Source organism: Pelodiscus sinensis, chromosome 1 (genome assembly GCF_052426305.1).
Source record: "Pelodiscus sinensis isolate ZL-2025 chromosome 1, ASM5242630v1, whole genome shotgun sequence".
In the NCBI taxonomy this organism is placed as follows: Eukaryota; Metazoa; Chordata; order Testudines; family Trionychidae; genus Pelodiscus; species Pelodiscus sinensis.
In genome coordinates, this window is record NC_143052.1 from 270,196,774 (window position 1) to 270,268,862 (window position 72,089).

Genomic DNA, 72,089 nt, shown 5'->3' on the forward strand with positions numbered 1-72,089 from the left:
AATACTTTACATTTTCAAATATTTTAAATGATTTTCCTTTTTCTTAATCTTCAGTAAAAGGTTTAAGGGATTTTCATTGTATTTACCATGGAACTAAGCAGGCTGAAGTCTCTTTTGCCAACATCAAATCTTGTTTAAAATTGTTTTATGCTGGACAGTGATAGGACTATGTAAACACCTTTGATGCATATAATCCATTAAATTTAACACAACAGTGTTAGATGGCTGGCAAGCATTTGCAGATGATTGTAGAATGAATTAAATGAGAAAAGCTGTTAAGAAAAGAAGCATAACAGGATGACAGGTCCAGTCCATGGAACAAAGTAGAGCCCTAAGTAGATACATCACCCTCTATCTTGCGCAAAAAAACCCTCTTGTGCAAGAGCTGTTCTGCCTGAAAATAAGCAGCAGAACGGCTCTTACGCAAGAGGGAGTTTTTGCACAAGAAGGAGCAGTGTAGATGTACCCTACGAGTGCCCTATGGCTGGCATTGCTCCAGGTTTCTTGGGGTCTCTCTTATGGAAGGCGTAAACCATGGTGGGAATATGAATATTCTCCGCTGGCTCCCAAGGACATTCTTCTTTACTATAGCCTTCCTAGTCAATCCGGTTCCACAATTTACCTTGCCTGACTTTGGAATTGAAGATTTTGTGGAAAGTATATCCTTTCTGACCTTGTACTGGAAGAGGTAACAATTCAGAGATTAGGGTAGTGGGCAATTGTTCCACATTGTTATCCAGTTTAGGACTCAATAATCCACAGACAGAGGCTGATATCTTTCTTTTTTATTAAAAGAACTGGGGCACCATTTGATGAGGTTGACTGGTGGATGAACCATTGGGCCAGGATTGCTTGGAGGTATTCTCGCAAAGCTACCAGTCCCGGCTCGGAAATTTTGTAGATTCACCCAAATAGTATCTTTGCTCCATAGAACTCCAGCCAGGGGGATTATAGTCCCAATTGGGTGAGGGAGAGAGGCTATCTGCAGTCTTCTTTTTGAAGATATCAGCATAGTCGCAGTACTTGGGAGAAAGCTCCACAGTTCCCTCAGTCCATTGTCACCACTAAATGAAGAGGTTATGAAGAGTCAGCCAGAAAATCATAGAATCATAGAACAGGAAGGAACTGCAAGAGGTCATCGCGTTCACTCCCTTGCACTGATGGCAGGATGCCAAGAGGCAGGGAAAATGAGGGGACTGGATCATGCCAAATCAAATGAGCTCTTTGTGTCCCTTCAAAATGATCTCTAAAAGGCCAGTCTCCTCTGCAATCAACCTGAAAATGGTAAACCTGCTTGTTTCCACAAGCACCTCAATGTTTGTTCTGAACAGGTTGAGGTGGCATGGCCAGGTTCACTGCAGTAGAAACACAAGTGGTGCTAGCAGCACCAATTTTTCAGGGTGAGCTGCTGATGAGTAAGGTTGGGTTGCATGGATTTGGCAGGTGATTCAGAAGGTGAGGTCTCAGTACACAGATAGAAGGACATTTCCCTTATCTTTTGTTGTCACAGCCCATCATGATCTCTCCCTGAAAGCCCTGCTTCACTCCACTCAGTATCAACTGTGAGGTGTCAGAAGTGTGTGACATAGCAGGCAACTATGCCTGACCCTTGCAAGAGTCTCCTCCGGGTGGCCTTGGCCATTTGAGTTTACTGCCAATCATCAAAGATTATTGCTATCAACTAGAGAAAGGTATTCCAGTTCAACAGCACTGGGCTGTGGCCATCCAGCAGGGGACAGATCCTGTCTAGCACATCTCCTGTCATCAGGCTGTGGGTCATGGCATTAAATTTAATTTGGCCCAAATGGAACTCCCTAAACCTTCTCCATCCCCTCCATTTCTATTGCTAATGATCATACAGCCACATTCTCTGTCATTTAAACTCATAGGCTGCATCTAGACTGCTGTGATTTTCCACAAATGCTTTTAACGGAAAAGTTTTTCTGTTAAAAGCATTTGCGGAAAAGAGCATCTAGATTGGCACGGATGCTTTTGCACAAAAGCATTTTTTGCTGAAAAGCATCCGTTCCAATCTAGACACGGGTTTGCGCAAGAAACCCTGATCGCCATTTTCGACATGGGGGCTTTTTTGCTCAAAACAGTCCTCCCCGTCTACACTGGCCCTCTTGCGCAAATACATTTGCTGGAGAGGGCTTATCCCTGAGCGGGAGCATCATAGTATTTGCGCAAGAACAATGACAATCTTACATGAGATCGTCAGTGTTCTTGTGCAAATTCAAGCGGCCAGTGCAGACAGCTGACAAGTTTTTCCGCAAAAGTGGCCGCTTTTGCAGAAAAACTTGCCAGTCTCGACGCAGCCATAGTTTAGAAGATACCTTTGACTTCTCCCTTCCTCTATATCTATGCTATAGCTAAGTCTTGCTGTTATTTCTTTAATTATTTTTCTAATATTTGTCCTTTTCCCTACATAACGTCTTTCCATTTAATACTTGCTGTTTTTCCTCATAAAGGTTACTGGTTTTCAGTGTATTGATTTACCTCAGTCCCTAAGTGGGACTGATAGTTTGCCTATTGGCTTGTTTGGAAATCAATTTGGGACCCTTTGTGGTAAATTGCCTCCTTTCTCTATGACAGGAATGGGAAATCTCAAATTTCCCATTTGACAGGGGGCTTGCCTGTATCCAGCCCCCGAAGCTAAGGGTTCCCCTCTAGCATTGGGGAGCCTGTGCTGGGACTCCAGCCCCCCTGCTGCTCCCTGCAGAACTGGAGCACCCAAAGTCTACTAGTCTAGGGCCTCCTAGGCTCTGATGTGTGAGGAGAATGTGAGGAGTGTCTTCTTCTTTCTCAGTCAGGGGCCAAATCAGTAAGGGCTTGTTTGGTTTCTTGGGGTTTTTTTGCTTCTCACTTGTGTGTGGCCTTCGACTAGTTTTTCTGTGGGTCGGTGGCCCCCAACCCAAAAAAAGTTTTCCACCCATGCTCTATGACTATACGACTATATTTAGCATTATCTTGTTTAGAAAGATATTCATGATAAAAGTGTAAATTGGGGAATTTTATCACATTACTTTCAATGTACACATGTACATTAACTTAAGTCTTCAAGCAGTGAAAATAAAAGCTGAATGTGTCCTGTAAGAAATTTTTGATTTTGAATGCTCTTACATGTTGAACCTATACACCGAGTAATAGTCACATGGTGTCCACTCTGGAGACATGGCAGATATCCATGTACAGTTTTCTTTCATAAAGCTTACTGTAAATGAATGCTAAAATGCTTTTTGTAAATAAACTATTTCATCTACAATTCTGTTCCCAATAATGTGTATGTATAGATTTTTTTCAATAGTTGTTTACGTAAATTAATTCATTTTAATGAATATGAATGATGCTGCTGAAATGAACACCAAGCTGCTCTTTTCCCTTCTAAAGGCCAGAAAGAATTAAGATTTTGAAAGACATTTATCTCTGGAGTCAATGATTCCAATACAGGCAGTCCCCGGGTTACGTACAAGATAGGGACTGTAGGTTTGTTCTTAAGCTGAATTTGTATGTAAGTCGGAACTGGTACATATTGTAGGGGAAACTCTAACCAAACATTTCTCCAGAGCTCAGTTTTATTCTCCCACACCTCACTTCCCTCAGTCCTTTATTCTCAAGCTGAGGTGTCTGCTGAGAAAAGCCGCTCCGCGTCAACCTGGTCTGCCATGCGGGGGGGCGCTAGCTTCGCGTCTCCCTGGTCTGCTGGGGGGAAGCAGCTAGTGTGGGGTTGCCTCACCCCGTTTGTAAGTAAGGATCCGATGTAAGTCGGATCCATGTAACCCGGGGAATGCCTGTACTGATCCAAAAGGATGACTCTCTAAAACTGCGTGGAAGGTCAGTCTTCATGTTTGCTTAGTCCCGGAGATCCTCAGAGCAGGCATTCGCTATCTAGGCACATACCTACACTGGGAAATTATTTAGAAACTAGCCAATTAGCCCATCATAAGATGGGATTTTCAGGTCTCTCCTCCACCTCGGTCTTCTTTCCTGAGCCTCCAGTCTCTCACTCCGTCTCTCTCTCTCTCTCTCTCTCTCTCCTCCTCCTGTCTCCCCCCCCTCTCTCTCAGCTCTCCTCCACCTCCTGCCTCTCTCTCTTTCTCTTCTCCTCCCCCTCCTGCCTCTCACTTGGGGGGCTACATGGGGAGCAGAGAGCCCAAACAGTCGCTTGTGCCACATGCTCCCACGCAGCGGCCTGGCTGAGCAGCGCAGAAGTCAGCCGAGTGCCAAGGCGGGAGACAAAGGCAGGCGGGGCGGTGATGTGCAGCGTGGCTGCCACTGGGGAGCAAGTGGCCATTTGGGCCCCACACTCCCCATGCAGCATGGGCCACTCAGAGGGAACAGCTAGCATTTCAGCAACAGCGCCGCCCAGAGGGAACAGCCAGCATTTCAGCAACAGCGCTGCCCAGAGGGAACAGCCCGCATTTCAGCAATACAGACTCTCAGACATTGGGCTACTATATGATAACTCCCCGTATTTTGAAATAACAAGGCGAGCATCCACACTACCAAGCCTGTTATTTCAAAATAATGGGCTTGTTATTTTGAAATAATAATTCTGGTTTGTGAAGAGGAATAAGCTTATTTTGAAATAATTATTTCAGAATAACTTGGTAGTATAGACATAGCACTTATATCTCATAGGTTAATCCTACTTCTGTGGATTTTGATCAGATAATTATATTGGCCTACATCGTGGAAGTCTGAAATCTCTGACCATAGCATTTTACTTTGTTTTTTAAATATTCAAGTGAGGGTCTGTTTCCAGATTAAGCAGGGTTTGAATCAATGCTTCCATTGCAGCCAATTGGAATGGGAAAGAAATCCCGGGTGTGGTTATGTAAATACAGTTCACTCAGCTTGCTTAGGCCTGCTAGATATTCAACTGTTAGAAGGGGTTTTGCTCATTGTAACCAATTTGGCTGTTATGGGAGTCACAAACTGTGTTAACACAAAATGCAGGAATTGTAAGATTGACTAAGAATGCTTGCAGTTATTGTGGGAGTGCATAACACAGAAAAGTCAGACTGTATTTAACATACCGGTAGTTAAAAGGAGAGATCTCATCAGTGTAAATCAGTGGTCACCAACCAGTAGATTGGGATCTACTGGTAGATCTTGGAGCCTCAGACAGGTGATCTTGACAGGTTTGGCCAAGAGGAGTTCTGTTGGAGGAGAAGTTTACATTTGGATTTGGATTTGGATTGTTTGTACGTGTAGAGGCTTGTAGGGGCAGTGTGCTGGGAGGGAAGCTGAACCCTGATTAGGGGGTGGGGCTTCACTGATTAGGGGTCCTATAAAGGTAGCCTTCTAGTCAGGCAGCAGCATAGATGGCTGCAGTGGCACAGGAGCCAGCAAACAGAGGAGTTTGAGTGGGAGTTCTGTTGGAGGAGTTTGGATACTGGGACTTGTTTGAGGTTTGTTTTTGCTGTGGAGGGGGTGTTTTGTTTTTTTTGTGTGTTCACCAGACTAATAGGATTTTGGTGAGAAAGTAGATAAAACACAGAGGCAGTAGTGGCCATGGCCCAAGTAGTAGAGAACACAAGGAGGATGATTGGATGTGGTAGCTGCGGTATGTACATGATTCTGGAGGGGGTACCTGAAAGAAGTTTTGTTTGCATGAAGTGCCGCCTGATAGAGCTGATGGAAGAAAAGATCCGAGGACTGGAGATGCAGGTGGAAACTCTGGTCGAGTTTAGAAGGGGGTTTGAGCAGATGATGGAGCAAAGGCATGACATGGCTGAAGGGGAAAGCTTAGATATGCAGATGGAAGCAGGATCAAGGGCCTCAGAAGGGGGACTGCTGGGCAAAGAAAATGGACAGTGGAAGCATGTGACTAAGAGGAAAAGATGGGTTAGTGAAGGAAAAATAGAGCTCAAGAACAGGTATGTGGAGTTGGAGAATGAAGAAGGGGTACAGCAGGTAGAGGAAGAAGAGGGGGCACTGATGTAGGGTGCCCCCCTCCCACCCTGTATCATATCTCCACAGCAGAGAGGGAGCACAACAGGGCTTGGGATGGAGTTTTCTGGCTGCTTTTGGGAGTAGTGCAGGGCCAGGACAGGGGTAAGCCTGCCCCACTGTGCCACCACTCAAGAGCCACCCGAGGTAAGCAGTGCCCAGCTGGTGCCCACATCCCAAACCCCTACTCCAGTCATGAACTCCATCCTGCACCCCAAGTCCCTGCCCATCTCTGAGCACCCCTGCATCCAAACACCCTCCCACAATCTGCATCTAGAACCCCCTCGGACACTCCAACTGCCTGCCCCAGGCTCAGCTCAGAGCCCCTCACACTCCAAATTCCTTAATCCAAGATCAGAGCCTGCACCCCAACCCTGTGCCCCAGACTGGTGAATGTGAGGAAGGGTAAGGGAGGGAGCAAGGGAGAAAGGGAGGATGGAATGAGCAGGAGCGGGGGCCTCCGAGGAGCACAAAGGAGGTGGGGCAAGGGTATTTGAGTTTGAGGTAGATCTTGGATTGCATTTAAACTCAAAAAGTGATCTAGTGCTTAAAAAGATTGGTGACCACTGGTGTAATTACACTTGGATGGACAGAGGTTGGTCTTTCTGAGACCTATAGATTAAGCTGGTGAGGGATGAGTCAGCAGGCTGCATGCCCTCCAGGTGTGAGTTGTAAGACTGGTTCAACCTGTTTCTTCCCACTGGTTCAATGATAGAGTTTAGGAAAGGCTCCATAAGGAGTCTCTTTTGTATGTAAATTGACTCCAGTGAATGCTGGAATCTCTTGTGGCTGGACTGTGCATTGAGCTAAGAGCCGAAATCACTGAGAGCTGAAATCACTGCGTTTGGCCAGAGCCAAATCCACCACAAGCCAGTGGAAGATGTGATGAGCAGCCAGCAGGGTGGCGATGGAGAGGTATAGAGGGCAGTCACCAAAGCAGCGGCAGCGAGGGGCGACGAATGGCCAGCAGAGCAGCTCCAGAAAGCAGCGAGCAGGTGGATGGCGAGTGACCAGCAGAGTGAGTGAGATGCCTCCTACCTCCTCCCTGCCACTCAGGATGGGAGGTGAACTCTGCAGACGCACCGCTCAACTCTGGTCTGCCCTGTCCAAGGGCAGCAACTGTGAGTGGGGTGCAGAGAAGGGTTGGGTATATGAAAGGGACATTTACATTGCTACACTTGAGAGGAAAAGGACATTGCCCAACCTTCTTGAGCTGGGACTTTTACTCATGGTTTGCTTATGAACTCTGTGGCATTTTCCCAATTAATGCCACATTACATCTCTCCCTTTTTATTAAAAGTGTCTTTTCCTCACTCAGACTCTGTGCTTGCGAGTGGGGAAGCATTGCCTCTCAGAGGTGCCTTGGGGTGTTGTGTGAATTTGCCAGCTTACTGGGTGGGGATTTGAGTCAGTTCTATGATGGATGGAGAGGAGCCCCTAGATATCCAATATGGTCTTGACTGCTGCTGGCGCTACCTGGCAGAAGGATTACACATATAACGCTTGGAAAGATATATCTAATATACATTCCTGCCACTTACAGAGATTAACGTTTTCTTGTTTCATTTAAACACCTAACTCCTTACTCCACAGAGGGAAAGTGCATTTTTAGTGCAAAAAATTAACTTTTATTATTATTGTAAAACCTTTTCAGAGACCTCCATATACAATAAAATTCCCCAGCAGATTCTATAAAACTTTAAGTGGTTATCATTACAAAGTTCATAATTGACAAAATGTAAGTGATTTAAAGCTCAAGGGTGAAATGATTTCTCTCTTGTGTTATACTACTGGTCACACTAAAGAACAAATTATTTCCTCAGATACTCAAAGGCAACTCCTACTGATTTCAATGTGTGCAAGGAATTTAGACTTCAACTATTTCATTGTCTATGCATTTTTTTTCTTTCTTGTTTTACTGTTGAAGGTAGTTGTGATGGATTTCAAGATTTCCAGATCCCCAGATTTCAAGCACCGAGGGGAGTGGCTGTAGCCAAGTTGGCTGCTGGATTGCCAGCGATCTTTTGCAGTCTATATAAACCAGTCTCAGTCTAAAACAGTATGGCCTAAAGGCTTTAGTCAATAAGGTAGGGCCTTTAGTTCAGGGCAAAGTAGCCCAATGGCCAGAGTCTATGTGTGGTGGCCCTTTAACTTAGGGCAAGCACAGCTTAGTGGCCAGAGTCTATATGGAGTAACCTTTTTCCTCAGGGCAAGCATGACCTACCAACCAGAGTCTTTACTTTGGGGGTGGGAGCCACCACCCCAGTAAGAGGACCTTCCTACTCCACCAGGTCCCAACCCAGGGTCCTGTGAGTGGCAGAGCATTGAACCTTTCCTTCAGTGGAGAGTCCTGCCAAAACATGATAAACACACCTGGGCAGGGGGAAGACACCACTCTGGCCCCCCTTTTTTGGGTCACTTCCTATCGGTGTTGGAGGGGTAGCATCCCAGATGATCCCAGGGTTCTCCTATAGTTGGCTCTCCCTGGGCTTCTTCCAGCACTGGTAGCTCTCCGTTGTCTCCTGGGTTTCTGGATGCTGCCGGCGGGGTCTCTGCCAGGCTTAGTTCTGGAGCTCCTGGTGGAGATCCTTCTCCTTCAGTGGCCATTCCAGACTGAGCTGCTCTACTGCCTTTTATGCTGCCCCAGCATTTGGTGCATGCCCAATCTGGGTAAAGGAGTAGGATTTCCTCCACTCAAAGGGTTTTAACTCCACCGGATTCGGTGCTGGGTGCACACACCGGCTATGTGTAGACTGGCATGATTTTCCGCAAATGCTTTTCTGTAAAAAGCATTTGCGGAAAAGAGCATCTAGATTGGCACGGATGCTTTTCTGCAAAAGCACTTTTTGCGGAAAAGCTTCTGTGCCAATCTAGACGCAGTTTTGCACAAGAAATCCCCGATCGCCATTTTCGTGATTGGGGCTTTTTTGCGCAAAACAATACTGCGTTGTCCACATTGGCCCTCTTGCGCAAAAGCATTTGTGCAAGAGGGCTTTTGCCCGAACGGGAGCAGCATAGTATTTCCGCAAGAACACTGACAATCTTACATGAGATCGTCAGTGTTCTTGCAGAAATTCAAGCAGCCAGTGTAGAAAAACTTGCCAGTCTAGACGCAGCCATCCTGTCACAGTAGTAGATTTGATTCTGATCTATGTTATACAGGGGCATCAATCTTTTTATCTCCATAGTTATCCTTGGGTAAAGCCAGTACGAGATCAGAATTGGGGTAAGAAAAACAAGTTTGTATAGGGCCCAATTCTGCCTTTGCTCACGTTAAGAAATCTTCCTGATTCCTACTGGTATCAGTGGAGGTACATGGAAACTAAAGCCATTTTCAACATTAGTAAAGATGGCAGACTCAGTCCCTTAATGTTGATACAGCCTAAGTATTCTCTGAAGTTTACAGTAAAAAAGGGATGGTGAGCACACTTACACTGATTTTACACCACGGTTATTCCTTTAAATTCAGTGCACCTAATCCATATTTACAATGGTGTGAATGAAAGCATGCAGGCCAAAGTACTTACAGGTCTTATCAGTGCAGCCAAAGAATCTTTTGTGCAAGTGGGTGCATATCATTGCTCTTCATATTGGGTGGTAAAAAGGGAAATCAATGGGGTAGAACACACAGAGATGCCCATCCTAGCACACTCATATATAATTCACAGCTTCCTGAATCAGCTTATCATCCTGCCCATCAAGTACATTCACTCTTAAGTAAGGCATATGTGGTGGTGTCACTGCTACCCTCTGCTACAGCTTCTTCCAGGATCACTGGCACAGCCCCACTTGTGATCACAAGAACACTTCCATTCTGCAGTGCCACTATTTGGGTAGTGCTGATTGTAACCCACACCTAGGTGTGGTTCACTGTCCCATGTAGCGGCACTCAGACCACTTACAGCAACAGATAAGCACTAGAGACCTCTATAATCTGGGCTGAAAGTCGGTTGGTTTTTAGCTCAAGATGTAGAGGCTCCTACATTAAGCTCCAGAGGTCCCAGGTTTGAAGGAGGTGGTTACACTGATCACCTGTTAAAGAAAAGCTGCAGCTGGTTTCCTGAAAATTGCTAAACATTCTCATTGATATCAGTGGGAGCTCAGTATCTTGCAGAGTTGGCCCTCAAATCACTTTATTTTTACCCCTTTCTCCTTACACGTGTCTATACTTTGCTTAATTTATATTGTCATCTCCTTGGGGAAAGGACTTTTCTTACTGTCAATAAACTGACGTTTTAAAATAGATAATCCCAGTGTTAGCAGAACAGTACCTGGGGATGATGACTCGACCGTTCTTTCCACACAGCTTGTCCATCCTGAATGTAAATTGCACACAATGCCTCAGAGCCTACTCTGTGCTAAGGCTGCTGGAAGTTGCACTGCACAAGAGGACAGACCATGCAAGGGAGCCTCCAATTGGCATAGTCAAATGTTTTTTTCTCCCCATAGTGATCATAGGCAAAGGGAGGAGAAGAAATACAAGGTGGAAGGTTAATGGAGCAGAATAAAATATTCACAAACCAAACTTGATTTATTCTAGTTTTTGGAAGCCTTAAGGAAAGTAAGTGGATCTATGCAAGCTAAGAGGAACCTTCCTGTACTGCAAAACAAAACAATGTTAAAAAAACACCCAGAAACCTCCATACTTCTTCAGCCTCTAGTTTAGCTCTCACTGTGGGAAATCTAGCAGTGAGGAGATTAATCTCTGCTGGTTGCTCCAGGAGGGTAACTATCTGTAATGCTGCAGATGCATTCCCTCTTTAAGAGTACAGTGAATGTGCCATAATGTGAATGTGCTGAACAGGTTACAGGGTTGTCATGGCTCACCATGAACCATCAGATGCTGAGAGCGCAAGTCACTTAGGTCTCCAGAGGCCTTGTATTCTGGGAGAATAGAAATTAGGATTTTTCTTGTTTTAATCCTAAAAGGAAACAAGTAAGAGCTGTTTCTCACAAACTAAGCTAACTTCTGAGGGTATGTCTACACTACAAAGTTAATTCGAACTAACGGATGTTAGTTCGAATTAACTTTGATAGGCGCTACACTTAATTCGAACTAGCGGAGCGCTTAGTTCGAACTAGGTAAACCTCATTCCATGAGGACTAAGCCTAGTTCGAATTTACTAGTTCGAATTAAGGGCTGTGTAGCCCCTTAATTCGAACTAGTGGGAGGCTAGCCCTCCCCAGCTTTCCCTGGTGGCCACTCTGGCCAACACCAGGGAAACTCTATTGCCCCCGTCCCGGCCCCGGACCCCTTAAAGGGGCACGGGCTGGCTACGGTGCCCATGCCAGGTGCAAGCCTGCCAGCACCCAGCTAGCAGACCCTGCACCTGGCACGGCTCGAGCCAGCCACCTGATGCCCCCCAGCCCTCCTTCTCTTCCTGGGACCAGGCTGGCGGCTCCCGGGAGCTTGCCCGGGACCGCAAGAGGCGGGCACCCGCCTGGTCTAGTGCGGACATCATGGACCTCGTCCACGACCTCCGCACTAGGCACAGGAAAGTGGCTGTCTAGGGCAGGAGAGCTGCCAGCCTGGCCACCCAGGAGCAGGTGTGCATGGAAATCAAGGGGGTCCACTGAGACCCCCGACCCTGAGCCCTGAGCTTACAACGGCCATACTGGGTCAGACCAAAGGTCCATCTAGCCCAGTAGCCTGTCTGCCGACAGCGGCCAACCCTAGGGACCCTGAAGGGGATGGACCGAAGACAGTGACCAAGCCATTTGTCTCGTGCCATCCCTCTCCAGCCTTCCACAAACTTTGGGCAGGGACACCACTCCTACCCCCTGGCTAATACCACTCCATGGACCCAACCTCCGTCACTTTATCTCACTTCTCTTTAAACTCTGTTCTAGTTCTAGCCTTCACAGCCTCCTGCAGCAAGGAGTTCCACAGGTTGACTCTGCTTTGTGAAGAACAACTTTCTGTTACTAGTTTGAATCCTGCTACCCATTCCTTTCCTTTGGTGTCCTCTAGCCCTTCTATTATGGGAACTAATGAAGAACTTTTCTGTATGCACCCTCTCCACCCCACTCTTGCTTTTATAGGGTATACCTACACTACCCTCCTAGTTCGAACTAGGAGGGTAATGTAGGCATACCACACTTGCAAATGAAGCCCGGGATTTGAATTTCCCGGGCTTCATTTGCATAAGCGGGGCGCCGCCATTTTTAAAACCCCGCTCGTTCGAACCCCGTGCAGCGTGGCTACATGGGGCACGAACTAGGTAGTTTGAACTAGGCTTCCTTGTTCAAACTACCGTTACTCCTCATTCCACAAGGTGTAACGGTAGTTCGAACTAGGAAGCCTAGTTCGAACTACGTAGTTCGTGCCCCGTGTAGCCACGCTGCACGGGGTTCAAACGAGCGGGGTTTTAAAAATGGCGGCACCCCGCTTATGCAAATGAAGCCCGGGAAATTCAAATCCCGGGCTTCATTTTCAAGTGCGGTATGCCTACATTACCCCGCTAGTTCGAACTAGCGGGGTAGTGTAGACATACCCATAGACCTCTATCCTATCCCCCCTCAGTCTCCTCTTTTCTAAACTGAAAAGTCCCAGTCTCTTTAGCCTCTCTTCATATGGTACCTGATCCAAACCTCTGATCATTTTAGTTGCCCTCCCCTCTCCCACCCTCTCTCTTCCCCTCTCCCACCTCCTTTTCCCAGTCTCCCCGAAATTTGTTCAATAAAGAGAAATTTTATTTTTGACCACACATTTTCTTTATTTTGTACATCAGGAAGGGGGGCTAGGGAAGGGTAAGTGGAAGGAGGTGAGGGAGAAATGGGGTATGAGCCCCCGATGGGGAGGACTGGGCTGGCTCTGCGGGCTTCTGGGGGTGGAAGCTCTCCTGCAGCCCCCCAATTGCCCCCTCTCCCCAGAAGGCTGCCTGTGCCAAGTGTAGCCGGTCTGATGGCCGAGTGCTGTGATGTGCCCAGTGTGGGCACTCAGGGCACTCCAAGACAGGACTGCTTTGCAAGCGGGGCACCCCTGAGAACTGTCTGTCCGGGGTGGAGGTTGGGTTCCTTTAAGCACAGCCCTTGGCTAGCCTGAGGCAGCAGCTCCATGCTCTAAGTCCTCATCTGATGCCCTGCCGGCACTGCTTCCGGCCATCCTTAACCCCGGTTCAGGGTCCACTTAAAGTGGACATGCTAGTTCGAATTAGCAAAACGCTAATTCGAACTAGTTTTTTAGTCTGGGTGCGTTAGTTTGAATTAGCTTAGTTCAAATTAACTAATTCGAACTAAGTTAGTTCAAATTAGCGCTGTAGTGTAGACATACCCTGGGCTACCCTCTACAGAAGTATCTCTCCAACATTTGCAAATTATGAAAACCCCTTCCATGTTAGAAATTTTCTCATGGACACTTCCTAGTCCTGTCCTTGAGCCCAGTCTTCCCTGTGCCAACTACAGGGCTTGGTTTCCTAATAAAGCAGTAGGATGATATTAAAGAGATGAAATGGAGACAAACTTGTTTTCATGTGGTGTCAAATTTGGTTACATCCTACATCTTGGTTTTTTTTCCTGTGTTGCACTTCAGGTTAAGTTGAAACTCTAGTCCAGCTCCCGCAGGACCTGGCCAGTGCAAAGCAGAGAATTTGCTGAACCATGGGAGGACAATATTGTCTAGCAGCAGCATCAACTCTTCCATTGCTTACTAGGCTCTTACAAGACATTTAGGGGTAAGTTAGAGCTAAATAACAGCACAGAACACTGAGAGCCAGCACTTGTGGCTGTAAATAAACTTTATAGGACTGTGGAAAACTTGGCCATGCTCATGACAAGTGGACATCCAGCTAACTAAAATCATGCTGGACCAGAGAGTGCTGGACTAGAATCGGTACTGAATCTTCTCTTGTTGCCTGCAGTGCCCTCTGCTAATCTCTTCAGGTTATTTTCAGATTGGTTATTTCCTTCTGTATGTTTGCTGGTTTAGACATTTTAGATTCAATGATAAATTAGTTCATGCTTGAATTTACAGTGCAGAAACACCATCCATAGAAGAGAGGTATTAAACAGAGGAGCTCCTGTGTTGCAGGTCAGACAGGGTCAGGGAGAGTAATACAAGGAGTACTACATGCATACAGACACATATACAATGTTCTAGGATGACAAGATAATATTTCCCTAAATGTGTTATACTTCAGATACTCTTCAGGTACTTCAGATTCTTGAGATACTCTTTAGAGCCTGCACGTCAAGGGACACTGTTCTAGAAGGTTCTTTTATCTAGGAAAGTTGATTAGTTTATAAAGATTAAATGTCTTTTAGTAACCTCATCTACAGAAGCCTTCATCTACTTTCCATTTCTTCAAAAGTACCTGAGGGAGGCATATTGAGAACAAAATACGTTTGGCTATTACTGCTGAACGGAGAATGTTGCACATTGTTCTGTGGGCATCTTCAGGTGTCACAGGTATTGGACAAAATGGAAGAGCACATTTTCTGAGGAAGATACTACTAATGCTGTGTATGTGCACAGGGAGGAAAGGTCCAACAGGAATGGTAAGTCCAGTCAGAGGCCTTCCTCCACAGCCACCACCAGCATGTAAAGTGGGTAGCCAAATGCCTAATTCTGCCCCAGGGGAACTGCTACCACAATAAGAAACATTGATTAAGTGATAGGACGACTCTTAACCAGACTTTTTTAATCTCCCAAAATGTTCACATTTAGAATGAAGGACAGGTGAATTGGTGTCTCTGTCCCTACACTTAAATGGAACAGTAATGGAAGGAAGAAGTGTATGAAAGGGTTAATTAAAATAGCAGTAGTCAACAAGTTTCAGGTGTTGAGCCTGATTGTGAATACGAGAGTGGAATTGTACACCACAGGAAATTGAGGGAGAGAGCAAAGGAGTGAAATAAAATAGAGACATACTAGTAGCAGGAGACTTGACTATGTGCTCTGTGAATAGCTACTCATCTAAAAAGAACGGAGCTAACAAGACAGTGATTTGTCTTCTGGGTCAAAGGTTAAGAATGATATTGAGAGGGCTGACAAGTTAATCAAGAGAATTGGCAAAGAGCCTGTTGCAGAAAAAAATGATAAGAGAAAGACAGTCAGAGTACTTTAAACAGTGGCTGAGACAGCTTGCCAAGGAACTGATACAAGAAGATACACAATTTTATTTTTCTGATGCTGCGGTGACATGTACAGCAAGTGGCTTAAAAGGCATGTGAAAGATGGGAAAGTAACAGGGAGAGTGGACTGACTTAATGTGCCCTTACCATCATTACCAGGAGAGAATCAGTTCAAGCCAGGCTATTGTTCTGAGCAGATAACACAACCTTTTACAATCACAGTTCAGCTATGTTACCGGTTGCTGTTGAGAATGATGAATTCGCCAACAGAAAGACTGGGTTTGATTTAGTTATTAACTAGTTTGTGCAGGTGTGAAAATTTGGCACTGAAAGACAAGTGGACATTGTTAGCCTTACTAAACTACATAGGACATATATTCAGGAAAACCTTTAAAAACAACAAATAGTCTAGCAGCACCTTAAAGACTAACAAAACATGTAGACGGTATCATGAACTTTCATGGGCACAACCCATATTCAGGAGACAGAAACAGAAATGTAGAATGGTGTGTCACATCATTGGCTGCAACTCACCTGTATATTAACAAAGAAAATGGCTGCTAACATGAGGTGCAAACAAAAGGTGCGTCCACACAGCACCCTAAACTCGAAATAAGATACGCAATTTGTGTCATGCAAATTGTGTATCTTATTTCGATTGAATTTCAAAATAGTGTATTTAGAAATTTGGCAGACCTACACAGTGTCAAATTTTGAAATAATATGCTATTTTGAGACATCCCTTAACCCTCATGGAACAAGGGTTAAAGGGATGCCAAAATAGCACATCTGCTATTTCGAGACCGATCTCAAAATAGTGGGTGCATTAAAGATGCCAGGTAGCTATTTCAGGATACCTCTAGTATCCTGAAATAGCCCCACTGTGCAGACATACCCAGTGTGATGGTGGATCACCTCAAACGAAGTCAGTTAAAGGAGATCAGTAAATTCTAGGGTTGGGCCCAGGGAAAATGAACTTGCCAGTCTTTTCAATTAATGTGTCTTACCCCTTTACAACTGAAACAGTGTTGTGTGATGTAGTGACATAAGGGTGAATATGTTGATAAACTGATCAGCTGGCATTCTGTAGCTCTGAGGAACTGAGTGACAGAAGGATGGCAACTGAGAAAAGGAAAGGTTTTGTTTATGCATGAGTTTTGTGTTTATCCTGGTTTTATTATGAGTGTGGGTTTTCAGGGTCGTGCTGAGAATGTGAGAGGCTTATTATGAATGTAAAACTACAGTTTGGATCTCCCTGGTCTGGCACCAGTGGGACCTGACTGGTCCTGAATGAGGGGATTTGCTGGACCAGAGGAGGTTCCTCCCCTCATGGTCTGTGCTTAACACTGCCCCTGGCTAGGGCTTCCGCCTAGCCCAGCTGCTGCCTGGCTCCACTGCTACTTGGGCCAGAGCTCCCTGATTGCCACCAGGGCTGAAGCCACGTGCTCCCTGGCTACTGACAGAACCGGAGCTGCATGACTGGGGCCAGAGCTCCCTGGCCACTGCCGCAGCTCCACGGCTGCTGCCGGCTCCTTTCTCTGCCTAGTCAGTGGGGCCATATCTCCCTGCTGCACTGCCCCCCAATCTCCCAACGTGAGGCTCCCAGTTGTGTCGCTGCCTCCCCTCCCCCATGCTCCTGCCCCACAAGCAGACTCCCTATACCTGGCCTCTGTGGTCTAGGAACATCTTTGGTCCTGCTAGACCATGGATGTTGCTGGACCAGAGAGTCCCGGTTAAGGGAGTTACAACCTGTACTGTGTGTATGTATGAAATCTTACAAGTTTTAACATGTCTGGAGACTTAAACATGCAATCATAGAAATGTACTGGAAATGGGTGACAGGAGAGCGATCACGTGAGGATTAACTTTTGTGTTCCCTCCTGCTAGGTCATCTGGTATTGGAGACTGTTGGCAGAGAGGATCCCGGGCTAGATAGACTGTTGGTTTGATCCAGTATGGCCATTCTTAGGTTCTTATGTACTGCTGGAAAGGACCTTGAGAGGTTAGGTCAAGCCCCCTGTGCTGAAACAGGACCAAAAATACCTAGAGCAACCCTGACAGGTGTTTATCCAAACTGTTCTTAAAGCCCTCCAATGATGGGAATTCCTTTTGGAAGCCTATGCCAGAGCTTACCTACCCTTGTAGTTTTAGGGAGACATGGTGGGTGAAGTAAGGGATTTATTGCACCAGTTAATACCTTGGAATCCACACAGCTTGCAACAGCATTGCAAATAACTTACAGTTTTAGAATGTTTTTCCAAATCTCTAAAGTAAATCTCTCTTATTGAAGATGAAGACGATTACCTCTCATTCTATCTTCAGCAGACAGGGAGAACAGCTGAGCACTGTCGACTTTATAACAACTCTTAACAGATTTGAAAACTATTACTAAGTCCCCACCCATTCCTCTTAAGAATAAATATACCCAGGTTTTTTTAACCTTTCCTCATTGGTCAGATTTTATAAACCTTTTATCATTTTTGTTGCACTCCGCTGGACTCTCAAATGTATCCACATCTTTCCTAATGTGGTGCCTAGAATTAGACACAGTACTCCAACTGAGGTCTGACCAGTGCCGAGTAGCAAGAACCTCCCACAGCTTACATGTGATAGTCCTCTTTATGATAGTCTCTTCCCCCCTCCCCGCAAATTATATTCGCCTGTTGTACAACATGACATAATAAATCATTCTAATTATTGAAAGTTTTCATTTCATTTGTATTCTGTTCTAATCAATCTACAGGTTGGACTTCCCTGGTCCAGCACGGTTGGGACCTGACTGGTCCCAAAAGACAGAATTTGCCACAGCAGAAGAGGTGTCCCCTGCCATAGGGCCTGAGCCAGCCAGCCCCCTGCATCTCGCCCCTCTAGCCTCTCCCCTGGTCTGCTTCCACCTGCCCTGACCCTGGCCCTGGGCTGCCTTTGGCAGTCGGGCTTCTCCAGACAACACTGCACTGCCATTGGCTGTTGGGGTTCTCCAGTTCTGTGCTGCCACAAGCTGTCACAGACTGCTGGGCTTGTCTGGCCCGTCCCCCTGCTGCCATGGGCACCCGGGTTTCTCAGGCTGTCAGCCCCATGCTGCCATGTGTGCCTGAAGTTCCCCAGCCCCCAGCTCTGTGCTGCTGCGGACTGCTGGGGTTCTGCAGTCCCTGGCTCCAGCGCTCCTGTGGGGCTCCTCTAGCCTCTCTCTCCCTGGCTAAGCTGCTAGCCCTCCTGCCATTAGGCTTCAGAGCTCTCTGGTCCAGGAGCATCCATGGTCTGGTTGGACCACCAATGTTGCCACAGCAGAGAGTACTGGTTTTTATATGCGCAAATTAATGTATATGAGTTAGACATGTATAACAACCTGCCAAGGCCCAAATGTGGGACACAACATGAAAATAAACACCAAAAAATTATTCACCCAGCAAACTTAAAATGCTCTGGGATTCAGACCTTTCTGTATAATCTCACTGACATTCTGGATTTCTGATGCAAATAGCTTTTAATAATGAAAATAAGGAGATGCCAACTTTTATGGAATGTAAATAACTTTGGGCTTAAAATGAGTGATGTCTCTTGAAATTCATAGATTCATAGATTCCAAAGCCAGAAGGGATCATTGTGATCATCTGGTCTGATAGCCTGAATAATACAGGTCACAGAACATCTCTAAAATAATTCCTGAAGATATTGTTTTGAAAATATCTGCTCTTCATTTAAAAACGATCAGTGACAGAGTATCCACCATGACACCTGGCAAATTGTTCCAGTGGTTAATTATCCTCACTGTTAAAAATGTATATTTTATTTCCCGTTGGAATTTATCTAATTTCAGCTTCCAGTTTTTGGATTATGTTATACCTTTCTGTGAAGAGACCATTATCAAATACGGTCCCCATATATATATTTATAGACAATAATCAAACCACACTTTAGCCTTCTCTTCATTAATTTAAAGAGATTGAACTCTTTTGGGTCTATTGCTAGAAGCTATGTTTTCTAATCCTTTAATCATTCTTGAGGCTATGCATTGTACCCTCTTCTTTTTGAAATGGGACACCAGAACTGGACACAGTATTCTAGCAGTTATCATACCAGTGCTAAATACAGAGATAAAAATAAACTCTATGATTTGGGAGTCCCCTATTTATGCAGCCCAGGCTTGCATTAGCTCTTTTCAGCTACTGCATTGCACTGGGAGCTCATGTTCACTTGATTATCCACCACAACCATCAGTTGTAATTCAGCATCTCTGCTTCCCAAGGTCTCTGCTGCTCAGGATAGAGACTCCCATCGTAGAGGTACAGATTACATTCTTTGTTTCTAGATATAAACATTGACAATTAACCATTTTAAAATTAGGGATGTTAAATTGAATTTAAACAGCTAATCATGTAGTTGAAAGAATTTCCATCGATTACTCAATTAGTCAATAAGGGGGGAAACTGCAGAGCTGCAGCGGGGTTAGCTGATTCCCGGCTCGTGCCTGGTCCCAGACGCTGCACCTCTGCTTTTTAAATGTATTATGAGCTACCAGGCTCTTAATAAATTTAAAAGGTAGAAGCACAGTGTGGGGGACCAGGCACAAGCTGAGAATCAGCTGTCCCAGCTTATGCCTGATCCCCTGGTATGCCTCCACCTCCTCTGACAACCCCCTGCAGAGATGGTGCTGGGGGGGTACTGTCATTTAAGCCGGCTCCCCACATCATCGGGTTCTGCTCCCGCCCCCCTTGGTGCCTTTCTCTGATTGAAGCTTCAAGGGGGGAAGGGGAAAGCGACTAGTCAAGTCACTGCTCGACCAGTTGACTAGTTGCTTACATCCCTAATTAAAATGCATATTGTTTGCTTGAACCTGCCTTACCAAGTAATCCAGATCAAATGTGATTGAGAGGTATGTGGCTGTGATAAAATTTTCATGTCATGTTTAATAACTTTCTATGTAAGTGAACCCTTTTGTATGAATTTCCTTTATAGCTTGAGCAAGTACAAATAGTATAGATTTTGTGACGTGACTGTTCACATTTCTAAAACCAGATTTTCCCATTCTAAGAGAGGCCATCAAGCACCAGATTAATTTGACTATTGTAAAAAAGGATTGTGCTGTTTCATATTTGAAAGACTTCTAAAATACTTTGCCCATCCTTAATAAGAATACTTTGAATGAAAAAGCTGAAATCTAAGTAAGTAACATGTGAGATGTCTCAAGGGTCCCTTATGTAGGTCAGAGCATGTGTTGTATCATTTTAATATTTTAATATAATAAAGAAAATGCCGTTAAAATAACACAGTGTTTGTATACATATTATTTTAATCTCATGTATACAAATTAGCATTTTACAATCCTGATGCCTGGATGCTTGGTTAAGAACTAAGGTTTCATAGTTATAGAAAGTGATATAATAAACAGTGGTGACTGTCTAGACATTTTAGCTTGTAAACTGTGTTTAGAGTAACTGCAGCAAACAACATGTTTACAGCTAAGGGATATTTATAAGAAAACAGAAACTTTGATCATGCAGGATTTTAATTTCTCAGATACTTACTGGGATAACAAGTATGCAAAATCTGTAAGGTGGGGAACATATTTCCAGAGGCAGTGCATAATTGCTTACTTAAGTCAGTTTATTGACTGAACTTCATGATCAGAGGCTTTTCTACACCTAGAGCTAGGGAATTAGCCCATCTTGATAAATAACCTTAAGTTGACCTAGGGATCACAAATTAGCAATATAATCACAAACAAAAACAGGAAGGAAGCAATACAGATGGGTTTTTGTCTGAGAAGGTTTTCTAGAAATGCAAATGCTGTAAGGAATTTTGAAGATCATATTACATAAATTAGTGAGCCTTTGACTGGAAAATAAACACTCCGTCATTATTATGTCACAATATGAATTGCTCGCACCTTCAAATCCAGTACAGGCTGAGCTTCTCTTATTTGGCATCCTCTGGACTTGACTGGTACCAAACCAGAGAATTTGCCAAACCATAGGAGGTCAATATTGTCTAGCAGCATTACCAACTCTTCCACTGCTTTCTCGATTCTTAGAAGACATTTAGGGGTAAATTAGAGCTGAATAACAGCACAGAACACTGAGAGCCAGGACTGGTGGCTGTAAACAAACTTTATGGGACTGTGGGAAACTTGGCCACACCCATGATAAGTGGATACCTGACTAACTAAAATCATGCCAGACCATGGATGATGACAGACCAGAGAGTGCTGGAATAAAGAGGTACAACCTGTAGAAACAATAGCTTGTGGTAAAAGAAACCATTGAGAAATGACATGAGCTCTCGTGCCTATGTGGGAAACTTAGCTCAGAAAAATGGGAATTATTTAAGAAACAGCTGGACATGCTGCAGTTACAATTCATTCAGGCTAAGTCTCAACAGGAGGAACATAATAGAGACCAATGTGGTTAAATACTATGACAATAACAACATTTTTAAATGTCTATTTTCAGAAGTGGGAAGATTTTTAAATATAATATTAAAAAGATAATTAGAGAAAAACAGATATACTGACTGTTAAAGTACAGGAAATATTTCGAGTAAGAACAAATAGCTTCCTATATTTGTAGTAGACAGAACGTAAAAGAAAACTGACAGTAGGTCATAGGCTGTGTCTAAACTGCAGGGTTTTTTCGAAAAAAGTAGCCTTTTTTCAAAAAAACGTCACCTGTGTTTAGACTACATCCGCATTCTTTCAAAATTAAATTGAAAGAACGCGGCTTTTCTTTCGACAGCGGTACTCCTCATTTCACGAGGAAGAACGCCTTTTTTTGAAAGTTCTCTTTTTCAAAAGTGCGGCTTGCTTTTTCAAAAGTACTGCTTGCAGTCTAGACATTCTTTTTCGAAAGAGGCTTTTTCAAAAGTATCTTTTGAAAAAGCCTCTTTCGAAAGAGGCTTGCAGTCTAGACGTAGCCTTAAAGACACAATAAGAAAATGAGAATTTAAAATGAGAAAAGCTGGAAGTGGTAGGTTCCCTTTACTGTTCTTTCTTCTGTGTTTAGAGTGATGTAATATACTGGAGAGTTATCTTCAAATTAAGTCTGATTCTGCATCCATTGGTTGCCACTGATTTCAATGAGATTCAGATTGGCTCAATATCTTGCTTGCCTTACTCATGCGAGTGGTCCCACTGATTTTAGTGGGACTGTGAATAGACCAAGCAGGGTGTGACTCAGAGTTAAGCAATAGAAATCAGCATGGACATTATGACACATCTAGAGTTTCATTTCCTCTTAGGGAGTGCTGGGAGGTATAGCGCTTCTCAGAACTCCTGAATGTAAATTTCTTAACAGGGTTCTATGCAGGGGCAAATGACAACACCCCCACAATAACACAGTATTATTAGAAGTGAAACCAGAAAATGCAGAACAGACCTGAGTAGAAATAATCATCCTTACGAGAAGGAGTGTGATAGGAAACTGATTCTCACATGAAGATGCATATGTGCCCCCTATATCCTGCAAATTACACTTTCTAAAGGAAGTCCTTGTTTTGCACCTGCATTGTCATGTCCAGCTCTGAATTATGATCTCAATTCTTGGATGCCTGACTAGTGCCTGACTGGAGATGTAGATCAACAAAATAGAAAAACAATCCTCATGATGCTGGCAGGTTTTTTTGTCGGGGCGGGGGAGGAGGTATAAATTTCAAGAGTACAAATTGCATCCAAGAGAAAAGTTCTCCAGTCTCTTTGTTGAAGGGCAACAAGCCTTCAGGGGCCCCTTTAACTCACTCTCTGGATTGACTGCACTACTGGCCACCGAGTCTATTCACAGGATGGCCCAACTGCCTCTGTCAATATATGCTCCCCCAGTATTCAGGGTATAATGGCCCAGCAGCCTCAGTCAATATACACACCCGTCTATTCAGGGTATTACTGCCTACGGGACTTGGTCAATATATCACCGGAAAAGCTCCCCCTCACAGGAGGTATCTAAAGAGAGGGCAGGGGGACATAGGCCCTTCCTCTCCACTGAGTCCCAACCCAGGGCCCTGTTGGCAATGGCACAGTCCACTGCTTGTTCAGTGGGGAATCCTGCCACAACACGCTGAGCACTCAGGGAGCAATTTCCCACCCTGAGCTACTTCCTACTGGATCTTGTCAGAAATCTTCTCTGTCCTCATGCTCAGGTCCTGCAGCTTCTACTGTAGCCCCTTCTCAGCCCCCCTGCCTCCATTTGGTCTGGCTGCGCTTACGCCCCAGCAGCTGCTGCAGCACCTCCTTCCCCCTTTGGCAGTCAGCCCTGACTGAGCTACTCCAGAGGCCATTATAGCCAGCCTCCAATTGGAACATGCCCCACAAGTCTGTGGGGGTGGGGCCCTTTCAGCCAGCTGGGCCAGGCTAACTCCATCAGCTCCAGTGTGGGGTTGATACTCCCTGTCACACTCCAAAACTAAAATCCCCATAATTTCTTGAACTAGAAAGATGTTACGTATGGAATAAGCTAGGGGATGACAGAAGGTGGGGTCTTTTGTATATACATTTGAGAGAAAGGGGAATAAAGCGAGAAACTCAAAGTTAAAATAACTAACTTGTGTTGACATTGCCAAACTAGAGATGTAGCCAGAAATAGTCAAGTGTACGCAGATGTACAGATACCAAAGAAAATGTGATCCAATCAATGAAAGAGAGAATGCAAGTGCAAGCTGAAAGAAATAATATCATCATTGTAGATGGCCCAGGGAAGATCTAATTCAGACTTTACTTTTAGACACATTTTCACATGAAGAATATTATAGCACTGAGAAGCTGCACTGTGGAGTGAGATATGTTTGTTTTGAGTACAATTAAGATTTGTATTCTGCATCATAGCTACTGGAGCGTTAAGGAGCTGTTCCAAGAATCTGGCACTGCTTTTTTTGTTTTCTGATTTAGTACTCCATTTCTAAAGCTTACTTTTTAAATGGATAGTTATTTAGTTGCTATTTCATATATATCTCATTAGAAATAGTTTCCTAAGACTGAATCAATGGAAATATTGCATATGCAGCCAGGCACCTAAATCCATAGGTGTTTCTGAATGGAATTGTATGCCCTGTGTTATGCAGGAGGTCAGAGTAGATGATAGTAATAACACATCAGAGCCTTAAAATCTATGAATAAGGAATATGCAGAATATATTTTTAAACAGCACCTCCACTTCTAGAACTGCATGCCATCACTGTCCCTTTTCTTATTAGCATATTTCTTTCTTAGCATATTAGGCTTCATATTTTCTGATTGTGTCAATACAAAACCAGTTCTACAACAGTGTGTTAGTAGGTACTATGCCTAAGGAGGTGTGATTGTTCAGTTGAGACATAAAATCACTGACTGGTTGTAGCCATAAGTTCCCAGGGTACTCGTCAGAAGACAAAAATTTTAATGAGATCTGGGCAGAATTTTTGCTGAAGAATATTTAGACAAAAATGGAAATTGACTTCTCGGTGAAAAATTAGTAACTGAAATATTTTGTTTCACAATGCCATGGGAATTGTAGTTTGGGTGGCTCATGTAACCACTTTTCTGCAGGCCTAGCTTCTTGGATAGGCTATATCTCCCATGAGGCATCATAGTTTTCCCTCTTGCTGAGGGCAAGTTGTTTACATCTTGGGAGTCCCATGGTCACAGTGTGCAGTGGGAGATGAAGTCTGGCTGGTGAGCCCAGTCTTTAAAAAAGAATGGGGACATGAGGCAAGCAAACTACAACTCTAATGAGGCACTATGGTGCCATATCCAAATTAAAACATTCAGGTGTGGCAATGTTTTGGTTTTCATAGGGAAATATATCCATTTTAGGCATTTGCTTGTCCAGTGAAAAACTGAAATTTTCTGCTATATAGAGATATATATATATTATTTTCCTGTACATTTGCACAATTTAACCTCTGAAGGAAAAAACTGTAATACACCTTTTTTTACAGTACCCACCCTGGTTGTATGCTACTGCTGGTGGCAATCTTTTATTCAACAACAGACATTTTATTGAGAAATCTGACAGTAGCTCTACCTTTTGGGTGCAAGAGGATAGCCTTTGGCATGATTAGTCCAATAACAATATAGAATTCTTATGGTGTTAATAAGTACCAAAAGAATGAATCATGAATAACATTTTGCCTCAATAGTATTTAAAGGAATAGTTATTATCTACTTATTATTAAGAATAGTTATTATCTGCTTATTATAATTCAGTCTTCTCTTTTCTGAGGCATATTATAGACAATCCTTTGTTTCTAAGAATTGTAGCAGATGTGCCCACATGCCCTCCATTAAATTACACTTATGATAATAAGACTTTGTAAAGGATAAAATCATGTCCATCTTGTAGGCTTACCCTCCTGATAAGACTGAGTTAGTGTTCAGTGAGTTGTTTGCTTTCTTTAAAAAAAAAAAAAAGCCCTGAAAGCTGGACAAAGGAGGAAATACAAACTCTTTACAAAAATAAAGTAAATCTGACAATATAGAAGAGCCTAGATAAGAGCACCAGGCCAGACTGACAGAAAGATTTTCTTAAGTAGGAAATCATGTCCATTCCAATGCATTCTCCCTGCAATAAATGTAGCATTGGAAAACTTTTATTCAATAAGAAACCTTCATAAATTCAGACCGTCTGCATTTTGCTTGAACTGCCACATAAATGCATGTTGTTGAAACATAACTTTAAATAGCTTATGAAGACATCCCTATGAATTCAAAATTACTGTACTTGCAGAAAAAGGCAACAATATCCTTCTGTAAATCCTTTAATCATAAGCATTAAAGAATAGTTCTTCAGAGAATCACAGGCTGCTGACTAAAGTTTACATTTTCTTGAGTTGCTTTTGGTGCTGCTAGCTATTTTTCTCATACACATGACGATGATGTGAAGTGACACTTGCACCTGTTGTCACCTTCTTATGGTAATTAGCATAGTGCCCTAAGTGGTAACAGGGCCATCACATCCAAACACAAGCCATTAACATATTGCAGCTGTCATCAGTAGGGAAAGCTAATGGAGTTAGTGGATTTGCACACTACTGCATACCTTGGCTCAGCTAGCATAACTCCCCATATTGGGGTCATTGGGGATGGGAGAAAGAAATGTGGGATGTAGCCAGTCAGGAGTGAAAGAATACATTTTACTGCAGGTTTACTTTCATGTATTATGCATGTCCTTCAAGGTCACTGCATGATCATTTATAAGATTTTAATGAGATATCAAAGTGGAAAGAACTGAATGTAATTAATGTGATCTTATTGAAAAGATCCAGGTATAAAATAGCACAACTGCATGATGCAGTCAACAAAAAGTGGGACCAATATAGAAAAGCAAAAGATCATTTGGGAAGATTTCGGTCTAAGTCAGTCTTTTCAACTGTACCGCAGACACTTAACATTCTGTCAATTATTCTCTCCAGCTGACAAACAAAATAATAGAAAGAATTAAAGAAGACAACATTCCATGGTTTGCCTTTGAATTCTTGAATACATGCATTTTCATTCTGAAGAGATAAACGGACTGCCATATATTGGAAAGTCTGTTGTTCCTTCTCTAACGTGACATTTATTAGACTATTTAAAAAAAAAAACATTATATATAATTTAGTTTCCTTTTTCCAACAGGGTTTGCCATTGTGTTCTCAGTACTGGTAACTGGGGGTATGTCTACAAAGCAAAGTTATTTTGGAATAACAGCCTTTATTGTGAAATAACTACGCAAGCATCTATACAGCCATTCTGTTATTTTGAAATAATTTCGAAATAATGGATGGCTTATTCCAAAATTTGTAAACTTCATTCTATGAAGAATAATGCCTATTCCAAAATAGTTATTTCAAAATAAGGCATGTGTAGATGTTCCACTTCTGTAATTTCGAAATAGACCTTCACTAGGGCCATTTTAAGTTATTCCTCTCCAGTGCCTCCTGGGGCTCTAAATTGAGACAGCATGTCTACATTAGGGAAGCCTGCCTCGGACTCATTTTGAGGCTTCCCTGCAGTGTAGATGTGTTATTTCGAAATAAGCTATTTCAGAATAACTATTCTGGAATAAAAGCTTCAGAGGGGTAGCCAAGTTAGTCTGTAACAGGGAAAACTTAGAAAACAATAAATAGTCTAGTAGCACCTTAAAGAATAACAAAACATGTAGATGGTATCATGAGCTTTCGTGGGCACAACCCACTTCTTCAGCTGACTGGGTTGTGCCCTCGAAAGCTAATGATACTATCTACATGTTTTTTTAGTCTTTAAGGTGCTACTAGACTGTTTGTTGTTTTCTAAGTTTTTTTTATTCTGGAATAGTTTATTCCAAAATAACTTTCCTGTGTAGACATACCCTGAAGGTCCATATTAATTTGGGGAACCAAGAAATATAAATTAAAACCACTGGTTGTTTTTTAAAGTAAGTTTCCAGCTCTTTTCCATGCGAAGATATTCTTGCATGTGTAAATTGATACACAATCATCAATTTGATTGAAAACTCCACTGATTTTTTCCTGAAGATTAGAGATTATTCAGTCCCCTCACACCTACTTAAGCTTTAGGTCCAAAGACATGGATATAGAACTCTTTTGAGAGGATCCCAGCTGAAAGTCATATTTTTAGGGAGCAAAAGCTATCCAGGCTACCACCTATGGCACCTGATTACAGTTCCTACTATGTGTCTGCCTCTATCTGAGTAGCCAGCATAATTTCTTGCCAGAAGATGAGTCATTTTAATAGAATGAAAGGGAGTACGGTCTAACAAAGTAAGCAAGTGTAACCCACACACCTGGGCTATGTCTACACTCGTGGCTTCTTGCACAAGTATGACCATTCTTGCGCAAGAATCCACAGTGTCTACACTGCCCGCCTGCTCTTGTGCAAGGAAATTTACAGTATGGCGTGGTAAGAGAGGGCTTCTTGCGCAAGAGCTATGCTCTTTTTTAACAGGTGTAAGCCCTCTTGCGCAGGAGCTCTTGCGCAAGAGGGCAGTGTGGACGCTCGGCAGGGATTTTTATCTTGCACTAGAAAGCTTTCTTGCACAAGAGAGCGCCCACACTGCCATGTGGAGCTCTTGCACAAAAGCACAGCGCACACATGGCAGTGTGGACGCTTTCTTAACCAAGACTTCTTGCACAAGAACCCTTGCGCAAGATGTTCTTGCACAAGAAGTAGCGAGTGTAGACATAGCCCTAGTGTGGTTACTGAGTACTGCAAGTGGCACCTAGACCACTGCAACAGTTAAGATCAAGAGACCTCTACAGCATGGGCTGGGAGCCAGCTGGATTTTAGCTCAGAGGGCAGAGGCTCTTATAGTAAGGTCCCAGGTTCAAATCTGCGTTGGTGGTAGTTACACAAGCAGCTAATATCACCCCTCAAACTGATTCTTCTTTGGGTTTTGTCAAGTCATATAGGTAGCTAGAAACAGGCACTCAAATGCAGAGGTTAAATCAGATAACTACACTTGAAAATGTTGAATTTATCTGTCATCACCACTATAAAATTTAAATTCTGTTGTGAAGAGTAGACTGTAGGAAACACCTAGACACTTGTGTTATATTATACATTTTTTCCAAATATAGTTGTTTGAAACAAACTGATCAAAACCTACTTGGGGCTTTAAGTGAATGAAGGTACTCTCTAAGGATTTGTGATATCAGTAGTACATGAAGTGGTCAAAGCCTAATGTACAACAGCTGAATTCATGCACAAAAAAATCAGAACTGTCCCTCTGAAATGTCGAGCATTCTCAGTTTGAATTGTTACAAATACTTAATATTACAGCTGGTTGGGAAAAGGGATCATTAACAAACGACCAAAAATCACTGACAACAACAAACAATCCACAACTTTGAAATCAGGACTTTTTTCTGTTTTTATTTGATTTTTTAAAAATAGTTTTTCACTGAACATTTTTTTTCTCCAAAAATGACATTTTCTTTTGGTCATGGAAAAAAATTCTCTTTTATTTATTAACCTTTTTCCCCTAGGCTACGTCTAGACTGGCATGATTTTCCGCAAATGCTTTTAACAGAAAAGCACTTTTTGCGGAAAAGCGTCCGTGCCAATCTAGACACGCTTTTGCGCAAAAAAGCCCCGATCACCATTTTCGCTATCGGGGCTTTTTTGCGCAAAACAAATCTGAGCTGTCTACACTGGCCCTTTTGTGCAAAAGCTTTTGCGCAAAAGGACTTTTGCCCGAATGGGAGCAGCATAGCATTTCTGCAAGAAGCACTGATTTCAGAGAGTAGGAAGTCAGTGTTCTTGTGGAAATTCAAGCGGCCAGTGTAGACAGCTGGCAAGTTTTTCCGCAAAAGCACTTGCTTTTGCGGAAAAACTTGCCGGTCTAGACGCAGCCCTAGGGAAAAATGAAAGATGGGGAAAGGGAAAAGTAAAAGTAGAATGTTTCCTTTTCTAATTATTAAAAATTTCCCCCAAAAGGGAAATTGTTCTGTGAAACATTTCAATTTAATCAAAACATTTTTCAGCACTTGCTTATTTTGCATTGAAAGATTTTGACTGTCCCTATTTACAATAGTTTCTAAGTCAGTGAAAGTGTTTGTTTAAAAAAAAAGATTTTATCTAGCTGACTATCAGACTTTCCAAGGGCTTGTTCTGGGGCAGAATAGTTTGTAGGGGTGTGGACCTTATGAGTGTGTGTGTGGGGTGGGGGAAGTCAGAGAGGTGTGATCAGGAAGATTTGATAGATGGGAGAAAGGGGAAAAGAGAAAAGGCTGCTTATTGTCCTCCCTCATATAGTTTGGATACTTTTTGTTTTCCCCTTTTTTCCCCTTTGTCTGTTTTGTCCTCTCCCTTTTCCCCTACTTTAGTCTTCTCCCTCTTCCACTTTTAACATTTTCTCCATAGCCCTCACTTCCTTTTTGGCCTCTGTGACATCCATTCTGAGTGCTCTATAGTCACTTCCCCTTTTCCAGAATACTACTTCCTGTGAGAAAGGAGAGGAGACCACCAGTTTGGACAACTACTTTCAGAGTGGTTCTGTAGCTATTTGCATATGGTAGCGATAAAAGTAGATTGACTCTGGGTTCACAACTTGTTGGCACTATTGAAGGCTTACAGAAGAACAGACTGACAACCTGATTTTAGGACAGACTTGGAGGTGGTCCCTGAGACGCAGATATCTTTACCCAGTGTGCCGTGAGTTTCAGCAGCTCAGTTGACTAGCAGCTCCCTCTGACGATCAGTCTGCTAGTAAAAAACAGCTGTGACAAATAGTTGTTTCCTGTCAAGTCAACAAAGCCATGCCCTAGAAACAAGGAAGTTGCCAGTTTTCAGGGGCACACGGTTACCCTGCTCATTTTTATGATCTGAGTGTGAGTTGTTCATTCACATTAATACCATGTGAGGCATCAGAATGATAGAGGCAATGGACAGTGATTTTTGGAGTGGGCAAGTAGCAAAATATATCGTCGATGTGACAAAAATGGATGCCAGCCTTCCAATGTAGATGGTAGATGGGGATGCCCACACCAGGCTCTAAAAATGCAGTCATTTGGGGGAAACCTAACTAATCCTGGGCATGGAAAATAAAACAATTTAAAATGCATGAAAGGCACCGTCTTCCCATTTATAAAAGGTTAAGTTCCCCTAAGCCATGAAAGAAAAACATCCTCTGAAGACTCTGGCAAGGCAGTAAACAGTGGTGGCAAGTGACAGGAATTGATCCTTCTTTTCCACGCCTGTCATGCCTCTAAATTTTATTTCCTCTATTTCTAGGATTCTATGGAAGAAAGAGGGGGAGGGGGATGCAGGAGGGAATGAGCTGAGGCAAGTCTATGGCCCGGGGGCGATGATACCTGGGTCTCTGGCTTTTCTTCAATTAGTAGGCCTCCCTGCCTGATTGTGAGATGTGCATCTAACCTGGGACTTGGACGGTTGCAAGCTATTGATTAGCCATAATGTGAAGTCAAATCTGAATAAAAAAGCATTGTGATCAAAAGGCTTTCATGGGAGACAGCATGCCCTCTAAGTCAAGGGTCTGCAAATTCTGATGAGCTCTGTTTCCTTTTTGTCTGAGAGACATTTCCTTGGTTTACACGTAAAGGCCCTCTTGATAGGCAAGTCCAGTGGGCCCTCTGTCAAAAAAAGCTGATGGCTCAGATTTGACAAGTGCTTGTTAGCTTTTTTCATCCCAGATCACTCGACTTGCACAGAAAACCAGAAAAGACGATTGCTAATAACGCTATGCTTCAAGTAGACTGCCTTGTCATTTTCACTGGGAAACTCACTGGTTCAATCACCTACCTTAAAAGAAAACAAACTATAAGCAGCCATGAAATGCATTGGTTTTCCAAACATTAGGACCTATCCTGTTTAATACACTCCTTAAAGAGCATCATTTGAAAGCCCTCCTTTATTTAGATCCTAATGAAAGCAAAGCAGAAAAAAAATATCCCATGTAGTTGGATTCCCTGATAAAGATAGGCTACAGCAGATAAGCTTAGTCATATTTCTTCTTTGTCTTTCAATGGATTTTGCTTGCTTTATTTGTTTTGAATAGGGACTAACCCTTCAAGCCCTAATTCACAAAGGGCTAACTGTGAGAAGCACATCATGCTGACAGTGGTCCTACTGATTTCAGTGGGTCTTCTTATGGCATCCCACTCACTGTGAGAAAAAGTGGCAGGATTTGATCTGTGAGTATTCTCATTGTTCATCCTTGGGAGATAGCAGTCAATTTTGCTACTTAAATTTGTAAGGGTTTGGAAGCATCGTTACAAACATTATTTCCAAGTGGAGTGGCATATAATTAACTGCAGATATTACTTCTTCTAATAATTCTAAACTCCAACACTGCGATATGCAGCAACAGCAAAGGTTCTAACACTACATAGATTTAAACTACAGTCCTTATCTCATATATTCACCGATGCTTAGTATACTGGGGAGATCACTGGAGAGAACAAATAATTATTTGTTCAATACTATAAGACTATTTCACTATCCAAAACCACAGTTATAAACATGCTGAGCTGCTCATTTCTGGATATCTGTGGGTCAGTTAGAGAGAGTTCTATATTAGTACTGTTTAAATTCGGATGTTATAAATGTAATATAAACTACAATTAAAATCCCTTCTAATAGCTTTTCACTCAAAACATAATTTGCTTCTTAGAAGTTATTCATTCCATAAATAAGACAGAAAAATGTATATCAGGTTTACAAACCATGAATTAATCACTCTTTTCATGATTAGCTGGAGTGGTGGTGTTTCCTCATTAGCATTCAGCACCACTGCCATTGCTAGAAGGAGACTCCAAAAACAAACACAGGAAGATGGGATGAAGGGGAAGAGGGTAATCAGTTAAAAGACAATAATTTTCTTAATTTTGCTTCTCTAGAATGTTGAATCTTGTTGCACTCTGAGTAAAGAAATTAGCATGTGGTTCACTCTGCAGAAGAAGCAACAACAACATCCATATATATACTTGGCCATCACATTTTTTCTTCGCAGTTGTCAAGCACCAGTCCCTTGCAGATATTTTAAACACATGCAAACACATACATTCATTGAAGTATTTGGAAGAAGCAGAGAGAAAAGAGGAGATTTTTGGGATTTATCCAGATCTAGAAAAAAGGGCACAAAGAGCCTATTACAAACTTCCATATTGCTTCAGAAGTAGGGATATAGGAGTTTCTTTCTACACACCGATTAATTGCTGAGGAGCTTTACTGAGGCCAGGTCTACACTAGACCCGGCAGCTTGGCTTCAGATACTCAACTCCAGCTACATAGAATATGTAGCTGGAGTCAGTTTACCTTAAGCCAAGCTTGGTGGTGTCCCCATAACAGGAGGCCCATTGAAACAAATGCTCCCGTCGGCTTACCTTACTCCTCCCAAAAGCAGGAGTACCAGAAGCCAGCAGGGGCACCCTTGGAGTTCAATTTAGTGAGTCCTAATTAGACTTGCTAAATCAAACTCTGGAAGATCGATCATGGCAGTTGTGATGTTCTGTTTAAGGTAGACAAGTCCTCAGTGTAAAAACCTTCCTTTACCTTTCAAACAGGTATGGCAAGCTTTTATGCTCATCTCACACCACTGGTTACTTGTACTGGCCTTCAAACTTGGCTGCTCAGCTATTGCACACCCAGCCCCTTCCCAGCATGGCTCAAGGTTGTAAAAGTATAATGGAGCCCAAAATATTTCTGCTGCAAAGTATTCATCGCGGTAAATGTCTATTACAGCACTGAGGCTCCAAAGGCTGTGCATTAGTAGGCTATTAGTGAATGCTGAAAGTGCTCCAGTTACCTTCTAATGCACATGCTGCAGTGCCCATTACAGAATATATGACTCATTATTTTTACATTCATTTTACATTTATTTTACATTTTTAAAACCCCCTTTAAAAGCACTTTTCCACAGGTTACAAAAATATGTCTTTCCACTCTAAAAAGTAGTCCCTATAAAAATAGATAAGAAAAAATACCAGACACAGATACTAAACAACCATATTTGATTCTTTTGACTGAATTTAATGGTAGATAATTATTTCTCTCTCTTTTCTTGTGGTTCTCTATATGGTATTGGAGCCAAACCTGCCTCTCCCTGTTCCCCAGAAATCCAGCTTCTCCTTCAATAGCTGTTAATGGTCAGGCAGCCACTTCAAAATTACTTGTATTTATAAACTTAATTTGAAATATATTACAGCTGTCAATATGACTTTCACACTAGTACATGGATTAAGAGTCTCTAAAAGTGTCATGAATCAATGCTGAAAAAGCATTTGGGGTCTTTGCTCCTTCTCAATTAATCCCCCCTTCCTGCTTCTTTCACACTACTACCTCCCTTCATCTCCCAACACTATAAGGTGCCTAACCTTTATTTATCCCTTCCCAATTGTTTTTTCCTTTCCATTGGACACAATGTGCAAAGGTGTGTGTGTGTAAATGACAGAGTACTAGTTGTGTGCTGCTAGAAGTTGATGCAGGCATTGGGTCATAATTATAGATGTCCATACAACCAAGAAGAATATGGCTTGGACAATTGTTGTCCTATACTTTCATATTTAATGGTCAAAGCATCTACAGTACAAACATAGGTTCTTACAATGGCATCTGTCATCCATCATGGTCTAGTTAATACTTTGTTCTGCTATGAGTGCAGGAGACAGGACTAGATGACCTCTCAAGGTCCCTTCCAGGCCTATGATTCTATGATCACCATAATATTGGAATGCCAAAGTAAGTGCTCCCCTTCCTCCCCCAATAGCACTGAGTGGGAGAATGTTTAAGGGATGGATAGGAAAAATATTGAAGCTTAAAAGATATATGGCAGGAGACCATGTGAAGATCATAATCTCCTTGCAAAACAATTGTGTTAATATTGTTTAAACGCTTAAGCCATTTTTTAAAAAAATATAGGGTAGTTTAAATATACTAGTATATGGAATCAGACATTCCAATATTGAGCAAAACTGACAATGAAAGTATATTCAATTTTATGTTACAGGCTCTGAAAACATAGCAAATGTCAGAAATTCTTCTTTTAAAGAGTCCTCACTCTTGTTCAATAACTTCAGCTGTCAGGGCACAGAGCTGTATCAAAAAGAGTTTCACAGAATCAAAAGGTTTGTTTCTTAGCAACTCTGTCAACAAATTTAAATTGCTGCAGATCATGGTTGTTCCATAATCATTTGCATGCAAGATTTGTAAACACGAGTTTTCATTGTGCATCCTGTTGTCATGGCTGGTGGGGAGGCAAAGGGGGGCAAATATTCCAGGGAAGGGGCAGTATAAGCTTCAGAGCAAAGGAAATGATCAAAAATGTGTTTTTAAGTTGCTCATTTTACTAAAATCTAATCTACTTCACTCAGCTCATGAAATAGTAGCAATAACAGCAGCAAATCCCAGCCATATAGTTTTACCACAGTGCACCATTAAGAAGAGGAGAACACAGCATGTACTGCGGATTTTCTTGGTCAGATAATGGGCTACAGTACAAATGATCCATCCCCTGTTGAAGGCAAGGATAGGTGATGGATGAAAAGTCACAATAAAGGAGGGACCATAGGAAAAGCACAAAACTGAACACGCTTGCCCAAAGAAAAAATGATATGATCATTCTAAACAGCTGCCTGTTAACCAGACACAATCAGAAGGAAGTTAATATTTAATGGGGCTAGGTGGCAGAGTAGGTCAATACAATCCTTTTTCAACTCTGGAATCTAAATTTGGCTCAGGTCACAAGTGAAAATATTTTTGGTGTATCCCTGCCTCCTCACCAGTAGCATTTGTCTGCATCATTCAGTAATTATACAATCTGGAGCAGCTGAATGACAGACATTCTCTGCTCAGAACTGTCCTCAGTGAACATAAGAACATAAGAACAGCCATACCTGGTCAGACCAAAGGTACATATAGCCCAGTATCCTGTCTGCCAACAGTGGCCAATGCTTGGTGCCTCCACAGGGAATGAACAGAATAGGTAATCATGAAGTGATCCCTCCCCTGTCACCCATTCTCAGCTTCTGACAAGCAGAAGAAAGGGGCACCAGTCCTACCCATTCTGGCTAATAGCCATTGATGGACCTATCCTCCAAGAATTTATCTAGTTCTTTTGTAAACCCTGTTAATCTCCTGCCCTTCACAACATCCTCCAGCAAGGAGTTACACAGGTAGATTTTGCATTGAATGAAGAAAAACTTCCTTTTGTTTTTTTTAACCTGCTACCTATTAATTTCATTTGGTGACCCCTTGTGCTTATGTTATAGGTTCCAGTCATGATCCCAAGAGGTGCTGAGCATGCTCAGCTTTCAGCACTTGGCAGAATCAACCCAGAAACAGCAAGTAGTGAAGGTTTTAATAGAGTAAAGACAGAGCTATATAAGACGGTTTGCACAGGCAAGATCTTTGTTAGGACCGTCTCCAGCTAATGGCATTAGACCCTCTTTTAATGAGCACTTAAGTATCATCACTTTTTCCAAACCAGGAACAAAGTGAATGTTTTAATGAATATTCACGGACAGATATTACCAGTTCAGAATGAAAGTGTATTAGCTATTGTAATTGCTTCATTTTCAAATCGGAATTTCCCCATTGCAACCTTTTGAAAATCACTGTAACTTCCCTTTGTCTGATGTCTCATCAAGCTTAGAAGGAGAATTAAGAAGACAAGAATACTGAGCGCTATCTTATTCTTTATTTATAAGTAAAGGAGTATTTGAAGATGAACTAAGGGAAACATGGATGGACATGTGCTCCTGTAATTAAGAAAGAAAACAGAGGTGAGACAGGAAGACAGGCATTCCTAGTATTGAAGCATCCTAACAAACAGTAATATTTAAGAATGGATATCCTGCTTCTGAACCTTATTTGCAGGGTTTTGAGAGGGGAGAAGCAGTCCCTCAATATCTGGCATGTGCCTTTTGCACAAGAGATAACAATGTTGATTGCTTGGCCAACAGTGCATATGAAACCTAACATAAAAGTAGAGCAGTACAAACATTTGCTGACCCTCTGGATATGACAAATGATGGTGCTTGTTCAGAACTCTCTTTGAAATCATACCCAAAGGACAAACCATCTTGTGGACATTCAGCTAGTACAATGATGAGAACTATAGCTGTAGGAAATGCCTATAAATAAATCTGTCCCAAGTGGCACCTGATCAGACTGACTGGATTATACAGAGCAGTTATTCTCTTTAATACCAACTCCTTTTATAACTTTATGCAAGCTATCACATCAGTGCTGAACCCAGGTTCCCATAGCCACCACCTCCATTCTTCAATACAACTCAAATCTGCCAGAAATTTCAAAGCCATCAATGATGAAAGAGTAAATTTTTCATCCTATTAGAGGAACGCTCAGTCAGGGCAACATTGTATCTGTTTTCAATTAATTTGCCACTCCTGGCAGCCTTCTTGTCTATACTGGCAATTGACATTTCTTCCTTTGGTTTGGTTGCACTGCATGTTTAAAGAAATTGAGATTAAGTATTTATGTTTACAGTTGTTTCCTTGCCATCTGCAGTTCTCTTTGTTAATTTAATAAATTCACAGATTTATAGATTATAAGGAAAGAAAGCACAACTGTGATAATCTAATCTGACTTCCTGCATAAACCAGCCCATAAGATTCCCTGAATTAATTCTACAGGTTGAACTTCTCTAGTCTGGTAGCATCCATGGTCTGGCATGACTTTGGTTAGCAGAAAGCTCACTTACCATGGGTGTGGCCAAGTTTCTCGTGGTCCCATAAAAGTTTGTTTACAACCACCAGTCTTAACTCTCAGTGTTCTATGCTGTTATTTAGTTCTAATTTACCCCTACATGGCAAATTCTCTGGGGCAGCACCAATCAGGTCACAAGGGTGCTGGACTAGAGAGGTTCAAACTGCAGTTTTAACTAGAGCAGATCTTTTAGGGGAAAAAATCTTCTTGATTTCAAAGTTTCCCACATTGTTAACAATTTTCATCTAATTTCCAGTCTGAATTCTGTCCGGCTTCAACTTCCAGCCATTGGTTCCTGATAGATTGTCTGATAGATTGAAGAGTCCCATCTTATCCAATTACAGTCTGCCATGTAGATATTTATAGACTGTGATCAAGTCATTCCTTAACCTTCTCTTTGAGAAGCTAAACAGATAGCATTTTTTGAGTCTAGTACCATAGACATGTTTTCCTATCCTTCAATCATTCTCATGCTTCTTCTATGAATTCTCTACAATTTTTAAATATATCCTTCTTGAATTGTGGTCACCAGGACCATTATAACCTTTCTGCTCCTGTATGATATGCTCCTCTTTAAACATCTAAGGATCACATTGGTCCTTTTGACCACAGCATTGTCCTCAGAGCATATGTACAGCTTATTATCCAACATGACCTCCTAATCTTTTTCAGAGTCACTACCTTCCAGGGTACAATGCCACATTCTGTAAGTATAGCCTGTATTCTTTGGTCCTAGATATTTGGTCATGTTAAGATGCATAATGTTTGATTGTGCCCAGCTTCTGCATCTTTGACTTGTGCTCTTCTTTATTTACCACTCCTCCAGCCTGTAATCAGTAATATTTATCAATACTACCTTTATGTTGATAAAAAATGTTAATAGCATAGAGCCAAAAACCATTCCCTGCAAGAACCCACAAGTAATTCATTTGCTCATCAACAATTCTCCATTTGTATAACATTTTGAGACTTACTATTTAGCAAGTTTTCATTCAATTTCAGGTGTCCAGTATTGAATTTTTATTTTCCCAGTTTTAATCAAAATGTCACATGCTACCAAGTCAAATGCCTGGCAGAAATCTGTTTTGAGAAATCTGTATGGGTATGTTTACACTACCCCGCTAGTTTGAACTAGCGGGGTAATGTAGGCATACCGCAATTGCAAATGAAGCCCGGGATTTGAATTTCCCGGGCTTCATTTGCATAAGCGGGGCGCCGCCATTTTTAAATCCCCGCTCGTTCGAACCCCGTGCCGCGCGGCTACACGCGGCACGAACTAGGTAGTTCGAACTAGGCTTCCTAGTTCGAACTACCGTTACTCCTCGTGGAATGAGGCGCCCCGCTTATGCAAATGGAGCCTGGGAAATTCAAATCCCGGGCTTCATTTGCAATTGTGGTATACCTACATTACCCTCCTATTTCGAAATAGGAGGGTAGTGTAGACATACCCTATTATTTAGGATATGGCAGTTACAGTGATGATGAATGTTCATCATATGCAAATCCACCAATAAATCCTGACCCTCTTTTAGCAGCACTGCTCTGATGACTCTTGTTCCTGAAATAATTGGTGTGTATATTTGCAATAGAGTCTGGGTATGTGAATACTGTGCAACATTGCTCTGGGTATTTACTCCACATTCTACTTGGAAAATTGTAAGTTCAGATGATGATTGTCTCACCTACTTCTGGAATTTGCTACCTCTTAGGACTAATCATTCTTATCTTAAAGACTTCTCTTCCTTGGTTTGCAGGAGCCTCTTCAGGCCTACTCCTGAGCAGGGATTAGACCAGTGGAGCCATGAAGTTACAATTACTCTTCCTGCTGTACCCAGTTTCCCTTAATCTCTCTAAGAGGGAAGCTTCAAGGAATACAGGGCACGTGGGAGATCCTTCATTGTCTCTTTGTTAGTCTTTAAACTGCCACGACTCCTTGTTGTTTTTGCTGAAACAGACTAACATGACTACCCATCTGAAATGGTGCACTGTCTCTATGTGCTCTGTCCTACCATGTAATAAAACCTTCAATTCCACTGTGAGCAGGATCTTACAAAGTCTTTATTGGACTGAAGGATTTGATCCTTAGAAAGCACCTCATTCTGAACTTAGATGATATTAAACTCAGTGCCAATCCTCAATCTGCTTCAGAAATATAACTTGTGAAGTAGAAGACTTTTACTTCCAGTTATCTGAATAATTTTCCAAATACAGATAAGCAGAGGAGGCAATGTTTGGATCGAGTCTAGACCCAGACTTAGAATTAGGCTGGAGGTTATGATTTGGTCTAATAGACAATCTGGACTAAAATTTGGATTACATAGCAGCCACATTTTATGAGTTTTCTCAGGGATTGCTGCCATTTTAAATGTTCCTGATTTGAGCCACAACAAAATGGGAACCAGAAGATTAGGCCCCTTCCAGTTTCGTATCCAACCCAAAACAAAAATAATAGAGATGGGTTTGGATTTGGAGATTTTAATCTGAATGACTGTTTTTTAATTAAAGATTCTAGTTCTGGTTCAGCTGTAGTTCCAAGATCTGTTGACATGCATTTTCACCCTGCTTCCTTTAGTATTCTGGTTGTATTAATATAAGAATGTCCACACTGGGTCAAACCAATGGTCTGTTTAGCCCAAGCTACATCTAGACTACATCCCTCTGTTGGCAGAGGGATGTAAATGAAGCACTTTGAAAGTGCAAATGAAGCTGGGATTTAAATATCCCACGCTTCATTTACATAATCTCATAATGGCGCTCTTTCGAAAAAGCATGATTTTGAAATTGAACCCGCAGTCTAGACGCGGTTCTTTAAAAAATGAGGCACTTTTTTGAAAGATCTTGTAAGCCTCATTTTTTGATGCGGTTCTTTCGAAAACGGGGCGCTTTTTCGAAAGATCCTGTAAATCTCATTTTTTGAGATTTACAGGATCTTTCGAAAAAGTGCACCATTTTTGAAAGGACCATGTCTAGACTGCAGTTTCAATTTCAAAATCAAGCTTTTTTCAAAAGGACGCCATTATGTGATTATGCAAATGAAGTGCAGGATATTTAAATCCCGGCTTCATTTGCATTTTCAAAGTGTTTCATTTCATCCCTCTGCTGACAGAGGGATGTAGTCTAGATGTAGCCCTAGTGTCCTGTCTTACAACAGTGACCAATTCCTGGTGCTTTCCAAGGAATGAACAGAACAGGCAGTCATTACGCGATTCATCCCCACTCCTACCTTCTGGCAGTCACAGAATAGGGACACTCAGGGCATGGTGTTGTATCCCTAACCAGGTTGGCTAATAGCCTTCTTGACCTTTTATGTAATTACTTTTCCCACCACATTAAAGTCTTGACCTTCACAATATCTCCTGAAGACAACTTCCACAGGTTGACTGTGTGTTTTGTGAAGGAAATGCTTCCTTTTCTATGTTTGAAACCTGAAACCTATTAATTTCAGTGGGTGACAGCTGGTTCTTGTGTCATGGGAAGGGGTAAATAACATTTCTGAATTCACTTTCTCCATATCTTTCATGATCTTTTAGTCCTTTCATAGATTTTGTAGATTTGACCCTTTCTGAAGAACCGATGTATGAATTGTGATCTCTCTTACACTTAGAACATCAGTGTCTGCAACTGTAAGTAGCACGAGAACACCTCCTGTTGTTGCAAGTGCATTACACATTTCTCTGCTCAATTCATTATAACTCATGCAATCTGCTGATAATGTTCTGGGAAAGTGTTGTTTGAAATAATTTTCCCCACACAATTTATTTTATAATTCAGCATGGTGAGATACACTTCGTCATAATTCAGCTATGCTACACTCCATAAGTCTATGGTGTTTGTGGATCATATTCTAAATGTATGCCAACCTTTTACCTAGGTATTTTCCACACAATATATCCATGAAGATAAAGAGGCCCTGTGCCAAATTCTTAGCCATTTTGGGGCTGACTTTGGCTACTTGGGTGTGTTCTTTTCCATGGAATAGATGAAGGTTGTTAAAGGTGCTTTAATAAACAGCTGTAGTTGAGCCCTAAAATTCAACTAATTAGTAACTCAGAAGCAGTATCTTCTCAAACTTGATTCCTAACCTGTTTTTGAATCCTTCCCCCTAGATATTCTCTAAAATGGCTTTTAGGGTTGTTCCTCTGCTACTAACACTTGTTACAGGATTTCCATAGAGCTTCGTGGCATAAACCAGTCTCTTCGATCTATTACGCCATTAAGTGTTGTCCCCAGAATCCACTTCGTTATTCACAGTATGCAAGAATGGAGGAATCACACTTTACTGCATGCAGGTCTGCTGGACATTTTTGTGCCACGTGAAAAAGATGATCCCAAAGGACATCTCTGGGGTCATCTTGCTAGATTAGCACCGAGGGACCTGGGACACTGCCTTTTAATATTTTCCTTTTATCTGTGCTGTATCTGCATTGTTTTACCCTCCCAATGTACAACGTCTGTCCATAGCATTTAGACAAATTAGGTCAGAGCACATGTATTTAGCACATCTTATTCAAGTAAGGAGTTTTGCCAACGATGGAAGGGCAGGATCAGATCCTGAATCCCTTACCTCTAGCCCCATCCTCTATCCTTCTCATTGGTTTACTGACACCTTCATTCAACGTCCCTTTTAACTGAATTTCATTCATCTGCTAGGCTGACAATAATGATCATTTTGTAAGGCCAGGCATGCCACTAATACTAAATGGGAATAAGAACTAATTATAATTCTCATTGGCCTCAAAGGGTTTGTCTACCCTGCACACTCAGCCCAGGCTCTGAGTTTGGTTCAAGTCTGAACATCCCTTTAGTACACACATCAGCCAGTCTGACTTGGAGCCACAGGCATTCAGGATCCAGGTCCTAGGACCCTGCTCAGGGGATCAGTTATAATCCAAATTCTTCTGCAACTCAAGTCCAAGTCATATCATTTTGCAGTGTATGCACAGCTCATACCATAGACCCAAGTCAGACATTCTGTGTAGTGCAGGGTAGATACACTAGCATGGCTGTGAAGCCTGGTCCTAGTAATTTGTAAGCCTGGGTTTATAATGCAGCGTGGCTGCTGAGGCATGGACTTTGAAACATTGAGTCCACAAGCCCAGGTCCTACAGATCTAGTGTGCAATGTAGTCATGCCCATAGTCACCTCAGTACTCCCAACTCCTTGTTTTTCCTTTCAATTACAGTAGCAAGTGTCCCATTTCTCTTCCAGTATCATACTTCACACCCAGATAACATTTTCCATTTTCACACATAATAAATACATTTATTCTAATTAAATAAATTAGCAAATTAAATATATCAGATGAGCTACTAAATTAGACAGATTCTCCTATGGCTATCTGATCTGGTGATGCTGAGACAAACTCCTTATTGACTCTATTAATGAATCCACCTCCAGTCACAAATTTGTATGCAAACTGTCATGGGAACTCTGGCATTAGTCACATTTTCTCACTACCCAGGGCAGTTTCTTCCACAACACTCATCTACAGTACCTGGAGAAAAGAATCACTTGGCAAAAGTAGAAGCTGCCCAGACCCTCCAGTCATTGAGCTGCATGCTATTGCTACCTGGTACACAGCACTGAATAAACCTTTACTTCCTCATACACAATTCCAAGCATCAATCCACCACAAGAAACAAAATTGTGGAGACAAACATTTCAGTAAAACACTTTCAGCATGGATTTGAGGACTGCACATTTAACCCAAACAATTCTTCTACAGGCATTCACATGGAATCTTCCTGACATGGTGTGAACTGCATGACTGCAGCAGAAAAAGGCAAGAACCACTGTGACACTATTTATACAAAAAAACTTAAAAAACAACGAATGGTCCTGCAGCATCTTAAAGACTAACAACACATGTAGATGGTATCATGAGCTTTCATGGGCACAACCCACTTTTTTCAAATGAACCCTGAACCCTTTATCCATTCATCCGAAGAACTGGGTTGTGCCCACAAAAGCTCATGGTACCATTTACATTTTTTGTTAGTCTCTAAGGTGCTGCAGGACCATTTGTTGTTTTTTAAGTTTTTTCAATTACAGGCTAACATGGCTACCTCTCTGAGACTATTTATACAGTACACATTGGTAGGAGCCTATACTTTGCCAATTACTGCTTAGCATCATTTGAGCTCTGCCGAGTCTGTACATACGGCCTAACAGTTCACTGCCCTGGCCTCTGGTGGGGGTGACTTTTCTGTAACTTAAAACAAGGTTTCAGCTGCAGAAAAAGAAAAACCCTTCAGAAGGTTTGTTAGTACTAACTTTGTTTTTGACAGAAGTTTAGAACCCTGACAACTTTGAACTACCTAGTTGTCCCTTACAATTTCTCTGGTGCACAATTATTTTTTTTTAATTTTGTTTGGGGCGGGGTTTTGTGAAGAATTTATTTGCATAATGAGTTGAAGGGGCAAATACAATACTATACATTTTGTTTCAGGCTTGTGGAATATTTGAAAATAAATAATATATTACATCCCTCTTAATGAGAAAAATATGCATAAATGGATGGGGAATTAATTGTCCATGGTTTTAGACCAATGATGAAGATAAGTATATCCCTGTTGTTTATCCAAACTCACTGACGTCTTTTATCTTATGATAAAACACTCAGAGATGTATTTTGTAGGAGTATCAAGCATCTTATTCTGAATACTTGCAGAACTGTGGGCAGTATTTGTCAGCCACAGCAGATAGGAATACATACAACAGGAAAATTTTCCTAAACAGGTGCTGTTAGTAGAAGCTTTAATAGGACTCAGTCAGAATGTTTATAACTGAGGCACTTGACAACAAAAACAAAAAACACCTTTCTTCAGGGTTACCTTTTAGTTTTCTTTTAAATTGATATACATTAGACATTGTGTTTTTAAGCCATATGGTGCTACTGAAGGAAAGAAACATGAGTGTGCATGATACCATCTACATTTTTTGTTAGTCTTATTGTGCAATGAATGCTTGAGCTTAGTAAAGGTCTTCTGTGTCTTTAATTTATTGTTCTAAATCAGTGGAGTCATTGTCATTATTAGGCCAGTTGCTATTCAATACAAAAAAGCATTTATTAACTACAAATGACAGAAATGGTACTATGCTATAGATTTTTTTTATTGTTGTCCTGAATCTCTACATCCTTTGGAAGGGAATAATGAGATAAAAGTTAAATGAAAAGTCAATGAGGTTTTTATTGCAATGTGGTGGCAATCACTGTACTATAGCAGAGTTTGAGCTCACTTTCCTTGCTCTGTGATATGTATAACTATGTAAAGGCAATGTCACTATTCATCATTTTTTGAAGCTAATTGGTGCATGCACCGTTAGTATTGCCTAAAAAATTAAATTTTAAACAAGTAGCTTTTGTTGGACACATTAGGCGTAATTGTCTCTCTTTCTGTTTTTACTTTTTTGTACACAAATGACTTTTTATTAATTGGGACTCAATATCAAAGGTCCAGAGCAATCTCTGGATGAGAGTTAATGTCCCTCACAGGATCTAGTCCATTTTTAACTTCAGCTTTTTAATCTGTTTTTACAAAACCAGATTTTCCAAAAAGCTGAGTTAGAAACACCACTTTCTTGACAGCTAACACCTGGCTCCCTTAGGTTTCTTTAAAATTCCCAATCTCAGCTCACATTTACACAGGGAACTGAAGAAACCAGACATTTGAAAGCAATCGGCATCCAGATGTTCCCTTTGTTTTCAATGGGAGCTCCAAGCAAGGAATCTTTTTCACAGTCTAGTCACTTCATTTAGGCCTCTGGCGGAAATTGAGTCTTCTGAAATTCTGGGCAACAACCATCCCATAAAGGCACGATACGAGGGAGACTGCTGTTTTGACAATAGCTACTAAAAAGAATTGGCTGATTTCATGTCTCATGTTAAGTTCACCATATTCAAACCTGTCTCTCTGTCATTTAAAAAAGATGGTCTGTTTTTGCCCCCTGACCTAGTAGCCTGATCTTCTTTTCTTTTTAGACTTGCATTAAAATAATGCAACACCTGGCTGTACATTTCTGCCAACAGAATATTAACAAGATGACATGATATCAAAACAGCAAATACACCACAGCATATGATACATTTTTTAAACACTCTGATTCTTTGAGAAGAGAAACTTCTTCACCTGTATCTTCAAAGAGAAATGTATTGCCACCAAATAATAGTTTATATTTTAAAATAAATCAAAGAGCTCTAAGCTTATTAGTGAAACATTAAGTTCTAAAGATGTCGTCTAGTAATAATTAAAGAAGGAAAAGAGGAATGAACTGTTCTTTCTGAGTTTTAAAACTGACATAATTCTATTAGCAAAATATTAAAGGGGAAAACATTAGAGAAAATATATCACATCCTTGGTAGCTTTTTCCATTCTTTTCTTAACTAGTATAAACAAGTGCCTCTTTTAATAAAAGTGAGCCACTGAGGTTTATAGCTGATAATTAAGGGCTCAATCCTGAAAATAATACAGAATTCCTCTAAATATGAAGAATTAAACTAGTCTTTTTCAGTATTTAGGACCTAATCCTTCAATTCTCTACTTATATGAGTAGTATCTTTGAATTCAATGAGTACAGGTTTGTAGGCCTAGGTCTTAAATCCCAATACTGGAAAAATATAGCTCTTTTTAAAATACAAAACATAAGCTGCTTTTTTAAAAAAAAATAAACCACCCTCCATCCTGAAATATCCTAGCTCCATAAAAACAAAGAAATCCACAACTTTTTTCAATAAAAGTTGCTGCTGAAATAAGTGAAATAGATAGATTTTGTCTAGTACATATAAAATCCTCTCTAAAACCCTTTTTCCATGGAGAGTCCAAGTTGCGTTGAATCTTTCATTTCTAACTCTTAAGTCAATTTGCAGGAGGTGGTGTGTAAAAGCACTTTAGTAGGGAAAAGCAGCAATCTCAATGCATCAAAGTTAGGTGGTAGTGAGGTTATCGCTCCGTGAAAATCACATAAACATTCCACATATGAAATATTATTCATCAGGGCAAAACCCTCTAAGGGTTTCAGAGATGACAATGGTGTCATGAAACCTTTTTTGAAAAGGGAAAAATATATTCCACTGCTAAGATTGATTCTGTAGCCATATAGCAGGCAGTGCGGCGAGGTAAGGAATGAACATAATTGAGAAGAGAATTAGCAAACCTTAAATATCTGCTGCTGCAATATCATTACCCATAAACTTGCCCTTTTTCCACCCTCTTTTCCCCAAAGACTGACATCCCATAACTGCAGTGAAGAAGAATGCGTTCTTTCGAACAGCTAAATCAACAAGGTCTCACATGAGTAGTGCTGAGTGGTGTGGTTGACTGATTTCATGAAAAACTAATCATGTATTCATCATTGAGATCAAACACTTCCCAAGTAATTATTATCAAAACCAATCTGATAAGACCTGAAGAAGTGGTGTTGCTGATCTAATCAGAAGTAGAACAGAAATAGTTCTCCCGGCTTTTATAAAGCTCAGGTAGGAAAGCACAAAACTGTAATTTTATTTTATAATTAAGAGAAAGTCATCACATCATAATCAATTATTTCAAATCAATCATAACAATTTTAACTTCAGTGGTTATTTATAAGAACAGTCATTTACAAATTGACTTTTTCAGATATGGATATTTTAATACTAGGAGAGAGTGATGCCTTAGAAACAAAATAACCCCCCAAAAGAATAAATAAACATCAAGCAAGTTTTCAGAATAAAATAAAGAACAGTGGGTATATACAGTGTAAGACAGTAACATTTTTATATGTATTTCTCTAAATTCTTCATATGATTTGCCATTTTTTTATCATAATCAAATTATGCAGTATTATTTTAAGACAATGTCATTATAACATGAGGAGTTTCAGAAATTGTCTAATTTTTAATATCATATTCCTGATTAGAATGTTTAAAAATAGCCTGCAGTTAGGAAACATTAAAAATAGAAAAATTGAATGATAACTTTTAAAGATTAGAAATTAATTAACAAAGCATCCTACTTGATTCCAGTTCTGGAATTCTTTACCCATTTACACGCCTCTTATTTGTTTCTCATTTTGAGATACATCATTTTGGCCCCAGAGCACCCTTGACCACTCCCCCCCCCCCCATAAATATGTTGCCCTTCACTTTTTTTGTTGAAAATTTACATCAGAAATGAAGAATCACAAAACTAAAGTTATTGAAACAGTGATGAACATTTATGGAATGAACACCATGGAATTTATGTTTTCTGCCTGTATAATTTGTCAATTTCCCCTCCTGTGCTCCACATTAAGGCCAGGGCAGGTTGAGAGGCTTTTATTGAGTAGCTTTTATTCCTGTAAGTAGTCCCATTTTCTTGAAATAGGGGTTGAAGGCCTAAGCCCTAGCTAAGGATAATTTTGCTGGCATATGAATTTTTTGGTCTTCTGAAAGGTGGATATATTTGTAGTTATGATTTAAAATGCAGTAGGGTTCATGTTTTAAAGTTAGCTGCCACCACTTAAAGAAGAACAACAAAAAGAGTAGCTCTCCTTAATCTATAAATCTTCCTTTCTATGTGCTTTATTCTTATCCATGCTGAATATTAGTCACCTAATGAATACTCTACTGAAATGAATCTGCTAGCTCACCGAATGAGTATGAATTCAACATGAGTAAGAATGGCAGACTCTGGCCCAGTATAGGCCAGATAATACACTGAAGATTATTTTCCATCTGGCTATTGCATTGTTTTCATAAACATGTTAAAAAGAAGGGGGCAGGGAATACCAGGCAAATCAATAGAGAAATGGAACATATTTTTTATTTTATTTCTTCAATAGATACAAATAAAATTTTATCTCCAAATATTATAATAATTCAGCATTTTCTGTTAACTGCTATGAACTCTGTCAGAGTATCTGGCATTTTAGACCAGAACCTTTACATGATGGTCCTGGGCTAGTTTTTCAGAAGAATTCAGCTTCCAATTAAGTGCCTTAAAGAAAATGGTGAGTTTTCAAAAGGTCGCAGTACCCTGCTGCTTCTACTGTTCTTAGTAGATTCTCATTGTTCTCAATGGCAGCTACTGGGAAATGAACTCTGGAAAAATTGGCCCCGGTTGTGGGTGGCGAACACTTTTGATAATCTAACCTTTCATTTTTTTAGACAGTAAATTGTGGGGGAAGTATATTTTAAATGAGTACTGAGAATTATGACATTCATAAAAATGAAATTCTGTATGACTCAGTGAAATGTTTAGGAAAGTTGTCTCTTCTGTGAAAATTTATGTCGCTTTGGAGACACATAATTTCTGTTGCCTCCACTGATTGCAAGTGTCAATGAGATGTGAAATCACTCAGTTGAAGGATAAATCTCACCAAACTCACTAGTGACATGAGGGGAAGAATATGGTTTCACTCAAAGAGCTTTCTGAAAAAAGAAAAAAAAAGGTTGGAGTCCTCTTGATAGGAACAGTATGCACATCTTTCTCTTTGGGACTGATCCAATAAAAATAAGTCAGGCTTCAGCACTGCACAATGTTGAACTATTACAGCTTCCCCCTACACTACTCAGTGCATGAAAACAAACTTTTATTATATCAGAACTATTTAAATACTTTGTATTTATATTAATAAGTAAGTCAAATTATTGGTATGCCACCAAGATAGGAAGTGCTTTGACTTTCGTACATAGTTAATAGATCATGAGTCCACCATTAAGGATCCAAACTGATTTTTTGTTGAACATAAGAGACATTTAAAAACATTTCTAACCAATAATGTACAACTTAGTGGTTGTTTGTGAACAAACAGTGCTATTTTCAGGAATAAAACATTTTCAAAAATGAAACCCAGGCAATGAACTAGATTCTTCCAGTCTCACTTATGCCAGGTGGCTTCTTGCTCAATGATCAGTTCCAGCAAAATCAAGGGAACTATTTTACAGAGTAAGATTCTGCTCAGTTCTGAGGCAGATTATCGGAAACGGACTCATCATCAGTTTATTAAAACAATTTATTTCCTCACACTCACACATCAAACATCGGCTGAGTTTAAGACTTTTGCAGTTAATACACTGAAGAAAACAGACAATTCTGTTCATTTCATAGCTGTTTCTTTTTAAATTTATATTTGTATTAAACTCTCCCTCCTCTCTCCTTGATTATTTTCATCTCTATATTATGGCATTAAACATAATTTTTAACTATACGTAAGGGACATTCACATATGTAATACTGGATATATAATAACATGTGTATGATGCTTTCCACTTCTGAGTTCATTGTAACCCTGTTCAATAACATTTCTATTTCAATAATCCTAGTGTAGCCTAGATACAGAGACCCTGCATAAGCCCCCATCCCTTAGAGTTCTTCAGGATGCAATTAACTTTGTTAAACATATAAGTGGGTCAATTGACTTCAAAGACCTGACGCAAAGGCCTAATTGCCCAAGTTGATAGAGTGGCTGTCTAGATTGCAGGTTTCTTTCAGAAAAAGCTTTTCCAGAAGAGATCTTCCGAAAAAATTTCTTCCAAAAGAAAGTGTCCACACTACCAAAGCGCACTGAAAAAGACATCTGCTTTTTCAAAAGATAGTGTCCACACTGAATGGACGCTATTTCACATTTTAGCTGTGATTATTACGGATGGAATGGCCACCAGGGCACCTGTGCTTTTTCCTCTTTCCTCTTCTTGCGAAAGAATTCCCTCTTCCTCATGCACACATGCCTTTTTCCGAAAGAGCTCTTTTGGAAAAAGGCTTCTTCCTCGTAGAAAGAGGTTTACCAATGTCAGAAAAACCCCTCTGTTCTTTCAATTTTTTTTTCAAAAGAATGTGATTGCAGTGTGGACATAAGTGACATTTTCTCAGAAAAATGTCCGTTTTTCCAAAAAAAACCTGCAGTGTAGACATACCCAGAGAGAAAAGAGCCATTATTCCAGCCACTGATGCCAGCTTCCTCAAAAGCACAGCGGCAAAGCACACAAACCAGCAGAGCTGGCCCAGTGCAAAGGTCGGGAGCCAACTGGTAGAACTGCTGCTGCAATGTGTACAGCCCAAGAACCCTCACTGGAATTCTAGCCAAGTCAGCCAGGATTCCCTTTGAGGCTCCTACTGCAGAATCGTTCCCCCACACTCACAATTCAGGGCTGTTCCCTTAAGGCATGGCTGTCTCCTTTGTCTCCATGTCCCAATTTTTTGGCCATGATCAGAATTCAGGGCCAATCCGCATTTGACATGCTGGATATTATTAAGAATAAGGATTTTTATGCTCCAGCAAACCAGTGCCATGTACACAGATTAGAAACCTGTCTGCAGGCTTGGCAGAGAAGGCAAAGACTGATTGGTCATGAAGACTGTACTAACTCTCTCATCCCAACTAGTGGTCCCTCTAAGTCAGTGTTCAGACACCTTGTCAGGGCCACATGGGGCAAATTGCCTAGCAACTGCTTGATTTGTCTCTGTTCTGTATATAGAAGACTTCATTCTCCACGGCTGCTAATCCTGCACCTCTAACAATGACTAATTTCACCCAAAATATTTAACAAATTGCTTGGTTTCTCCTGGGCATTTAATAGTGCTGTAATCTTTTACAACCTATAGAGCAAAGCCTGCACTTCTGTGCTAAGCTCTAGTGAATGGGCCTTTGATAGAATAGAGGGGATAGGGGCCTTTCCTCTCACACAGACAAGCAGCAGCACAGCTGTGCTACAGTCACTGCAGTCCTCTACCATGTAGATTTTCCTCAGTGGAGCTGCACAATTGCAGACTCATGGCCCACATCCCACATCGTGTCCAAACCTCATGCATCCTACATCATGCAAAATTCTTTCACTCACTCCATCTATGGCCTGCCCATTCCTTCCTTGTGGGTGCTTTTGGAGGCTTCTGTATCCAAGAAGGAGATCAGGTTACTGCTTACCCTATTGTGAACAAATGATTTCTTAAAGAGAATTCCAGGTCTTGCATCCACGGGAAGCAACAACAAAACTGTCCTTGATTTCCATAGGAACAGGACCAAACTGTACCAGTTGATACTATATCATGTTCCCCCAAGTTAAGTGTTGACCTTACAGTATTGATTTCAGCTATAATGGTAAACCAAGACACAGGAGAGTCTTGTAGACACGGCATTGGTTTGGGACTCAGGAAGGCTAGGTCCATTTCCCTCTTTGCAGCATTTTCAAGCCTATAGCAGCAACCCTCCCAACCTCGCTCAATGAGTGGAGCTCATGCTAGCACTCTAAACACAGCTGTTTAGTGCGTTGAAGTAGCTGGCTGGACTGGAGCTTGGCCTGTAAAGCCAACATACACCCACTTTGTGTCCCTTTCTCTGCCTTGTGCCCTGTCTGTAGAGAGGGGATAATGCTTCTTTTCTCTTGCACTTCTTCTGGCTTGTCTATTTGGATGTAACCTTTTTTTGGGGGGGCAGGGATTGTCCGTAATATGTTTTTGTTATGTGCCTCGCACTATGGGATCCTGTTCTGAATTAAGATTTCTAGATCTTACAATAATACAAATTCATAATAAAGGTAACATTTCAAAGCACGTAAGCACAATGACTTCTGGTCTATCTAAATCAACAATGCATAGGAAACCTTTAGTTCTCAAACCCTGTGAATTGGAAAGGTTGGCACTAGGAGTTCTGAGACTTTTTGCACCTTCAGGAACCATGAAACTTCTAAGGGATCCTATCAGATTTTAAGTTTTAAAATGCATCAGCCAACAGGTCATTGTTTTTGCCTGCAATGTATTTAGGCTGCTGCTACTGTACAGTGTGAGTAACAGAGCTACAGTAACTCCGCAAAGGGCACTGCAACATCCATTTGCATAATTTTTGCTTTTTTAATGGTATTTTTATAGCAGCAATTTTTTTTCAGTAACTTTTCTGCCGAGTAACATTTCTTTCGGATACTTCTGGTAAGAGGCAGGATTAATGATTTGCTGGTTTAGTAGAGTTCTTATCAACAAGTGAAGATGAAAAGGTTGTCAAAAATGTATCCTCCTTGCAGATTAAAAGATTATTTCCTGATGTATATTCACAAAGAAAATCAATGTGAAAGTCACTGTACACTACGTGCAAGGTGTGAGTTTTAGGACGTTGTGAGATTCTATCTGCCTGTCTAGGTCTATCTATCAAGTGTTTATAGAGCACTAATCAGCAGAGAATCCAGACACTGGTTTACATAGAGACAGACAACACATATTCTCCTTTTCTTCAACATGTGCATATAAAAATATCCCTCTTAATCTCCGTTCTTTTAGCTTCTTGTGAACAGCGTACCTATTAGTTCCACTACACTGTGGCATGAAGCTTCTGCTTTCTATTGTTTCCCAATATTTTACATTTAGCCTGCAATCATTTAAAAATCTAGTTCTGATACAGTGGCTGCATTTTCTTAATGTGGCACTCCCGAGTGTTCCCTTTCATTACAGACAGGCTAGATTACTGAGAATACATGAAAATGACCTTGCTCTATGGGGAGCAGCTACAAGTAAAAATAAGACAAACAATGCAAAAAAGATTTAAAACATGGAGAGTGTCAGAAAGGAGGAGGTAGCTTCAGCTTTAGGGTGGGGTGAGAGAGCTCAGGAAGAAAATTGATTGACACAGGAAAAGGAGAACTAAGAGAATAGGCAAATAATAACACACCCTAAAGGGCACACATAAGAAAAAAGATTTGTAATAGAAGAAATGTAAAGAGAAAGGAAGGTGCAAAGAGAAATGCTAAAAATATTTTGAAGCTTCAAAAACAGAGAGGATTTAGCATTTTATGGAGCACAGGGAGGGAGATGAAACATCTGTCTAAAATTTTGCTTCTCATTTGAGCGGATCTGGTTGGAAAAAAATTTGCATGAAAACTTTTTGAAGAAGTGTCACCATTCTGGAATGTTTTTTAATTGTTTAAAACATTTCTATTTGATAATTGAATCAGTATTTTCAATGAAGTGTTATAGAAATTTGTTTGAAAACTGTTTTTGAAATCTTTATTGAAATATTTTGTTGGCTAAAACCCAAATTCTTATTTTAAAAAGCATAACACCTTCAGCTGAATATATGGATAACTATTTTTAAAAAGAATTGAGCCAAGAAATGTAGTACTAATATCAATAATGAACATTATGGAAAACCAAACTATCTTGAATTCAGTAAAATGGAAACTGGGGAATTTCAATAATTAGAAAAACTGTTTTCCCATTTGTTGAACAGCTCTATTGATAAGAATCCACAAAGAAAAATTATAGTACAATCTGCGATTCCCTGATTAGTATAAAGATACATGTTCCCTGAGCTGGCACTGGTTTTACAGTCATAGAGGAAGCAAGTTTGTATAATTTTTGGTGGTGCTCAGAATGGGTCCAAATCCCACCTCTACCCACACTTGTCTTGTAAGGGTTCAGGGTAAAGGCTCTGGCTTTGGGGTGGGGATCATGAGTTTGGGATGTGGGAGGGGCTCAGAGGTGGGGATGAGGTTGCCCCAAGGGGGCTGGGGCTGAAGAGAAGTGTCCTGCTCTGGGAGAGGGGCTGCCATGCACTTCCTCCCCTTTTCCCTCTGCAGACACAGCAGTCAGCCCGCCACTCTCCCATTCCTTACAGCCAGTCTGTACAGGCAGCTTCCCACAGTCCAGAGCAGAGATCAGGACACAGGACGCACACAAGTATTGGCAAGCAGTGTGGGGGACATTACTGGGGAGGTATGCAGGGCAGCAGGTAGGGTCTGTGGAGAGACCAGGCTCCAACACTGGTGGAGCCCAGGCACCACGGGTCCATACCCATTTGCCACCCCTGTGCAGTCATGGATTTTCTGTTACACCAAGAAAATAGTTGCTGTTGGGCTACATTCTTAGGGCACAAAGAGGGACAATATTTACCAACACCATCAGTTAAGAAAAACAAATAAACAAAACAAACCAACCACCTTATGGTCCCATCCTTGCTAGCTGAATTCACAATGCAAATGTTAAACTAGATGAAGGCAGCCAGGGCCCAGGGCACTTAATAGCATGGGTCCCTTACAGCCCTGCCTCCTCTGCCTACGGTGCCATTGAGCCCTTTCCTCTGAGAGAAAGTGGCAGCGACATGGGTCCTTCTACCCCTGCTTCCTCCACAGGGGCAGCATCCTGTCCCTTTGGGAGCAAAAGGGGAATCTCCCCCAGAGAGGAAGAGGTGGCAGCCTGGGGGTCCCCTAATATTTTCTGTAGCAGTGGGGGGTATCTCCTTGAGTGAGTGGGCTGGGTTTGCTGCACTCTCATCTTCCTAAAACACGCAAAGCACTCTGCTGAGGGAGTGTTGGCAGGACCATCCAGAGCAGTGGGTCTTGGAGTTAATACTCTATTGAGAGGTATAGTGAAGTTTACTCCTCTCGGAGCTACTATTACAGGCAAATGTCTCTGAATCAGGTCCACTCAGATCATAGGAGCCTATTTTTGGTTTTCATAGAATCACAGAATCATGGGGCTGGAAGATGCCTCAGGAGGTCATCGAGTCTAACCCCCTGCTGAAAGCAGGACCAATCCCAACTAAATCATCCCAGCCAGGGCTTTGTCAAGCCAGGGCTTAAAGACCTCTAAGGATGGAGATTCCATCAGCTCCCTAGGTAACCCATTCCAGTGCTTCACCACCCTCCTGGTGAAATATGTTTCCTAATATCCAACCTAGACCTCCTCCATTGATCCTTGTTCTGTCATCTGACACAACTGAGAACAGCCTCTCTCCATCCTCTATGGAACCCCACCTCAGGTAGTTGAAGGCTGCTATCAAATCCCCACTTTTCTTCTATAGACTAAATAAGCCCAAATCCCTCAGCTTCTCCTCATAAGTCATGTGCTCCGGCCCCCTAATCATTTGTGTTGCCCTCCACTGGACCCTCTCCAATGTGTCCACATCCTTTCTGTAATGGGGAGGGGGGCCCAGAATTGGATGTAATACTCCAGATGTGGCCTCACCAATGGTGAATAAAAGGGCATAATCACTTCTCTAGATCTGCTGGCAATGCCTCTCCTAATGCAACCCAATATTCCATTTGCCTTTTTGGCTACGTATTGACTAATATCCAGCTTCTCATCCACTGTAATCATCAGGTCTTTTTCTGCCAAACTGCTTCTTAGCTTCTCTGTCCCCAGACTGTAACAGTGCTTAGGGGACTCTTCCATCTCAAGTGCAGGACTCTGCACTTGTCCTTGTTGAACCTCATCAGATTTCTTGCATGTTTGATAATGAAAGCTGAGATTCTGCCCTCATCACCTGATTTCATTTTAGGGGCCTATAATGCTGATGCCTTAATCTGGCCTTCCAGCTAGGTGGTGTGTTACCAATGAACAGCAACCTGGAAATCTAGCTGCAGATTTCACATGCTGTTAGGAATCAGCTATGAGTTAAGAAATCCCTGTAATTCCACAGGCAGTAAAGCAGCAGAGAAGACCAAATGAAAATGCATATGATCCAGATGTAGAAAGCTGGTCAGGGGGAAAACACTATGCTCAGCTCCTCATCATGAGGGAAGGATCAGCAACTACATCTTAAGTGGTTGAGGGAAAAGTTATAATGTGGGATAGCAGTTACACAACTACAGATTGTGCCAATACTGGTTGGATCTCCCTGGTCCAGCACCACACGACCTGACCGGTTCCAGATGAGGGATTTTTCCAGACCAGGGGAGGTCATTTCTGCACCGCCCCTTCCCCCCATGCCACTATCCTCACCCCAGCCACGGCCTGGCTGCCAGCCTCCTGGCTCGCTCCCCTCTGCCACCAGCCTCTCTGCACACAGGACTCCCAGTCCCACTGTGGCAGCTCTGCCACTGGACAGCCCTGCTGCTGGGCCCCTGGGCCTTGTGGGGCAGCTACTGCTTGGATCCAGCTGTGTCTCTGGGCAGCAGCCCTGTTGCTGGGCTCCAAAACCATGGAGTAGCCCCACTGTCTCCCCACCTCATCGGGCAGCTCTTCCGGGTGCCAGTGCAGCTGCCAGGCTGTTTGCTGTGCCATTGGGCATCAGCTCCCAGCCCTGCTGCCAGGCAGCCCTGCAATCAGGTTCCCAGCCCCCTAGGGCAGCCCCGTTGCCTCTTAGTCCCGCCTTCTAGCTGTGTCACTGGGCAGCACTGGGACTGCCGAGGTCCTGGCTTTCGCTCTTGAGTGGCAGCCCCACTCCTGGGCTCCCAGTCCCTGCTGCTGGGCAGCTCCATTGTCTCCCAATCCCGCTGGGCAGTTTCACCGCCGGGCAGCAGCCCTGCTGCTGGACTCCTGGTTTTGCTGCCACAGGGAAGACCAGTCACTAGGCTCCAGAAGCACTGTGGGGCTCCCTGCCACCAGCCCTCCACCAGGAGTCTCTGGTCCTGGAACATCCAAGGTCCTGCTGGACCATGGATGTTGCCGGACCAGAGAGTCCCAGTTTAGAGAGATTCAGCCTGTACTCAAAATGTGTAGAAATGCTTCATCAATATGAATCATTTGTCAGCAACATTTCAGATCTCTGTATGAATCCCCAGTGTTGTTCTTTTGTAGCCTAATGATGTTTTTTCAAGAGGTAGAACAAGTCAGGAGAGTCATCCTAGAGCTGGCATTTTTGCACAGTGTGCCATAAATCCGGGAGAAGACTGAATGTCAGCCATCACAGACTACAGCTAAGGAACAAATAAGCTATGTATGAGACATAGTACAACTTACAGCTCCAAAACTCTTAAACACACAATTATTTTTAAACACATCCTTCCCTTTGATGGATGTCTATGGGTCTGGTACGTGCCTAAAGGTAAGTATATATTTAAGCACTTTGCTGAATTGAGGGCCCAGAAAAGTCATCCAGGCAAGGTATGTTTCCACAGTTACTAGATACCCACAGCTGACCCATGCCAGACAAAGTGGGCTCATGGGGCTCAAGTTGGGGGGGAGGGGTGTGCATTTCATGTCTGTGTAGAAATCTGGGCTCAGGTTGTAGCTCAAGGTCTAAGCCCAACCAGGGCCCAGAAGTCTACACGGCAATGAAACAGCCCTGCAGCTAGACCTCCATAAGCCTGAGTCAGCCAGCACGGGATAGTGCTGGACTTTTCTTTGTTGTATAGACACATCCTAAATAAACAATGTATTCAGAAGCAAACAAGTTCAAATACAGGTACAACTGTAAGTATGGAGACAGTACTTAGTGAATGCAATGAACACTGATCCCACTTCTGTGGATCCCACTTCTGTACTGATCCCACTTCTGTGGATCCCACTTCTGTGTTGCTAATGGCTGTGTCCTTGTGTACGGAGATGAAAATGAGAACTTTATTGCTGCCTTTATCTGCTTTAAAATATTTACTCTTGTATCTTACTCTTTTCTTCCGTTGGTCCCTTTTTGCTATGCATCATACATGTGGAGGAACGATATTGACTCTACAATTCAAACTAAAATTGTTTACACTAAAGAATCACCTCCAAAGACTTCTCTCCTACTTTTAATTTGGTTAATAATAATAATAATAATAATAATAATTAATAATACCAAGCTCTTGTATAGCACTTCTTATGCACAGATCTCAGGGTGTTTTGCAATTAATCAGATATATTACAGCACATCTTCCAAATCACACATTTTATTTCAGGGCAAGCTTTTTAAAATATAGCCAGTGAAATATGTCATTTCAAAGGATACATAAACTCTGACATTTTTTCATGTGAATAGATCATGCGTCTATGTTATACGTGTGTGTGTGTGTGTGTGTTCATGATTACATCTATTTATATTCTAGCTATGTCTATAAAGCTATATTGGTATCCTAATTTCTGTATACATTTTAGCTTTTTAATATTTTTCCTAGTAAAATTAAACTACTCATGCAGCTTAAACCACATTTGAATCCAGTTCAAGCACAAGCCTGATAAATTAATTATGTGCACAAGTATGTTTATTTCACTAATTTTGCAAAGCTGTCCGTTGACTGCTTTTCACACTGTGATCTTCAGTGTTATCTCACCTATCAAGCAGAACAGTGATTCTCAACTTTTCCAGACAACTGTATCCCTTTTGGAAGTCTGTTTTTTCTTGTGGACCCCAAGTTTCACCTGCTTAAAAACTACTTGCTTCTGAAATCAGATAAAAAATTGTCACAGCACACCATTACTGAAAAAATGTATACTTTCACATACAATCATAACATTAATCAGAGTATAAACACTGTACTTACTTTTCAGTGTGATACTTAAGTCTGATTTTTATTTGTGTGTGAGCCCTGTCTGAAGCTTGAGTCCTACCGCACAGGGCTTCAGCATGTAACTTAGCTTTGCTGAACTCCCTGTGGTATAGGGCCCTGGGCAGATGGCCTGCTTGCCAACTCCTAATGATTGCCCTGCACTTGTAACCATCCTAAATCCATCCCCCAACCCTCCTAAGGCTCACAACCCCTAGGCTGAGAAACACTTATCTAGATCAGCTGAGTACCTGGACGATCTCTGCTTGTCCCATTTATAGAGTGAATTGTAGGTTCCACATGAGAAAATGTGCTAGGAGAAGACCACACAGTTTAGCAGCCTTCTGAATGTGCATAAACCAATATGAAGATGCAACTTGTAAATTGGAATTGTAAAGGTTAGATTATTCTGTGCATTCTCTTTGAAAAAAATCAATAAAATTCACATAGAGTATGCTCATTGTAAAACTACATGTGCTGTATTTAATACTCACTGACGTGACACTTAACAAACAGTCTTGAACTGAGCTCTATTTGCATTTGATTTCTGTCACAGCTTGACAAAAAAGTCTGTTGCTTTCATGTGCCTTTTTCTTTTTTACACTCCTAATCGAAGAAGCATAGGTGTACCTTGCAGGCAGAACAAAAAATCAAAATGCTCTTCAAGAGGTCTTGAACCCCTTTTCCTCCATGTTTATAATGTACCCCAATGCTCAATCATTTCCCTGCCCCAACAGAGATAAGAAAGGAATTGGTTTTTATAAGAGCTATTGAATGTTTTGTGAATGTTCACAGTGCGTAATACACAAAGGTCCCAGTCTTGAACAAATGAACAATGTCTGAGTAAAAGGTTTTCCCTTGCATGAGACTTCAAGGGAGCTGACTGGATACAATCCTTGAACCAGAATAGAATTAAACCTAAGGCGCCTGTGTGATCAGGGGATTTCTGGCTACTGCTGGTGTGGAGGGTTGATGACTCCAGTTCCTTGTTATGCTTGGGACAGGTGGATTCGTGGTGTATAGGAACTCAGAAGATCCTCCCCTCAGAAGATCCTCTTCCCCTCTCAATGAAGCATGGCAAATATCTCCTTGTAATGAGGTCTGCCTGTTTATGAGGCCCCCTCTGTGGCTGAGGGGTGTCGGGTAAGCTCTTTGCCTGGCTGTCTGGTACTTCCTTGCTCCCTGGGTCACTTCCCACGAAAGCTGCCCTGTCTGGTCGTCACAAGTTCTGAGGCTAGGATCTCACTAGCCCTGTGCTATCAGTTCTTGTATTCAGCTTGTAGCCAGTCTTGGGCCACTGGACCTGGGCCTCATCCAGGTCTAAAGTTCAGTTTACACTCTGAGCTGTCCGTAGTGCTGCTGTTCTGCCAGTCAGTATATAGAACTGCCTGGGTCTAGCTCCTGTGAGGAACTCCCAAGTCCTAGACCAGCAGCTTCTTTTATACAAGTCTGTTGGGCCCTGATTGGCCGCTGCAGAGACAACCATCCTATCCTGCCTGGAGGGCCTCTCTTCTGCTCCTCTCGCTGGGATGAGGTGTGGCAAGGCCTCCGGCCTCCTTAGTCTACCCCATCACACTCCTGTAGAAGCCTCATGCACTGTACTGTCCCCCTGCACAGAGATCTCTATTCACACACACACACACACACACACACACACACACACACACACACACACACACACACTGTTGATAGAAACTGTCATACCTGCATAAGTAAGCTCAAGATTTAGTGCATAGTCTTGTAGGTGAGGCTATTTCTACAATCTTGCAGCATTAGATCAATCTAGAGTATTCAGTCAGCTGCTCTGAGTTCTACTCTATCATCTCTGCAGAGAAGTAAGCCACTGTTAGTAAGCACTACACTGTATGATGGTGAAAAATGGATCATATGCAAAGGGTCACAGACTTAAGAAAGGCTACATTTGTTATCCCTATTATTCTGTATTACATCTAGTATGTTACATAAGGAGATAAATATATGTCAAAGACACTTGTTACACATCATGATTTCTGATGTTCCTATACCTAGTAGTAGCTTGCAGTTTGTTGTACTTTTTACCTGTAGTCACTTTGACTCTGCTAACAAGATGCCAGAATCATCAAGTTTAGCATGAATATGATCTTAACAGAAAAGCTACTGTTTCAACTTAAAAAGAAAGCTGAGTGTTCAAGTCTTTAAAGCTCAACTATAATAACAAAAATTACTTTGTGCAAAGCTACTCTTTGAACCATGTCATTGTCAAGAGCCTTGGAAACAGAGCGAGAGTGAAGTGACTTGTCTGTTGTGAAACTCTTCTATGTATTGTGGGATGGCTAGTACTGCTGCACAGTGAAGGGACTAGGATTCTGTCAGGGGTTCACCTTCAGGATGGTTTCCTATTCATTGGCTTGTCAGGTGCTGGGCAAATTGAAAATGTTCCGAGATGTGTGGCAAGGACTAGCAGTTTTCCTTTTGTCAAAGATGAGGGTCTTCATATGGCCCTGAACTATTTAAGACACAGACTAAGCAGCAGGCTCCACAAGATTTCTCAAGAAGATCCCTCTCTGTAACCTTGAAATTTATTGTTTGGTCACATGGTATTTGCCTATAAGAAAATGGTACTAGGCTGGACCTTCCATTTTTAATAAATAATGATTAATGGTCTAGAAACATGAGCTATGAGGCAAGGCTGAAGGAATTGGGCTTGTTTACTTTGGAAAAGAGAAGACTGAGAGGGGAAATGATAGCGGTTTTCAGGTATCTAAAAGGGTGTCACAGAGAGGAGGGGGGAAATTGTTCTCCTTGGCTTTTGATGATAAGACAAGAAGCAACGGGCATAAACTGCAGCAAGGGAGGTTTAGGTTGGTCATTAGGAAAAACTTCCTAACTGTAAGGGTGGTTAAACACTGGAATAAATTACCTAGAGAAGTTGTGGACTCTCCATCTCTGGAGATATTCAAGAGCAGGTTAGACAGACATTAATATGGGATGATATAGACCAGATCTGGGTAAAATATGGCCCGTGGGCCAGACCCGGCCTGCCAAGCCACTGAATCCGGCCTGCAGGAGAGGGGGAAAGTTTCTGGAACCATCCAACCCCAGCACAATCCCACTGGTCGGTTTCTAATCAGAAACCAGCCAATGGGAGCTGCTTGTTGGAATAACAGGCAGCCAAAAAGAACCACGCCCCTTCTCCTCAGCTCAGTTATTCAGTGAAGCACATGGCCAGGCAATCAGGGAAACGTTTTAAGATCCATAGGCAGGCAGGCTAGTTTGGCAACTGGCAGGTAAGTCTCTTGGCCACAGCCTGTTTTGGCACCCCAGCTGTTTCCTGCCCTAACTCTCTGCCCCCCCCCTCAACATACCCAAACCCTCTGTTTCCCTTTTACACCCATACCCTCTCCCAGATCTGGCACCCCAATCTCCTGCCTCAGATCACAATACCCTCCTACCCTAGGTCACATCCCAAACCCTTGCACTCCAGTCCCCTGCCCTTGGTCACAACTGCCTTCTTCAACCAAACTCCCTCCCAGACTAGTCTCCCTCCTGCACCCCAATCTCTTACCTCAAGCTCCCTTCTGCACCCAACTTCCATTCCACACCCTGCGTCTCCTCCATTAATATCATGGAAGAGTGCGGCCCTCGACCACTTTACAAAACACTTTCCCCCTCCATTAAAAAGTATTGCCCATCCCTGATATAGAGCGTGCGTGGTCCTGTCGTGAGGGCAGGGGCTAGACTTGATCTCTCAAGGTCCCTTCCAGTTCTAGTATTCTATGATTATATGATTCCATTAGGGAAATATATATCTGGGATGTCTTCCTGAACTCATTTGTTTAGAATAATAAACAACAAAATCTGGGCTATAAGGAAAGAGTGGGAAGAACAGGGTGCTTATCTTTGCTAGGACACTTTTAATACAACACATCCCACACATTTTTTCTAGGCAACATAAAGAAGTCCTCGGGCAAATAATCTGTCCACTTAATAATTCAGTTCCTGTACATATGGAGACCCATTTTCTGAGAAAAAATTGAACAGGTTTCTGTTCAGTTGAATATTTTTTTCCATCACACAAAATTACCAGCCCAATCCTACAGTCTTTGCACAGGCAAAATCCCACTAATATTAATGGGAGTTTGACCTACATTTGAAAGGACTGGGCTATGACTTAACATGCACTGGGGCCCCAATTTTTAAAGGCATGTGAATGGCTTTTAAGCATGTGATTTAGTTAAAAAAAAACCCTATGTATGTGCTAAAATGCATTGTTGGATTGGATCCCCAGCTATTACATGAGTGTAGCTTATTAAATGAGCTTTCTGACTCCATATTTTCTAACTGTCCCAGACATTCATGTGTAAAATCGCTTTTAGTACTCAATCTTAATTTCAAAGTTTGGTTATTGAAAGCAAAAGAATGCTTTATAATTTATGAAATATTTATTTAAACCACTAAAGAGAGACTTGTTTGCAGATATTATTACTCAAAAGTTTTGACAGAATTTTCTCTTTTCACAACTGGACCATGTAAGACATACAGATTCTTTAATATTCTGATTTCTAACTTTACAAAATGCTTCTTCTTTTATGTACAAATCTGATAATTTGCAGGTCCTAGCAGATGTATATTTGATTAAACATTTGGCTGCTTCTTTATTAGTTTTAATAATTCTCTAATTCTGTGCATTCTCTTAGTAACAGGAATGTATTTTTCATTCTGCATATTTTCTGGAGTTTCCTATTTTATCATGAATTTCCGATTCATTTTTAAAAAGTACACAATTTTCTTGTAAGAATAAGAGGGGTAGATTTAAAGAGCATATTTTAAATTGGAAGCAGTTTTTGAGAAATTTTGCATTTGTCCACCTCAACATCTTTTGTAGATAGTTAAGATTAAATTAAACTAGATGGATAGATATAGACGTAAGTGTAGAACCAATGTTATATTTTCTTAAAGGATCGGAAACAATCAGTATGCATGGAAGGTAGTCTGTCTGCTGTGGAAGGCTTGAATGCCTATAGGTCATCTCTAGGGGATATACTGTATATAAACACCACCTGCAAGTTCACAGTTTGTGCAAATATAAGCCCTGTTAGACAGGGGTAACTTGAATATGATCTGTCATTTTGTTATATCTTGTTCTATAGTTTTTATGGATAATAAAGATTATTATATACCAATCTGTGTATATGGCTGTGTACATAAACTATATGATGGTCCTGAAGTTTGGATTCAAACTTAACTTCTTCATAGATTAGTATGTTTGCATCTAGTGTGTTGTTCTGAGCCAGTCTCTGAGACATTTCATATACTGTTCCCAACCCATTAGACTTACATTTAGCTCCCTGCACAAACTCAATTACTCAGGCTTTGAGCAGGAAGGGGCGAATTTTACTTTCTGTGTATTTTGGCACATTTAAAGAAATGTAATGTTTGAATGAATCTATAATGCAGAAGTCTTGGGGTAAAATCCTGGTCCCATTGAACTCAGTGGAAAAACTCCCATTCATTTCGGCGGGGACAGGATTCCATGCTTTTTTTAAATGATTAATTATTTAGAACAATTACATATATTAGAACATACCTTCTGTTGCTCAATCTTCCCTGATGCATTCAGCAAAGCAAAAGTGACAGTGGATGAGGTGAAAGAAAATCAGCCAGGGAAAGATGAGCATGTCAGTGTGTTCTGTTGCCATTTAGTCATGCTGCAACATGATTGTGTGGGAAAGGAATATTGTCAATTTATTATTATATTACTAAGAAAATTCTTATTAGAAGATTAGCTTCTCCAATTTAAAATCACAATGTTCTACACTATACTGCAATTCTTCAGGAGAATTTTCAGTTTAAAAGTATTGCCTGGGACATATTCAGATGCTAATCTAAGAAAACAATTAATAGAAATATTATTAGTAACATAGTAAGAGTTGTCTCTTATACAAGAAAGATCTTTGGGCACATCTTTTTCATCACAGTCTATACTTGTTTCATATGAATATATGTGTTTCCTTATATGAGTACAGAACTCATTCAGCATCCATTGAAATGGAGATTTGCTCATTGACTTTAATGGGAGCTGGATTGGGCCATATTTGAATATGTATGTATGATTGAGTGTATACGTTTGTGTCGTCTGCATACAGGAAGGTACCTTGTTTCACCTATAATAAAAAATAAAAAATGTGTAGATTACTTTTATATTCTATTAAAGATTATTTTGAACTGGTTATTGGGATGGTTTCTAGCCATGGAGAAATCCAAAGGCAGGCCCGCCGATGGGGGTGGCAAAGGAGGCAGTTGGCTCAGGGTATGGCTGTTCAAAAGGGCCCAGGGCTCTTTTCCCCCCCACTGCTGCTAATGCCACGCTACACATTGCATGTGAATCTGAGAGCTGGAAGGGGTGTGCCATACTCTGAGATGGCACAGAGAGCTGGCTGTTGTGGCCCCACCCCTTCTGGGAGTGCAGATTTGCCCCCCCCCCCCACCTTGCCCAGGGTTCCGCAAAGGCTGTTGGCACCCCATCTAACACCTTGGCCACATTGGTAATTGCTATCAGAGTAATATAGCTACTAGATACTTGAGCCTTATAGACACTGTTGCGTTGCCCTGCTTACAGCCACTAATGTGCCTACACCAACAGAATCCACGGGGAAGCACATGTTACATGTCCCACTATTTGTATTTAGTTATTTTGTGCTGAATGTTTGTGTCAGAGTATATAGAGCTGTGGTGCCCAACATGGTAGCCACTAGACACATGTGGCTATTTGATCTCTTGAGTGTGGCTAGTTCGCTATACCAATAGCCACTATAGTGGTGACTGCTTCAGAACTGGTTGAACACCACAGATCTAGAGCTTTGGATAGGTGTCTCACGTTATTATAAAATAAATCCACATAAATAAATTATGCAAGGATGGTTTACGCTATAACCAAAATCAAGACTGTTCATATCTGCCTATAGTACATCCACACATACCACCCAATAAATCCCATTGAGAGACTCACTAATGACAATTTTTTGAGAGTTCTGCATCATCTATCTGAAACAGCCTACATTGCCATAGACTCTGAGATGGGCAAAGGGTCAATGAGAAAAAGAATTGCCATTGCCCCCATTTCACAGATGGAGACCAAAGAGACATATTGATCCTTGAACTTGCACAGAACTCAGGTCTTCCACATTCAAGGTAAGACATATACAACTAACCACGTCTCAGTCTTTTTTGTCCTGTTTTAGGCACCTTTGGATATAAACAGATCCCTTTGTTTTACACGTTAATTTGCTCCTTCTGTCTTATTTCCCATCTATAACTGAAATCTTGTGCTGGTGATATCACAGGTGGTTGCTATGGAAATTATGATGATGCCACAAAGAGCAGATATAACTTTAGGTGAGGGGCAGCTGAATTCTTAAGAAGCATATAATATTTTCATACAAGTATTTTATGTTCCTAACAATAAAAATGATAGAATAATAAACCAGAAGCTACATGACATACAGAGAATGTGTTTCTAGGTAGAATATTTTTCAAAGTTTTACAGAAGGCATCAGTTGGTTGGGTTTTTTTTCTTTTTGCAAGCTGTTTAATACAGTACTCCAGAGGGAACATGATAAAAATGTTCCGTTCTTCCTATAGTTGGACTAATCATGTAACCAAAGTCTTGAATTTGTGCAGTTTCTCATTCACCAAGAATGTTCATCCCCATCAATTTGCAGCTAGAAAAAAGCTCCATGAAAGCAAAACACCTACACTTTAGCTGCCCTTTACAGCTAAGTTTCCTCTCTTTTGAAGTGTACTATTTCATCTCTTCGTTTCGATAGCTAAATCTGTTTATTAAAAAAAAAATGGGACAAAAAGATCTTGAATATGAAGTGATTCTTAAATTTGAGTAGCAGAGTATCAGATTATTTAGAAGCGGCAAGGAGTCCTGAGGCAGCTTATAGACTAACCGAAGTGTTGGAGCATAAGCTTTCGTGGGCAAAGACCCACTTCGTCAGATGCATGTAGTGAAAATTTCCAGAGGCAGGTATAAATATGCAGGCCAGGATCAGGCTGGAGATGACAAGGTGGATCCAATCAAGAAGGATGAGGCCCACTTCTAGTAGCTGATCTGGAGGTGTGAATTCCAAGAGAGGAGAAGCTGCTTTTGTAGTTAGCGAGCCATTCACAGTATTTGTTTAATCCTGAGTTGATTGTGTCAAACTTGAAGATGAACTGTAGCTCAGCAGTTTCTCTTTGAAGTCTGGTCCTGAAGTTTTTTTTGCTGCAGGATGGCTACGTTTAGCTCTGCAATTGTGTGTCCAGGGAGATTGAAGTGTTCCCCTACAGGTTTTTGTATGTTGCCATTCCTAATATCTGATTTGTGTCTATTGATTCTTTTACGTAGGAACTGTCCAGTTTGGCCGATGTATATAGCAGTGGGGCATTGTTGGCACATGATGGCATATATTACGTTAGTAGTTGTGCAGGAGAATGAACCAGTGACAGTATGGCTGACCTGGTTAGGTCCTGTGTTGGTGTTGCTGGTGTATATATATGGGCAGAGTTGGCACTGAGGTTTGTTGCATGGTTGGCACTGAGGTTTGTTCCTGAGGAAGGGTATGTCTACACTACAAAGTTAATTCGAACTAACAGACGTTAGTTCGATTTAACTTTGATAGGCACTACACATGAAAACCGCTAGTTCGAACTTAATTCGAACTAGCGGAGCACTTAATTCAAACTAGGTAAACCTCATTCCACGAGGACTAACGCCTAGTTCGAATTAAGTAGTTCGAATTAAGGGCTGTGTAGCCACTAAATTCGAACTAGTGGGAGGCTAGCTCTCCCCAGATTTCCCTGGTGGCCACTCTGGGCACCACCAGGGAAACTCTTCTGCCCCACACCTGGCCCCGGCGCCCTTAAAGGGGCACGGGCTGGCTATGGTGCCCGTGCCAGGTGCAAGCCTGCCAGCACCCAGCCAGCAGACCCTGCACCTGGCACGGCTCGAGCCAGCCACCCGCTGCCACCCAGCCTTCCGCCTCTTCCCCGGGACCAGGCTGGCAGCTCCCAGGAGCCTGCCCAGGTCCGCAAGAGGCGGGTGCCCGCCTGGTCTAGTACATACATCGTGGACCTCATCCATGACCTCCGCACTAGGCACAGGAAAGTGGCTGTCTAGGGCAGGATAGCTGCCAGCCTGGCCACCCAGGAGCAGGTGTGCATGAAAATCAAGGTGGTCCAGTGAGACCCCCGACCCTGAGCCCTGAGCTTAGAATGGCCGTACTGGGTCAGACCAAAGGTCCATCTAGCCCAGTAGCCTGTCTGCCAACAGCGGCCAACACTAGCTATCCTGGAGGGGATGGATCAAAGACAATGACCAAGCCATTTGTCTCGTGCCATCCATCTTCCACAAACAGAGGCAAGGGACACCATTTCACCCCCTGGCTAATTCCACTCCATGGACCCAACCTCCATGACTTTAAAGAGAAGTTAGATAAACTCTGTTCTAGTTCTACCCTTCACAGCCTCCTGCAGCAAGGAGTTCCACAGGTTGACTATTTGCTTTGTGAAGAAGAACGTTTGCTTATTAGTTTGAAGCCTGCTACCCATTCATTTCATTTGGTGTCCTCTAGTCCTTCTATTATGGGAATTAATGAAGAACTTTTCTTTATGCACCCTCTCCACACCACTCATGCTTTTATAGACCTCTATCCTATCCCCCCTCAGTCTCCTCTTTTCTAAGTTGAAAAGTCCCAGTCTCTTTAGCCTCTCTTCATATGGGACCTGTTCCAAACCCCTAATCATTTTAGTTGCCCTCCCCTCTCCTACCCTCTCTCTTCCCCTCTCCCACCTCCTTTTTCCAGTCTCCCCAAGTTTTGTTCAATAAAGAGAGTTTCTATTTTTGACCACATGTGTCCTTTATTTTGTACATCAGGAAGGGGGGCTAGGGATGGGTAAGTGGAAGGAGATGAGGGAGGAATGGGGTACAAGCCCCCGATGAGGAGGACTGGGGTGGCTCTGCAGGCTCCTCAGAGTGGACACTCTTCTGCAGCCCCCTGATTCACTCTCCCCTGGATGGCAGCCTGCGGCAAGTGCAGTCAGGCTGATGGCCGAGTGCTGTGATGTGCCAAGTGTGGGCACTCAGGGCACTCCAAGCCAGGACTGTTTTGCTGTCCCTCATCGAGTTAGACAAGCGAGCAGGGAACCCCTGAGAACTGTCTGTCCGGGGTGGGGGTCGGGTCCCTTTAAGCACAGCCCTTGGCTAGCCTGAGACAGCAGCTCCATGCTCTAAGTCCTAATCTGATGCCCTGCCGCAACTGCTTCCGGCCATCCTTAATCTCGGTTCAGGGTCCACTCAATGTGGACATGCTAGTTCGAATTAGCAAAATGCTAGTGTTTAGGTCTAGATGCACTAGTTCGAATTAGCTTAGTTCCAATTAACTAATTCGAACTAAGTTCGTTTGAATTAGCGCTGTAGTGTAGACATACCCTTAGAGTTATTATGGTGTGGTGTGTAGTTGCTGGTGAGAATATGCTTCACGTTATTTAGAAACTCCCCCGATCACTGTCACTGAGAGCAGTCATGTCTAGTGGTTAGAGCACCGGTTGCCCTTCAAATACCAGAGCCCCAGGTCAAAGCAGAGTCTGAGCCAGGGATCAGAGTTGAAGGTTTGAATCAAAGTCAGATTCCAAATGCCAGAACTAAAGGTTTAGCGCATGCCGGAACCAAGTATCAGGTTACCTGGAGGAAGGGAAGGGAAAAGTATCTGTGCTGGTTCCAGAGCAGGAGCAGGGCTGGCAGTGAGACAAGCACAGGCAGGCATAGAATCAATGGTTTTATGCACTAAGCAGCCACTGATCCTCTGAAGCTGCTGGGTTTCAGAACAAGCCACCTGATTGCTCTTAGCCAATCACGAAGTTTTACTGTGGTCCAGCTACATTCATCAGTTGCCTGGTGACTGGGCAGGTATAGCTGCCAGACCTCTTTCCTTTCATGCTCTTGGTAATCGTTGTTTATGAAAGTCCACTGGGGAGCAGACACCCCTTGACCTCCTATATGTTCTCCCATTTGTTTTGATAGTCCAAAATTAATTTAAAAGGGAAGAAATGTCCCCTCCCATAAGATGTAATGCCTAGCCCTGATGCAGGAACTAGCCCACACCATTAGCAAGGAGTAGTGCTGGCAACCGCACTACCCTTTCAGGGTTTGTCCCTTCAGACCTCCATTATGATGGGGAAAGGGAATGGATCAAAACTAAGTTAGTGGCATTGTGGTGTGACACATGGGAGTTGCAGTTTGGGCTCCTGACAGAGAGACTATAAGGCCTTCATGGCAGGGTGATGGCCAGTTCTGTTTCTTCTTGCTGATGCTGTGGGGCAGGCTCCTGTACTAAGCCCTAGAGCCCTGTGTGGATACAAAATTGGCATCCACATCCATGTCTTCATCTGCAGAAATGACTCATGGATACCCACATCAACGTCCACGGATGTATATACCCGTAGATGTAAAGCACATATCCACACATTTGCAAGATTCTAGATACAACATTGGTATCTGCATTAACAACCTTATTTCTGCAAAAATGAGCCACAGATATTAAGATATCCCATGGACCCTTTTTTCGGATCGTGGATGAATGCCGATCCAAATTTTATATCTAAGCCCTGTAAATCTTCAGGTATCTGTTTGGTATATATGGATCATTTTGTGGATCTCAGACCAGATTCAGGGCTTTTTGCTAGTTACTTGAATGGAAACTTGATTCTCAATTAGACTGACCCTGGGACACAAACAAGAACCACTACTCGTTACGGTGAAGGTAACCATTTAAGCTTTTGAACCTTGGAGGTCTTCAGCCTGTCTCATTCATGCCAGCCCTTTCAATTCTCCATGTGTCTATGGTTTTGGGGCCCACCAGGACTAGCACCAATAAGGTCTAGTGGTTAAAGCACCTATGGCACTTTTCTCTGAGTTGCGATGCACTTGGTACCCTCAAGGTTTGGTGGACTGGGCAGTCACAAAAATTACAAACAATGTAATACTACATTTAATCGTAACAGACTCATTAATATCCCTTGTCAACACTTTTTCATAGTGCAGACTCAGTTGTTTGAGTTGATATCCTTGTCCTCTTTTATTGGCTGTTTTATCAAGTTTATCACTAAGTCCTTCACTTAAGTAAACCGTTTGTCTCCATAAGAAGCTATGGGAAAGTGTCTGTGTATAACTATTGTCTCCACATCCTGATTGCTCACTGTCTTAACATCAAACAGTTTGGTAGCGCCTTAAAGATTAAAAGATATGTAGATGGTATCCTGAGCTTTCCTGGGCACAGCTCACTTCTTCAGATGACCAGAGTATTGGATGTCCAGCAGTCCTTTGTTCTTGATTGAAACAGTTCTGCCAAACAGCCCTCGGTTCTGGGTATTCATAGCTTCGAACCACAGCAGAGGGGGAAATGGTTTCCAATCCGCAAAGTTTCTTAAGATTTCAGAATTCCTTTCCCCTCCATCTGCACCAGTATGGAAACAAGGTCTTTTGAGAAATGTGTGCGGGAGTGTGAATGCAGAGGCACCCATAATAAGCTGCTGATTAGGGTACTCATGTGATTGTGGGAGATCCAGCCTCAAGTCACTACCCCACCATCTTCTGACCTTCCAAGTGAGTGTTCTAAATCTTGGATTATTGGCTATTCCGGGGTGGGTCTCTTTCAGTGTAACCTGGGAAGCTGTTCTAATTCGAATAATTGACTATTAATTGGAACAGGGACTCACACTTGAATCTCCCACATCCTATGAGTGCCCTAGCGACTGGGCTATTCTGCAGTGCGTCTCTCTCTCTCTCTCTTTCTCTCTTTCTCTCTCTCTCTCTCTCTCTCTGTCTCACCAGAAATTCCATCTGACACCTGAGGAGCATTTTCTTGAAACTGTTATGTTCCCGTGAAATGGTTTGGGTTTGATGAATCAGCATTTTCCAATAAAAATATTTTAAAAAATAAGGGGAAGAATCCAAATCAGCTTTACCTCAAACATCTCCACAGATTGATCAACTGCTGCCATATTTTGTGTTAGGAGAAGTAGAGCACAATGCGGCTACATCTAGACTGCAGGCTTCTTGCACAAGAAGCTTTTATTGGAAGAGATCTTCCACAAAAACTTCTTACACAAGAGAGTGTCCACACTGAAAAAGTGCATCGAAAAAGCTATTTGCTTTTGTAAAAGAGAGCATCCAGACTGCATCGGCACTCTCCTGAAAGTAAACTCTGTTTGCTATGCACAGAACGGCCACCAGGGCACCTGTGCTTTTTCCTCTTTCTTCTTTTTGTGCAAAACCCTCTTCTCCGTCGACATGCACCTTTTTGAGATAGAGCTCTTTCGCAAAAGGGCATTCTTCCTCATAAAATGAAGAGTACCTACTTCGGGAAAACCCCTCTGTTCTTTTGATTTTTTTTTTGGCACAAAAATGAGCTTGAGGTGTGGACGCTCCATGAGTTTTTTCGGAAAAACTGCCATTTTTCGCAAAAACTCTGTAGTGTAGACATAGCCTGACCCAGCTTAATGTCAACATTACTTCAAGCCACTAGAGAATGGAGTTCTCTGCCCATCTGGCAGGAACTGCCTCTCCAGGCTGAAAATTTGCCTTTGATACGCACTTCCACCAAACGGTGTCTAACAAACATTGTTTTAGAAAATTCCACAGGAAATTGTGTAGTGCCATCTGATAAAATCTCCCCTTGGCCCAAGAAATATTTGATATTACAACATGGTCTGTTTTGTATGCAGAGATTCCATGTTTAGTGGAAGTTGTACCTACTCCACGCTTTGCAATGGCTGATGATTAATAATTAA